This window comes from Halichoerus grypus, chromosome 1 (genome assembly GCF_964656455.1).
Source record: "Halichoerus grypus chromosome 1, mHalGry1.hap1.1, whole genome shotgun sequence".
NCBI lineage: Eukaryota > Metazoa > Chordata > Mammalia > Carnivora > Phocidae > Halichoerus > Halichoerus grypus.
In genome coordinates this window covers 101,720,198-101,792,286 of record NC_135712.1, presented here as the reverse complement: position 1 = coordinate 101,792,286, position 72,089 = coordinate 101,720,198, and the positions used below count along the sequence as shown (strand labels likewise).

The window sequence follows — 72,089 nt, the reverse complement described above, 5'->3', positions numbered from 1 at the left end:
ACCTACAATGCAACAGCAGAGAAAACACACTAACTACCTGGCATAATCAACCTGATCCTCCATTCTTAAAGATGAACAGAAAACTAAGGATCACTGCAAATATGAAGACCAGTAGCAAGAAAGATAAGGATCAAGATAAGCAAAACACTTGATCGCAGAAAAAACAATATAATTCAGGGAACAGATGGGGAAACATCCTTCAAATTAATATTTAGAGAGATTTAAAAAGGCAGTAACCCATAAAACAAGAATAGAATGCAAAGAAGAAGGAACTTTAAGGAACACAAATGAAGCTACTGAAAATGAAAGAAACAAATGATTGCCAAGGTAAAAAAAGAAATTAATAGAAGGACTGGTAGATAAAGTAAAAAAACAAACAAACAAAAAAAACCTCTTAGAATGTTAAACAAAAAAAGACAAAGGGATGAAAAGCAGGTTTCAGCATTTAAGTTCCAAAAAAAGAGAAGAGAGAAATGGAGAAGAAATTATCAAAAAAAGTACAAAACATTTCCAAGATCTGAAGAAAGACATAACTCTGCCAAATATGATAAACTAAGCAAGATCCGTGCTAGATATATCATCATGAAGTTTCAGAACACAAAATATAAAGAGATCATTAAAAGACTCAGAGGGGAAAGGGGGATAAACAGACTACCAATAAAGGAATGAGAATCCAAATGTCATAAAATTATCAACGGTAATAATAGGTGCCAGAAGACAATGAAATAACTTCTTCAGCATTCTGAGAATTCTAGATTTGAATGCAGAATTGTATACCTTGTCAAATTTTGGTGAAGGTAAAATAAAGATATTTTCAAATATGCAATGACTTCAAAAATTTACCTCTATGAGCCATTTCTGAGGAAGTTACTTGAAGATGAATATCTATAAGACAAAAGGAATAAACAAGAAAGAGAAAGAAATGGTATCCACAAAGGAATTGATCAATTCCTGGCTTACCACTTGCAGTGAGTCCACATTGTAACACAGAGTGGAAGGCTCTGGAAGGGATGCCTCGGGGGGTAAGAAGGAGATTGTGATGTTAGTTTTGTAGAGAAGTAAATATAATCCTACCACACTATTTTGCTCTGCAGTGAGCAACATGTGCTTAATAATGTAACCTTATTCATTATTTTTCAATTTTTAGAATCAATCCATAGTCAAGACAGATAAGACAATTATGGTTACAGAATAAAATGAAAAATAAATCGAACAGTATACAGCAACATTATTCGTAATAACAAAAAAAGTGGAAACAACCAAAATGTCCATTAACTGAGAGAGACCAAGAAAGTGTGGTACATCCACACAATGGAATATTGTTCAGCAATAAAAAGGAATGAAATACTGATACATGCCAAAACATGGGTGACCCTCAAAAACATTATGCCAAAGTAAGAAAGTCACAAAAGACCATATATTGTATCTTTATCTGAAGTGCCTAGAACTGTTAAATCTATAAAGACAAAAAGCAGAGTAGTGGTTGTGTAGGTCTGGAGGAGTTGTGGGGAAGAGGGAAGTAGCTGCTAATGGGAATGGGATGTCTTTTTGGAGTAATGAACATGTTCTAAAATTAGATTATGGTGATGGCTGCACAACTCTGCTGTGCATTAAAACCATTGAATTGTACACTTTAAACGCATGGACTTTATGGCATATGAATTATATCTCAATCAAGATTTTTTTTTAAAGCAAAGCCAACAAAAGTTGGGAGGTGGGAGAGGGGCACAGGGGTGAAGAGAAGAGTTGAAGCGATAATACTATTATCTTACATACCAGGGGCTTAAGAGATAATGCTGAAAACTGATAGAATAAGAAATAGAGGTTCAATGAACAAAGTATAAAGATAAACATTAGAAGAATTCAAAAATAATTTATCAAAATTGGGAAAAGAAAGAGAAGAATGAACTTGGAAGGTGTTATGAGCTAAAATAATAGATAAATAAAATAAAATAAAAACTAGAGATAGACGCATATTATTTCAAGTGTTGGATGTAACCCCAGTATCAGTAAAAGGTAGTTCCCTCTGGGGAATGGAATTGGGACGGAGAAGAAGACTGATGTTTCATTAAAAGTACTTTTGTACTATCTGTTTTGTTTTTAACCACAAGCCAATAGTGCTTTAATTAAAGCAAAAAGAAAACAAAATAGACTATAATTATAAAATTAGGGAAACAAAGGGAAAATATACGCATAGCTCTCCAAATATGCTATCTTGTATGAAAATACATTATATATATTTTCAATCCCCAATTGTATCCTTGAAAATTTCAAGCAAATGAAAAAATTTCTGTCCTGAGATGAATTTCAGTATTGTGTTCCACAAAGCCTTTAACACTGCCCCCTGGTGGCAGCAAAAGTGAAACTTAATGTAAAAATTATATTTTTGTTTATATTATTCACGTGAGAGCACAGCAGGAACTGGTCTCTGAAGGTCACTAGGCTCAAGTGGTCATAATAAAAATGGACACATGGCATCCAGAAGTGTCTTCCTCCCACAATAGTTTTGTGATGTCACTCCAGTGCTATCGACAAAGCCTAATATTGTGCCAGTTGGTAATGGAAAAATGTTTACATGGTCTAGCTCCAGTGTCACAGAGTAGGGCAAAGAACAGAGGATCTGGAGATAAGGGAGAACGGATAATAGATATGCCTCTAAATAGTTTTTAGGCCATCCTTCTTTTCTATTTCTACTATGTACTGCCCTATTCAGCACCCACTTATCTCATGCTCAATTGCTCTAAAAGTTTCCTAATTAGTCTTCCTGGCTCTATTCTTATCTTCCTGAAATCCATGTTCAACAAAGGTGACAGAGTGATTTATTTAAAAATTTGAAAAGGACCCTCTCCCACCCACTTAAAATCCCGAACTCCCTCTCCCTAAATAAAGCATATTATGTATTGCTTGTTCTGGTCCCTTCCCCACCACTCCCTGATGTGAACTTTTAGAATAAAAATGATTACATGCACACCTTGAAGATATCGCAGGTTTAGTTCCAGACCAACTCAATTAAGTGAATTATCACAATGAAGTGAGTCGAATGAATTTTTTGGTTTCCCAGTGCATATGAAAGTTATGTTTATACTATTCTGTATTCTAGTAAGTGTGCAATAGCATTATGTCTAGAATGTACATAACTTAATTTAAAAATACTATGTAGCTAAAAAATACTAACCATTATCTGAGTTTCAGTTAATCCTAATGTTTTTGCTGGTGGAGGCTCTTGCCTTAATGTTGATGGCTGCTGACTGCTCAGGGTGGTGGTCGCTGAAGGCTGGAGTGGCTGTGGCAATTTTTTAAAATAAGACAATACTAAAGTTTGCTGCATCAACTGACTCTTCCTTTAACAAATGATTTCTCTGTGACATGCAATGCTGTTTGACTGCATTTTACCCAAAGAACTTTCAAAATTGGAGTCAATCCTCTCAAACCCTGCTGCTGCTTTATCAACTAAGTTTATGTAAGATTCTAAATCCCTTGTCATCATTTCAACAATCTTTACAATATCTTCACCAGAAGTAGATTCCAGCTCAAGAAAGCACTTTTTAAAAAAGATTTATTTTTTAAAAGATTTTATTTGAGAGAGCGAGTACAAGTGAGAGCAGGAGTGGAGGGGCAGAGGGAGACAGAGAAGCAGGCTCCCCGCTAAGCAGGGAGCCCTAAAGATTTTATTTTAGAGAGAGAGAGAGAGCAGGGGGAGGGGCAGAGGGAGGAGGAGACAATCTCAAGCAGACTGCGCACTGAGCACGGAGCGTGGCACAGGGCTCAGTCTCACGACCCTGAGATCATGACCTAAGCCCAAACCAAAAGTCGGATGCTTAACTGACTGAGCCACCCAGGCACCCCAGCACTTTCTTTGTTCATCCATAAGAAGCAACTCCTCATCCATTCAAGTTTTATCACGAGATTGAAGCCATTCAGCCACATCTTCAGGCTCCACTTCTAATTCTTGTTCTTTTGCTATTTCCACCACATCTGCAGTTATTTTCTCCACAGAAGTCTTGAATTCCTCAGTCACTCGTAAGCGTTAGATTCAACTTCTTCCAAACTCTTCATGTTGCTATTTTGACTTCTTCCCATATATCACTAATGGTCTTAATGGCATCTAGAATGGTGAATCCTCTCCAGAAGGTTTTCAATTTACTTTGCCCAGATCCGTCAGAAGAATCACTCTCTATGGCCTTACAAAATGTAATTTTTAAATAATAAAAGTTGAAATTACTCCTTGATCTGTGGACTACAGAACTGATGTTGTGTTCACAGGCATGAAAACAACATTAATATCATTGTACATCTCCATCAGAGCCTTTGGGTGCTCTGTCAATGGGCAGTCATATTTTGAAAGGAATCTTTTCTTCCCCCCCCCCCCCGCCCCTTGAGCAGTAGGTCTCAATAGTGGGCTTAAAATATTCAGTAAACCATGTTGTAAACAGATGTGCTATCATCCAAGTTTTGTTGTTCCATTTATAGAACACAGGCAGGGTAGATTTAGCATATTTCTTAAGGGCCCTAGGGTTTTCAGAATGGCCAATATGCATTGGCTTCAACTTAAAGTCACCAGTTTCACTTGGCCCTAACAAGAGAGTCAGCCTGTCCTTTGAAGCTTTGAAGCCAGGCACTGACTTCTCCTCTCTAGCAATGAAAGTCCTCGATGGCATCTTTTTCCAATAGAAGGCTATTTCATCTATATTGAAAATCTGTTGTTCAGTGTAGTCACTTTTATTACTTATCTTAGCTAGCTCTTCTGGATGATATGCCGCAGCTTCTATATCAGAACTTGCTGCTTCATCTTGTACTTTTATGTTATGGAGATGCTTCTTTAACACTCATGAGCCAACCTCTGTTAGCATAAACTTTTCTTCTACAGCTTCCTTACCTCTCTCAGCCTTCATAGAACTGAAGGGAGTTATGATCTTTCTCCAGATTAGGCTCTGACTTAAGGGAATGTTGTAGCTGGTTTGATCTTCTATCCAGACCACTAACTTCCTCCATCTCAGCAATAAGGCTGTTTTGCTTTCTTATCATTTTGTGTGTTCACTGGAGTAGCACTTTTAATTTCCTTCAAGAACTTTTCCTTTACATTTATACCTTGACTGGTGCAAGGACTTTGTACAAGAATATTTATGAAAAATTATATGCCAACAAATTGGACAACCTAGAAGAAATGGATAAATTCCTAGAAACATATAACCTACCAAAACTGAAGCAGGAAGAAATAGGGAATTTGAACAGACCAAATACCAGCAGTGAAATTGAATCAATAATTAAAGAACTCCTGGGACGCCTGGGTGGCTCAGTCGGTTAAGCGGCTGCCTTTGGCTCAGGTCATGATCCCAGGGTCCTGGGATCGAGTCCCACATCAGGCTCCTTGCTCAGTGGGGAGCTTGCTTCTCCTTCTGCCTGCCTCTCCCCCTGCTTGTGCTGTCTCTCTCTCTGACAAATAAATAAATAAAGTCTTTAAAAAAAAAAAAAGAACTCCCAATAAACAAAAGTCTAGGACCAGACAGCTTCACAGGCAAATTCTACCAAACATTTAAAGAAGAGTTAGTATCTATTCTCAGACTGTTCCAAAACATAGAAGAGGAAGGAAAACTTCTAAATTCATTCTATGAGGCCAGTATCATCCTGATACCAAAACCAGACAAAGACACCACCAAAAAAGAGAACTACAGGCAATATCTCTGATGAATACAGATGCAAAATTCCTCAACAAAATACTAGCAAACCCATCCAACAATACATGAAAAGAAACATTCATCATGATCAGGTGAGATTTATTCCCAGGATGCAAGAGTATTTGTTTTTTTGCAAGGGTTGTTCTATATTCATGAATCAATCAGCGTGATGCATCACATCAATACGACAAAGGATAAAAACCATATGATCATTTCAATAGATGCAGAAAAAGTATTTGACAAAGTAAACATCCATTCATAATAAAAACCTACAACAAAGGAGGTCTAGAGGGAACATAACTCAATATAATAAAGGCCATATATGAAAAACCCACAGCAAACATCATACTCAATGGGGAAAAGCAGCTTTTCCCCTAAGTTCAGGAACAAGAAAAGGATGTGTACTCTCAAATTTATTCAACATAGTACTAGAAGTCCTAGCCACAGCAATCAGACAAGAAAAAGATATAAAAGGCATCCAAATTGGTAAGGAAGAAGTAAAACTTTCACTGTTTGCAGAAGACATGATACTATATATAGAAAACCCTATAGACTCCACCCCAAAATTACTAGAACTGAAAAATGAATTCAGTAAAGTTGCAGGATACAAAATCAATGTACAGAAATCTGTTGCATTCCTACACACTAATAATGAAGGAGCAGAAACTGAAATTAAGAAAACAATCCCATTTACAATTGCACCAAAACCATCTAGGAATAAACTTAACCAAAGAGGTGAAAGACCTGTACTCTGAAAACTATAAAATATTGATAACAAAGGAATTCAAGAGGATGCAAAGAAATGAAGACATTCCATGCTCATGGATTGGAAGAACAAATATTGTTAAAATGGCTATACTACCCAAAGCAATCTGCAGATTTAGTGCAATCCCTATCAAAATGCCAACAGTTTGTCAACCATAAGAGACTCTTCATCTCAGGAAACAAACTGAGGGTTGCTGGAGGGGAGGAGGGTGGGGGGATGGGGTGGCTGGGTGATAGACATTGGGGAGGGTATGTGCTATGGTGAGCCCTGTGAATTGTGTAAGACTGATGAATCACAGACCTGTACCCCTGAAACAAATAATACATTATATGTTGATTACAAATTACAAAAAGAAAAAAAAAGCGAAAATGTCAGGTGGTGACAGCACTGTTTTGGGCCAAGCACAGGGCCCTGCTGAGCATGGACTCTGGCGGCATAGGTCATACGCTCACTAAGCAGGCCCTGGTCAGGACGCACCACGTTTATCCCATATGCAAGTTTGTATGCGTGTTTGGAATTCCCTTGGCCAAGAAGGCCCTGTATCAATCATCTGTCCTCACATGATTCTCCCTTGAAAATTTAAAGGTCCAGTTCTACCCTTGGTAGCCTTCTGTGAATATTTATTCTTGAATCACCTGTGCCCTAAAATACAAACAGTATTTTTCACAGAACTAGAACAAACAATCCTGAAATTTGTATGGAACCAAAAAAGGCCCCAAAAGGCCAAAGCAATTTTGAAAACGAAAAACAAAACTGGAGGTATCACAATTCCAGATTTCAAGCTGTATTACAAAGCTGCAGCAATCAAAACAGTATGGTACTGGCACAAAAATAGATACATAGATCAATAGAACAGAATAGAAAACCCAAAATGAACCTACAATTAATTATATGGTCAATTAATCTTCAGCAAAGGAGGCAAGAATATACAATGGAACTAGGAGGCAGTATGGTGATTTCAGAGAAAGTGGACACTAAATTGAGGATCAGTGGGCATGTCATAGATGATCATTTAAGTGTGACTACTGTTGCCTGCATAGGTTAAAGGGGATTTACTGTGAGAGAAGAATCTGGGTTGAGAATTAAACTCTTTAAGCATTTAATGACCAGAAAGATGTGCTAGAAAGGAGATAAAATGCTGGCTAGGAGTCTGGGATGGCACGAGAGGAGGTAGCAATGATCAAAGAGGAAAAACAATGAGGTATTGTGAAAATCTAGTGGTCAAGTATCTAATATTTCTGAGTCAAGATAAGAGAGAAAAATTGCCCATTTAATTTAATGAAATGTAGGCATTGGTGATTTTTCAAGGGCTTTATAGAATGATGGGGCTCCACAGGAAGCCTGCTTCTCCCTCTCCCACTCCCCCTGCTTGTGTTCCCTTTCTCACTGTGTCTCTCTGTCAAATAAATAAATAAAATCTTAAAAAAAAAAAAAAAAGAATAGTTGGATAGAAAGAAAAGCTATAATTCATAGTGTGAGATTCCTGAGAAATAGCAAGAAATAGAATTTAAGACAATGGGACTGCCCTAGTTATGAGGAATGGATGAGTTATATATGTAGATTTTTTTTTTTTAAAGATTTTATTTATTTGAGAGAGAGCACATGTGAGCAGGGGGAGGGGCAGAGGGAGAGGAGAGACTCCCGAGCCGGACTCCACGTGCAGCATGGAGCCTTACATGGCGCTTGATCCCATGACCCTGACTGAGCCACCCAGGCGCACCTATATGTGGATTTCTAATGTGGAAGTGAGCTGAGGAGTTCCTCCCATATAGTTCTCTTTGACGCCTCTGGCCCCCCAGATAGGAAAGGCTATCTACTAAGAATGAGGGGGAAGAGGGGTCAAGGGTTTGAAAAAAATTAAATGTGAATAGATGAAGAGTCTGAAGTTGGAGATAAGTGAATCCTGAGATACTAAATCTAAATTTTTTGTGTGCTCCATCAAATGCTGTGATACAGTCCCCAAACAGGGGCGTCTAACAAAGGTATCACATACATCTATCATTGTATTTACTGCTTTTTATTTATCCACTTATGACGTGTCTATCCCTGTAAAAAATTGAGAGCAAGTGCTACATTTTAATTGGCTTTGAATCCCAAGCTACTGATTTAATGCCTAATCCAAACAGTTCTCAGCTATTTGTCAAATGTAAAGATGAATAAAAGCTTCTGTGTTTATTTGCAGTAAAAGTTAAAGGAAATTTCCCCTAGCTCCTGTAAGTGCTTATTATTTACCTAGGACATTTGAAGTGTTTTACATGAATCTTTTAAAAATGATGTTTTAGGGGCGCCTGGGTGGCTCAGTCGGTTAAGCGGCTGCTGTCAGCTCAGGTCATGATCCCAGGGTCCTGGGATCGAGCCCCGCATTGGGCTCCCTGCTTAGCGGGGAGCCTGCTTCTCCCTCTCCCTCTGCCTGCCTCTCTGCCTACTTGTTCTCTCTGTCAAATAAATAAAATCTTTAAAAAATAAAATAAAAAATAAAAAAGATGTTTTATTTATTCATTTGAGAGCGAGCGAGCATGAGCAGGGGGGAGGGGCAGAGGGAGAGGAAGAAGCAGGCTCCCCGCTGAGCAGGGAGCCTGATGTGGTGCCTGGTCCCAGGACCCCCGGATCACGACCTGAGCTGGAAGGCACATGCTTAATGGAGCCACCCAGGTGCCCCTGGTTTACATGAACTAAGTCTTTTAAGCTGTAAAATAACCCACTGAGGTAGGCATTATGATTATTTTCCATTTTTCAGATGAAGGAACAGAAGCACATAGAGATAAAATAACTTTACAAGGTCCCACAAGAATTAAAAGGCAGAGCTGGGATTTGAAGCCAGATTACCAAATGGGCCAAGGTCTGAATTTGTACTGAAGGCCTCTGCAATAGCAGGAAAAGAATGGATAAACACCACGGTGATTATCAGAATTGTTTAGACTGGGACTAGACAAAATTGAGGGAGTTCCTTGTGCTTGTTCCTAATTATTTCTAGCAACTAAAATTTGTATAATTGCTATTCAGGCAGAAGAAATCTTATGCAATTATTTCAATCAATGAATACTGCAACATCAATAACCAAAATAGCATTCTAACAATTCTGTACTACATATAGACTAAAACAGCAACCACTTACCTTTATGATTTGGATAGTTTCTTTGTAAAAACACCTACTGAATATGATGCAAAGTTACTTCAATAAAGTACATGTTTAAAAAAATGACATCAATATTAAGATAGGAGGTTGCCTCTGCTTCATAGTATGGAAAACTGGTATTTTGAAAACCCCAAGATCCATTTCAAGATCTTATGTGTGTCAGATATCCAGATCTGATATTGGGTAAAACATCAAAAATGAAGAAAAGAAATTACCATTCATTGACAAGGGATGAAATATCTTTCCGATAGGAAGCATTCTATACCTCAAGTGCAATGAGGCAAATTTTTAAATTCCAAAAAGAAGGATGATTTTTAGAAGTAGTCCCTACCATCAGTTTGTCAGAGAGGATGCATGATTATTATTGCAAACCTTTACAGAACTCCAGGCACCTTCATGGGGTTTATGGAGCTTTGTTTATATGCAGATCTCGCCCTAAGAAGCTTACAATCCACTGGAAAGATGGAGAAACGTGGATGTGATAAGAGCAATGACTGACAGACTCCACAGACTGAAAAATAACCAAAAATGTTAAGACACATATTACAAAATAAGTTAATGGGGATGGCAAGGGTAGTATAAAGTACTGGATAAATCCAGCTTCCTGAAGGAGACAAAGATCTGGAAAATTCAAGGTACGAACAGTGGAGTTGAGAAAACCAGGAATGCAAAAAAGACACTCCCTAACTACTGCCTCTTCGCAGCTGGGCAGAACTGCAAAACATGGGGATACATGAAGAACCTGAGGATAGAGAGAACAGGAAACAACTTTTCAGTTCTCTTTAGCACCTCTGAGCACTAGTTGACTCGGACTGCGACAAGGTTACTAAACTTAAGTACCTTAACAGCTGTCCTATAACCATCCTAAATGGGTTCAAAGGAGGCGAAAAGGAAGTAACAACCAGTTTCTATGAACCAGTTATGTAGTTACAAAAGTGGGACACCCTGAAGACTGCACTGGGAGCTAACAGATTTGAGGCAGAATGTTAACTTTTATGGAGAGAGCACAGTGGCAGTACAAAGGGAACTGGTTGGAAGTAGAAAATACCCATAATAGGTAAGTTTTACCTTAATGAGCTGAACAAGGGGACAACTTGTAAAAAACAAAAACAAAGTATGGTATGGCAGAAGAAAATAAGCCTATGTTGATTCCTTCCCAATCCCACAATTATGAGCCAAAATGGGGAGGGTTTTTTTGAGATAAGAAAAATACCCTCCTAAGCTGAGTCCAAGAGCTGGAAATAGCATTGATTAGTATGTGTAAGAGAGTGAAAAGGTTTATGTGTACAAAGGATGGGGGAAAGGTGGCTCACAAGGCTCCAAAGACAGAGGAATGAAGACAGGATGCTGAATGAATTATCCGGAAGGGAGGTAACTGGAGATTGAGAGCATCATAAAAAGGATATAGATGTAAGCAGATTATTAAATATACTTTTTTTGATTAGACATTTGTAACTGTTGTTTGGAGTAAAAATAGGTGAGGAAATCTCAGGTAAAGTTAGAGTAACAAGGAATCCTTCAGCTATACAAAACAGAAGTACGATCTGGGCAGGGAAAATAGGATTCACGCCTTCTAGAGTTAACAGAAAAACGAAAGTGGAAAAGATTGTAAAAAATTTCTTCATTAATAAAACTGGAAGAACTGATGGTCTGGAAAAGCTAAGTAATCTGAAGTAGGCAGCATATTTAGAGCTGTAACATACAAAATTTTGGAGAAGGCAGAAACTGATGCAAAAATATAAGCAATGATGGAGAGTAGTGCAGTGTTCTGGTAAGAGGTAGATCAGAAAGAATCTTTCAGCTGTCCTTATTCACAAGTTACTGTCATTTTTATAAACAGTACAACATGGATATTCTGAACCAAATTTGTCACCTAAGGGGCCTGAATTTAAAGGGAATATTAAAAATTAATGGAACTGCTAGGTTAAATCTTAGGGAAAAATACTAAATCTTCCTTGTACGTTGTTGCTGTGCTAGTTAATATGTAATTTGATACTACAGTCAGTCCAGTTGCTTCTGGTCACACTGGAATACAGACTTGACAAATCTTCATTTTTAAAGTCTTCCTTCAATTTAGGAATTTGGATTATAATAAGGCTGTGAATGTGCACCTTGATTTTGCTTAAAGGGATCGAAGTATAACTTTTATTACCCTACTTCTATTTTTAAAAACATATTTAGTGTGCTTATTTTTTTTAGAGGTTTGTAGATAACCTTTTAATTTTTTAAAGTATGGGTTGTTTATTTTAAAAGGATTTTATCTATTTGTCAGAGAGAGAGCACACAAGCAGGGGGAGAGGCAAGGAGCCCAATGCAGGACTCGATCCCAGGACTCCGGGATCATGACCTGAACCAAAGGCAGAGGCCCAACCGACTGAGCCACCCAGGCATCCCTCATTTTTTAAGTAATCTCCACTCCCGATGTGGGGCTTGAACTCATGACCCCAAGTTTAAGAGTCATATGCTCCACCAACTAAGCCAGACAGGCAACCCAGTTACTAAAGATAAAGTTATTATCCTTCTATTAAGAAGAAAATAATTTTCTCCTTCAAATGTTCAAAATGTCAAGTTTGTTAGGCATGGATTTGATATTTCAGGAATATGGGAACAAATGTCTGGGCACATTTTTCTTTCCTAGTCATATTAAATTACTAGCTGACATTTAATGAATTTTGCCAAGGAGTAAAATAATCAAGAAGTAAAAAGGTACAAAAATTTACCAGATACCCTGACCTTCAAAACAGTCAACTACTGAACCTTTATACTTGGGATCCTAACTGAACTTTTATACTTAAGAAGTAAATAATTCACCAAACCTCAGAAGTTAACAACTGGTAACTGCCTTTGACTGAAGCTAAACTGGCCTGTTTATAGCTCACCACCTTAATATCTACAACGAAAGATTCCATTTTGAAAACCCAAAAGAAATCAAGTAATTTCAAAACTCTCAGGCAAGCTTTTACAAAGTGTTGGCCATTCCTCAAAATAGTTAGGAAAAGTTGTATCAACACTTTATGAACTGATTCACGAATTTAAATGAACGACTCTAGAACAATAGCTGAAGCACAGCTTCCAATGGTATGGGAGTTGAGATCTAGGTCTTACCTGGCCTATTTATACTGGTTCATTTATACTTGGAAATTCACGGACTCCTAATTCCCTCAAGCTGTTATGCTTATGCATTTGGGGAGGAAGCTGGTCCAGAGCTTTCATTAAATTCTTATAAGTGGTCCAAAAACAAACTTGCAGTATATTAGGGGATCACTTCTAAATTGCTCTAGGGTCTAAAGACCGATACTCCTTTTTTTGTGGTAGGCAGAACTCTAAGATGGCTCCCAAGACTCCCTGATGCACATGCCCTTTATAATCCCCTTCCCTCAAGTGTCGGCAGGATCTGTGAATATGATAGATATTATAGGTTACAGTATAGGACAAAGGGGAAGGGATTTTGCAGGTGTAATTACGGTACTAATCAGTTTGGCTTTGAGGTCATCAAAACGGAGATTATCCTAGGTGAGTATGATCAGGTGAGCCCTCAAAAAGAGGTGGTTTAGGGCCTTTTCTAAAATCAGATTCTCCTGCAGGCCTTGAAGTGGCAAGCTGCCTTGAATTCTACAGCTGCCAAGAAACAGATTCTGCCATATGAGCATGGAAGGGGACCTCGAGCTTCTGAGGCTGTGGCTCTGGCTGAAACCTTGACTGCAGCCTTGTGAGGTCCTGAGCACTGGATCTAGCTAAGCTGTACCTGGGCTCCTGGCCTCTGGAAACTGTGAAATAATAAATATATGTTGGTTTAAGCCATAAGTTTGTGGTAATTTGTTATACAGCAACAGAAGACATATCACTTCTTAAATTACAAAGCTTAGCTTAATTTCTCCTTTTTCTCGAGGGAACTGAGGTGATGGAGAATCCAAATAGGGTGCTCCACAAAGTATATTAATGTTACAATAAAGCCCATCACTTTGCAATGCAATGATACCTTCAAAGAAACAAAAAACCTATGAAATGCAGTCACCAGGTAAGCCTAAACTAAAAGTTAAAAAGTCTTCCAGATCTATTTTTAATGATTAGTCAATAGTTTTAATTATAGGAATGTTCTGGTTTTGGTCCAAAGTAATGTGGAAAGTACTAATTCCATCATGACACAAAATAGAAAAAAATATCTTTAAAGATATATTTTAGACTAGGGCTACTCACACATTTGTAATAGAACATTCTTATTTTTATACAACTTGAGAAGAGCTCAATGCTCCAAAAAAGCAGTTTAAGACATGAAAAGCCAAGAACATTAAGCTTATTAAAGGCTTACTATTCCATTTTTCCCCTCCTCACAAATAATGCTCTGTGTTAAAAATGAAGTTTCTTAATCAGTGGAGAATAAAACAAAGAGTTGTGTTTAAATCTGCTAAGTATGGTGAACTGTTAACTGTGCTGAAACAAATTTCAGACAATGAAAGATCCCTCCAAGCATTCTATTACAAAATCAATGTCCTGTATGAGACCATAGGTAGAAATGAAATATTTAGACCATCAGGCAGCCCTTGTATTCACAGATGTTGCTATCATCCACAACTAGGATGTATTATAGGGTTAACTATTTTATAAAATCACTTGGCCTATTATAACCTTACTTTGAGCTAGATCTGCTTACTAAGAAACATGGATTATACAAAATACTCTTATGGTCAACTTCTGTTAATTTAAGCCTTCTGTAAAAAAACAAGCTTTGTATGTAATCTGCCACTTGTAGCCATGTGCTGAAGTTATAGTAATATGTAAAATATAGTTCAAGTAGTCTCTTAGTCTCTCTCAGTCCATTTTGCTAGAAGAATAAAGGAAGGTCAAAATCTTGGGCTGGACAGGGAGAAAGCAGAAGCAAAGACAGTGTCACCTGAACAGACCCAGTGGGTTAGAATATTAATATGTCTATATTAAAAGTACAGAATTTAAGAAATTTCTTCTGTTACATTGGTTCTAGGTCAAAAGCTTAAGGACAATCTAAAATAAGCCATTGATTCATACTCTAACTTTATGTTTATATTTATATATTAAAATCCAAACAGCACACACACACACCCCATGTAAAACATTGCTTTAAGTTTTAATGTTTATTTCCCCAAGACAGCCTAGCCTGCATTCTACTTGGATAAATTTTACAAGCTAGTTTTCTGCTGCTTCTAGTTTTAACTTTAACCATGTTTCTGATGACAAGGAATGCTGCAAAAATACTCTAGTTCAACAAAGAGTTATGATCACAAAATAATTTTTATCCATTCTACAGTGTTTCAGAATTACCAGTTGATTTTAAACACAAAGTAGATATAGATGCTAATGGTGGCTAATCTGGTATGTTTCTTATAGCAAACTGTTGTTCATGCAACACTTGTGCTCAAAGGGGAAGGCACAGGATTTCCTACAATGAGCCACCTTATAAAGAGTTCTTTTTGTACAAATTAATTTATGTCACATTTAATTTAGTGTGCATAACCTCAAAACTGAGGTATTATTCCAATTTATAAAAACCACTTGCATAACTTTTATGCAAGTTTTAAAAATACAAAGTTTTCTCCCTAAAGTGGCTCAAAATAGATTGTTCATGGCTGCCTACATCTAAGATAAAAAGATTCTAAAACAATTGAACAGATTAGGCATATTATTAAAGGTGTTCAAACCATTACTTGATTTGTACATCTACTCAAACCTCTTCATCGGTCTTTATTCAGCAGTACATATGCACCAAATTCCATTTTAGAAGTTTCCATATCATTTTCATAGAAAACAAAGTTTGAAAACAAGTAACATTTAAACACAGCACGGTATTCTACCACAACTGAAACTTTTTTCTTCTTCTTCTTTACAGGACTCAACAAAATCTAAAAATGAACTATGCTGTAGATTTACCTCATGCAAAGATCTTTATGTTATCTCTGAAAATGAAAAGGATGGCTTTTTAAAGCACATTTTACTGTTTTATACTATTATGGCAACTTGTGTACTGCAACACAGTCTATTTTGAGGGAAATTTATGATTTTTTTCATGCAAAAATCTACACAAATTAGTTCTGATGATATGGAAAGCTTTTCATAGCATCAAACATTCATCTGGTGCAAATGCACAGGGAAACCTTCCTGAAAAGTTTTCTGACTTGAGAAGCAACTAAAAAGCCATACTAGGTAAAGTAAATAAAAACTAAAAAGAAAAAAAAAGGAGGGGGGGTGGGTAAAGGGAAGACGGGGAATAGAAAACACAGGCTGCAGAGTAAACCAATGTCTGCTGCTAAACCGGTCTTTGTTTTCATGTCCAGTGTACATTAACACTTATGATCTCACTTTGATGATTTACTAGGTTTGTTATCAGCCCCCTGAAGGCGAATCAAGCTTGCATGCGTTCACATACAGCACCACAACCATACTCTCGTACACAGTCACTCCAGGACTAGGAGTCTGCTTCATGAGTGAAGAGCCCTAGATTTGAAAGATGAACCTGACTCCCTATCACTGAGCCAGACATTCATTCATCATTGTCCACTCACACATTGCTTCATAGCAAGGCCTGGGCTCGTTTTCCTTTGACTTATATGGGCATCGTATCCTCTTTTATGCTTACAAGGCTGGAAGATGACAGTACTGCACTTTCCCCTCAATTGATACAGAGTAAGTCAATGTTCCTTCTCAGGCACTGAAGATCTGTGACCTGTAGCCCTTTTTACTTTGAACAACCTAAATAAGCATTCATGTAAAGTTTTCGTTACATTTTGCCACTCATTCTCACTCGCACCCACTCGCCATCTTGACCTCATTTGGGCATTTTCTGTGATTCCAAATGAAATCTTCACATTTTCTTTCCCGATTTAATGCAGCAGCAGATCCCATGAGCCAAGCTTGATGGATCAAACCTTTTTATATATATGTATATATATATATATATCTCAGTGCTGCATTGTACCTAACTTCCACAACATCTTTCTAAAACTGGAACCCTTCTGTTGGTACGTTGGCAGATGAATTGAAACCAAATGTTCCACCTTGTATTGCCTCTGGAACAAGGCTAGGATCTTCATCAATCTAAAGGAAAAAAGAAAAAGTAAGTGATAATTAGTTTTAAAGGTTACATAAATAACATTATAGAAATATTCTCATTTCCATAAAAAAAGTACAAGAGAGATGATGAAAGCCAACATTGTCCTACCATCTCTTTAGAAAGCTGAAACATTTCGTAAAGGCTTTTTCTTTTCTTTTTTTTTTCTTTTTTAAGATTTTATTTATTTGACAGAGAGAGACACAGCGAGAGAGGGAACACAAGCAGAGGGAGTGGGAGAGGGAGAAGCAGGCTTCCCGCAGAGCAGGGAGCCCGATGCGGGGCTCTATCCCAGGACTCTGGGATCATGACCTGGGCCGAAGGCAGACGCTTAACGGCTGAGCCACCCAGGCGCCCCAAGGCTTTTTCTTAAAGGCACCAAAATGAGAGGAAACTTAAGAGAATATGCAAGATAGGTATCTTCCAAGAGTGACATAAGTAACAAATTGGAGATTGTCCCACATCTCAAACTGAGAGGATACTCACTATAATATCCCTTTTACTTGGGCAAATAGATAAAAGTTGATGACATTAAAAAACAATGCTGTCACTTTTGGAGAGTAAATGTAATCTTTAATTTTTTTACTAGCAACTGGAGATAAATGACATTTGGGCTTAAAATGGTAAAATAATAGCTGTGATATAATGAACAATGTTCTTTATATTTTATATCTAGGGGTTCTTTTTTGAAATACCACAAAAATCACTGACCTATATAGTACAGTTCCTATAAATATGCATATCATCTGAATTATTCTTTTCACAATGTAAGAGATTAACAGAGAACTTCATGTTAAGGTATTAGAAATCATAAGGTCTTGTGTATATCTACAGTTGCAAATTAGGACTTCCAAAAATCCAACTTTAGAACATGTGATAAAAGCTATCCTTAAGAGAGGATGTCTTTCTGGATTTTATTTCTGATTGCTTTAACTAGCATTATATTCTAAATAGGACTTAGCTTGATCATCTGTAAGTAAATAGTCCACAAATTTTCTTTGCCAGTATTGTCCTTCCCAGGTTAATGTTCAAATCATATACACTTAAGAAAATATTTAATAACATTCCATTCTTTTTTGATAATGTGGAAAAGTTTGGGGTATATGAATTATTTTTTGAAAAGTTGAGAATTATCAAAAAATCCACCGGTGGCTGTATCTAATCATAATTTTCTAAGGAATAACTGCTTTTAGATTTACTTTTCCAAAGAAGCAACATTAAAAATAAGTTAATACTTTAATTTCAACTACCATATACTATGAAGATACTTTTGTATACTACACCTTACATTATATGATAACTTATCTTTCTTCATGATTTACTGTTTCCATTTTATGTACCTTCAAATTTATTTTTGGTCACCTACTAAAAGTAACAGTGACAATATCTTCAAATATGGATGAACTATTGTCATAAAGGATTATCACTGTTTTGTTTATAAATATGCTATTAACGATATACAATTTGAGAACTATAAAGACATCAAGTGAAAATAAACCCTGACTTGTCCAGTGTCAAAAAAATTCTTATCATAACTCAAAAGCAAAAAAAACAACCCAATTAAAAAATGGGCAGGGGCACCTGGGTGGCTCAACCATTAAGCATCTGCCTCCGGCTCAGGTCATGATCCCAGGGTCCTGGGATTGAGCCCCGCATCAGGCTCCCTGCTAAGCAGGAAGCCTGCTTCTCCCTCTCCCACTCCCATTGCTTGTGTTCCCTTTCTTGCTGTCTCGCTCTCTGTCAAATAAATAAATAAAATCTTAAAAAAAAAAAAAAAAAAAGGGCAAAAGACCTGAACAGATATTTCTCCAAAAGATATACAAAGGTGAATAGGTACATGAAAAGATACTCAATATCACTAGGAATTAGGGCAATGCAAATTAAAACCACAATGAGGTATTACCTCACACCTGTAGGCCATCATTAAAAAGACAAGAGTTAACAAATGCTGGTGTGGATATGGAGAAAGGGGAAATCTTGTGCATTGTTAGTGGGACTTTAAATTAGTATACCCACTATGGAAAACAGTATGGAGGATCCTCAAAAAAATTAAAAATATAACTATCATATGATTATTTAACAATTCCACTTGTAGGAATACATTCAAAGGAAATGAAAACACTAACTCGAAAAGACATCTCCATCCCTATGCTCACAGCAGCATTATTTACAATAGCCAAGGCATGGAAATAACCTAAATGTCCACCAAAAGATGAATGGATAAAGAAAATGTGGTATATATACACAGTAGAATATTATAAAGACTAAAAGGAAATCCTGCCATTTGCAACAACATGTATAAACACTGAGGGCATTTAATGCTAAGTTAAATAAGTCAGACAGAGAAAGACAAATACTGTATGATCTAACTTATATGTGGAATCTTAAAAAAGACCAAAAAAACTCATAGGAAAGATCAAACTTGTGGTTACCATGGGTAGAGGGTGGGGGAAGAGAAAAGTGGAGGAAGCTGGTCAAAAAGTACAAACTTCCAGTTACAAGATTAAAAAAAAAAAGCTATTTTACAAGTAAACCTTTCAGCATTCCTGTAAAATAAAAAGTCCTCATTCTATTTTTAACTATTAATGGCAATAAATCTGTAAAAAAGAAAAAAAAAATCCTTGTTTTTGCCTTTAGAAACAGTAACTACTTTTTAAAATGCCCTGACAGACTTTAAAATATTAAAATATTTGTTTCTGAAAGTGACATTATTTTAATTCCATTCCAAAAAATGTATGTCCTAGCTTATATTATTTCTAGACTTATGTTTATACATAAAACTAAAAAAACTGTAAAATTATTAAATACATCATCTGAAGAGAAGAACTGATCAATGATCTCATAGGCCAATTTGTAGATGTCTTCATTTTCATGATTTTGAAGTTGTTCAATTTTCTCCAGTCCTGCAAGAAATTTTATGAAGTGAAACAATGGTAATATTTAAAATGTAAGAACAAAATATTTACAATAATCTTGGGACCACATAATCCCAATTTTTGGACTGCAAATCTATGATTTTTGGGACTCTATTCTAAAGGTGAATCTTAAAGATAAAAAGGTTTTATGCACAAATACAGCATATTTATCTTAAAAAGTTAACAACCTGAGTGTTTAAATGCATATAAATGTTTTAAGCAAGCAACAGACCCCTCTCTATTCAGCAGAGCACTATATAACCAATGTTTATAAGGAATAATAACATGGATTACTTTTGTTTGTTACAAGTTAAAAGCAGATTCTTTCTACTTTCTAGCCTCTGCCAAGTTTTTCTAATAAGCATGTATAAAAACAATGAAAATACTGGTGATTAATAAATATGAATGTTAAGACATCTGTTAAGTATTATGGAAAATGATCAAGATCAATCACAGTGTTTCAGGAGAAAGGGGAATTTTCCCTATAAACATTGAGCTTATTAAATCATAGGCAGAAACATTAAAAAGAATATATAAACTTAACTGATATGCAAATTGCATCTTGTTTTGCTTTATAGGAGTAATAATTTTAAGGCTTCTGAAGTAAAGTGAAATTGCCCTTTCATGAGTGTTCTTCTTTATCTCTATTCCTTACATGGGAGAAGTTGTTTTGGGCTCATTTTTCACTCTACACTCTACTTAGTGGGCCTGCCTTAAGTAAAAAAGAATTTAGCTAGGTACGCCTGGCTAGCTTGGTCAGTGGAGCACGCAACTCTTGATCTCGGGGTTGTTTGAGCCCCACGTTGGGTGTGGGGATTGCTTAAAAAGAAAATCTTAAAAGAAAAAAGAATTTAGCCACTATGATAGGGTGAGGACTTGTTCTTTTCTGGGCTTCAGAAACATAAAATTAAAATGCCTGTGTGATAATTTCACCAGATGTTTCATGGGTACTTAAAACTCAAAATGTCCAAACACAATTTGTTATTTGCCTTTCCTCAATTAAACTATTCGTTCTAATGTATTCTTACTTTGTGATAATAAACAACTTGAAATTGGAGAGAAAGCCTAGTAAGTTCCCCTTTCCCTCAATACTCTATCATCAAATCTCAAAAACCTCATAGTCTATCTATTTCTTGAATCCTGTCATCATTTATTTTGGCCCAACCGCTATATACTGTCTTAACTGGTTTCCTGCCTCTTGTCTCCAACGGTCCCATTTCCCTGATATCCATGCTCCATTTAAACATACCAATCCCTTAGGTAAAATCTTTCAATGGCTTTGTAACACCCTGGGGCAGAATTCACTGGGGAAGCTTGTAAGATACAGATTCCTAGCCTTACCTCCAGTGATGAGGGCAAGGCTCAGATATGGATTTTAATATATAAAAATAAAATTTTTAATAATTAAAATGTTTATGTGGGGAAAAAAAGTAGTAAAAATTTTAAACTATACTTGTTTTTAATTTTTCTGGTACTCAACTTCCCAATTAGGTTCCCTATTCTCTATCTCCTGTTCCTAACTTGATAGCTTTGCGTTTTCTGTTGCTCTGTCACTTTAGTAACTTTAAAAATACTTCTTTCTTTCAAGCCTCCGAACTCTTCCCTAAGCAAATTGAAGATATGGTTCTCTCACTCTTATAGTTACTTCTCCTTTCATTTACTTCTCCACATCTGTCAGAAATACCCTTCCTTTTGTGCTTATCTGGGTTGGTAACATTTACATTTTGTTCCAGAGCTACAACTGAGTCTTCCATGTTCTATCTACATGGTAATTCTAAGAGCTGAAAGCGAAGCCATGCTGTTTATACTCTGTGTGACTCTGGCACAGAATCAGATTTGGAAACTGCGTGACAGAATAAAGAATCTGCTGTGCTATCAAGCTTATAAGACCGCAGGGGCCTGGTTGGTGGCGCTATCTCCAGCCTCATGTTTAGGCAGTTTCTACCCCATACTTCGTGATTCAGCAACACTGAACTACTTATAATTTGCTGAATGCTAGGTCTCACCTCAGACTTTGCTCATGGTGTTATCTCTGCCTGGAACACCTCTCATCCCTTTTTACTTTATTAATCCTTATTCATCTCTCAAAATCCAGCTCAGGTGTCACTTCCTGCTTCTTCCAGGTATTTCATTTTGTTGTACATTTCTATTAGGGTAATTAGCACATTAAATCAGTTCATATTTATCTCCATGACTAAACTACATGCCTTGAGGGCAAGGACTGTGTCTTGTTTACCACTGTTTTCCCAGTACCTTAGCACAGTGCCTGTTCAATACATGGCAGCAATTCAGTTACCTAAGCATATGCAAGAAGCTGAGCAGAACTGTACATATAGAATATAGTATTTACTTTATTTTGTTACTTGATAATCTAAGACAGAAAAATACAGAAGTGCTACATTAGTCAGAAAATAAAGGCAGTTATAAAAAGAACATTAAAATGTGAAATAATAGCTTATAATAAACTTACCTCCACATTCTTCTATAAGATTGGCTATGGTTTCTGCCTCATCTTCAGCCATTTTTAATATATTACTTAGTCCATCAAGTACTACTTGCACAACTTGTGCATCTTTTACAGTCAGCAAGTTGCAAAAAGGCGGAATAACATTTTGTTGGATTAGATAGGCCACCTGAAGAAGAAAAACACCATGACAAAATAAACATAAGAGAATTTTGTTTGTGTACCATATGATTTCACTGAAATAATTTTGACTTCAAAAGTTTGAGTATGGAAACATGACCTCACCTTTCACGTTATGTTAGACCACATTAGATTATTTTATTATTTTATTGTTAAGATTATTTTACTATGAGATTCCTTCTCCTTTTAATGTAGGGTTTACTTTTCTTTAACTTAGGAAAAAACAAGTGAAAATGAAGGAATCACTCAACTTCATATGAAACATTTGCTGTAAGGAGTACTTTCTTCAAAGGCCCCTTCCTCCCCTTTAAGATTAAAAAATTATGAAATCTGTAAAGAGGATGGATGATTTTTTTTAAAGCTACAACTGTTCAATGTTATAGTATTCAATGTGAGAGTGCTATAACATTTAGAATCCTCAAATACCTGGCCACCTTCAATTCACTGTTCAATTGGTTATATAATATTTTCATAGTATTTTTCTATCATTTTTATATTTTGTTATATTGTCATTTCCATGTACTATGTGTATATTCTGCTCTGTATTCATATGTAAGTGGATTCATTGCTCACCACCAGTCTATAGCTTATCTGTGACAATGCCTCTTTAAACTTTACACCCTAGGCTCCTTACATCCCTTTCCCTAATTCCTAGACCCAGTCTTTTGGTTTACATTAGTTCCTTGCTTTGCTGCTGGTAAATTTTTGTTGCTGTTTGTGTTCTTCTTTTTGTTGGTGTTCATTTGTTACGAGAATCTGTGATGTTGTTTCATTCTGCCCTATTATGCTAAAAAGTCCTGTTTTTTCTTAATACTGTTAAAAAAATAAATAAATAAACCCCTGACTACGTATGTTTTGATCTTACCATGGATTAGAAAATTTTTGTAGGCCAAGATGGTGTAACACTTCTCATCTATGAAATATAACTAAAGGAAGTCAAGGTGACACTTTTATATGGGGGGAAAAAAAAAAATCACAGAATGCCTGTTATCTTGCTATTATTTTAAGTTATGATTTAACTGAAATCTAAATCTTAGAATTATCTGTACTGTTATTTTACCAGTTTTGAGAAATAAATAAGAGCTGAACTTACTTGATCTTTCCTCCCACTAATTGTTAAGTTACTTATGGCCCAAGCAGCTTCTTTCTGAGTGCCAAAATCCCCCTGTAAAAGCAAAGGATACAAATTGCAACATAGTTCAAATTGGGGAAAAGTGTTATCTGAAATGATTTTCAACTGCTTATTTCCCCAGGTTTTTTCTAGCCTTTCTATGTGCATACATAATTTTTACTTAAGAAAAGATTTTGAATTCAATTTACCCTAAACAAAACAAAACAACAATTTACCCTAAACAAATGCAGACTGCCTTTTGCAAACTCTCCTGGAAACAAACTGACTTGGTATTACTGTTCAATGAAATCAGATTAAATGAAGTCAGTGATAAAATAAAAGCAGTCAAAAAAAAAAAAAAAAAAAGGAAAACGTACATTTCACTTTAATCAAAGAAATGTCCAGTATCCTTTTAAACATAAAACAAGGTTTTAAAAATGATAATGTCCACCACTAATGAGACTATGATATAAAAATAGCACCCTCCTACATTACCTTTCAAATCTAGATTGAAAAAAATATACTTAAAAATCATTTAAAAAGTCATATATATGACTTAGTAATATACTTAGTAATACATTTAATAATTATATGAGGTTCTCAAAGGTGAGAATCTCTGAGAACTTACCAAGAAAATAATTTAAAACAAATATTATGTATCTTTCTAGATATCATCTTAGTAGCACATACTAGTCAGAAAGTAAAAGGAACCAGAATTCTCAACAACAGTGGAATAAATGACTAATTACAATAAATCTGCTGAATGGAATAATAACCTGTTGTTAAATATAAAGAAGACTAGCAACCTGGAAAAATGCTTACAATTAAGGAAAAAACCTACATAAATATGAGGAATAAAAATTAATATTGTAGTGGGCTATCTTTTTATATATCAGACTGATAAAATGTAAATATCAGTGAGGCTGGTAGGATTGTAAAATGGTACAATGCTTACAGAGCGGGGATGACATTATACAGCAAAATTTACACATATGCCAAAAAACCCTAATAAACAGGGGCGCCTGGGTGGCTCAGTCGTTAAGTGTCTGCCTTCGGCTCGGGTCATGATCCCGGGGTCCTGGGATCAAGCCCTGCACTGGGCTCCCTGCTCAGCGGGAAGCCTGCTTCTCCCTCTCCCACTCCCCCTGCTTGTGTTCCCTCTCTCGCTGTGTCTCTCTCTGGCAAATAAATAAAAATCTTAAAAAAAAAACAACCAAAAACCTAAACAAACAAAAATACTAATTTCCCCAAATAAAAAACAGAAATAAGTAACGTAACTATATATATCAAGTTGGTGACCTAATCACACATACAAAAATTATTTCAAGTGACAGATCATTTTTAAGTACATCGCTGATGGAATACATCCTAAAAACAATACCGCTCAAGGAAATCTTAAAAGTGGAGTAGTCAGGTTGTTAGTGGCAATATGATCTTGTTATTTTGATAAATTTTATATATCTCAATATATACTGTCATCTTTTTAGTTCTCATGTTCACAAAATTACTATATATTTTCTACTTTTTTTTTTTAAGTAGGCTCCATGCCCGAAGTGGGGCTTGAACTCATGATCCTCAGGATCAAGAGTCGCATGCCCTACTGACTGAGCCAGTCAGGCATCCCTATTTTCTATTTTCTAAAAACAAAACCAAACAAAATCAAACACATTATCACCCATTTTGTTCACTAGAAACAATGACAACCTTGTAGCAATTATCATCCTTAGGACCTGAACTATGATACTTATATACTATCTGCTACCTAAAAGGACACCCTGGAAAGTCTAGGTCAGAGAATACATAAAATAAGCTTGAGAACTGTGTCATATTCAAAAGATAGGAAGCTCTCATCTCAAAAACTACTGGGGTGATGTAAAAAAGACACAGGTGCTAAATTTAAGAGATTCCCATTGGTTCGGGACAATGTGCTAGAAAAAATAACTACAATGGAATAAAACTTACAAAATATATATAAAAATTCATAATTTCCTAATGACACTAAAAACTCCACCCTAGTATCCTTTTGAGGTTGTTAGGGAACCATGTTATTCTAAAAACTAAGTGAATAATGGGATGCCTGGGTGGCTCAGTCGGTTAGGCATATGATTTTTCATCTCAGCTCCGGTCTTGATCTCAGGGTCATGAGTTCAAGCCCTGAACGGAGCCTACTTAAACACACACACACACCTCCCCCAAAACAAAACAAAAACTAAGTGATAATGAGAATTCATCTTGCCTTTCTTATATGAAACATATTTCAGAGTAAACCAATAGCTGATAAAGGAAAAAGTTTTTTTCTTTTTTAAAGATTTTATTTATTTAGAGAGAGACAGATAGTGACAGAGATAGGGAGAGAGAGCATAAGCAGGGAGGAGAGAGAGAAGCAGGCTCCCGCCGAGCAGGGATCCTGACACGGGGCTCGATTCCAGGACCCCGCGATCATGACCTGAGCCGAAGGCAGATGCTTAACCGACTGAGCCATCCAGGCGCCATGAAAAAAGCTTTTTATTGAAAAATCGAAGTTAATACATAAACAACGACAGAATTAGAAAGTCAGCATTTTGCAGTTCCTAGTAAAATAAGGGATCCACACAATGATCATTAATGACTACCTGAAAACCACTAGTGAAAGACTGATGGCTAGGTTTATAACAATCAATTGGAGTAGGCTCATAACACCTGAGCTCACTCATCAATCTGAAGAGGACAGATGTAGGACATCTGGAGATATGGGACAAACAGTATATGTCTTCTGATGCAAATCATTAGGAAATACAGAGTAGTGCATTAAGCCTTGCCTAAAAAACTGAACTGGCTCTACCAGTTTATAGGAAACTAAGCCTTTACTACCAATTTGTAGAAAACATGGAGGGAAAGAAGATAGAGTTATCGTCTCTCTAATTACAGATCAATGTTTAGAAAAAACCCATGCCGTGCTGTGACATTTTAAATTGTCTCTTTCCCAAACGTTAATGTAAGCATGAGTGATGATACAGCATACGATTAAATAGCACACTTACTTGCTGTTTGATTTTGGACAATTTATTTGTCTATACCATAGTTTCTTCATCTGTCAAAAGGGGATAATTCTTAAGCTCATGGAGTTGCAGAGTTATATGAAATAATACATGTGGAGTGATGAGAACAACACATAAGCATTTATAATCAGCAGTAATAATTATGATTTTGAGTATTATCATCAGTAATGTGTTTTTTAAAATAGTAATAATGTATTTTTAATAAATCCCAGGATAATGGTAATATTGGTAAAGGAATGATACAGAAGAAGGGTCAGGGGTTCTAAAAAAAAATGTGTTTTTTATATGTAAAAACTGCTAGGTTCAAAGTTTTCACATTACTACTACTTTACTGTAGTATTCGTGCCGCTGTATAGGTTCTAATTAAACAGAAGTATATAATCACATAATTTGTTAAATTTAAATCCTTTTCCTCTTACTCAGATTATATACAAGATGATTTTCTTACCTTATCCAAAAGGTGTATTATCATTGGTACAAGATTGGCATCAATTACTGCTTGAACCTGCTGCTGATTTCCTGCAGTGATGTTAGAGAGGAACCACACTGCTTCCTGCAGAACAAGACCCCTTCAATATTTCTCATTAAAAATTAAAATCTGCATCTGAACTAAATTCACTACATTTGTTACAATGTTCAAATGATTTTATTATGGAATGAGTTCCATAATAAAAATTTCAGGAATCTCAACTCCTCTATCCCCCCACATTCTGTATTTTCTTTGAACAAATTGTTAATGGCCCTAATCCAAGTCATGATGAACTAACCCTTCTGAAAAATTCTTGAAAGCAATGTTCCCAAACGTAAGATTCAAAAGAAGCTTGTGTGAACAAATACTAAGGAATCCATGAGCTGTAATATAGATACAAATCCCAAAACTACTGTAAATGAGATTCAGCATCCCCCTCACATAATGTGCTTTATTCTCTATTCTATTGTGATCAAGAATGCTAGCCATAGTTGGTAAATCTAAATAGTGGATTGTTTTAGTATACTTATTTGTAAGTCATTCACTGCATCATTTCTCTCAAGAGCTAAAGTGGAACCAGATGTTTGATTGCTTCATTGGTCTACCTTAAGGATCTTTTTATGCTACCCTTTACACTTTAGTGGTGCTTACTGCTTTTGCCAAGATGATGGTAGTCAAGTGTTTCACGAGTTTCATAGACAATAAATGCACACTGAGACCAGTTAGCATGAAATAAGACAAAATATCAACCTCATATCCTATGTAGTATATTACTGTCATTTACCAGACATAATAAACTTATTACATTAATCAATGTAAAGGGAAACATTCTCTATTTAAAAAAAAATTAGTAAACAAATTTTATTCCTGAAACTATTAGTATTACCTAATGTGAAGTAGGCTCTTTTGGATCAGATCACAGGACCATGTTTAATGAACCTGTTAGAGATCGTAGGGTGCTAGGCTACTTAGGTGAGCTGTTCTTGGGTTATAATCATCGGCAATGTTGTAATCAACAGCCCGTGTATTTCTACAACAGCCTCAGATGCACTCCAATATCAGCATCACCAATCAGTGCTCCCTTTCAATAGCCTCCATGAGCAAGGACACACACATACACACACACACACACTCTATTATCTATAAATATTAAGTTTACTTAACTCACACATTAAAATTTTCCAATCACACAACATTCAACACCCAATTATCTCTATTTCATCATTTCCAAGAGAGCCAAATTTGCATTGTTTACAACTGGTTTTATATACAGAAAATCACAGAAATCCATGTTATAAAGAATAAAATATTCTATCTTCTCTTGATGTCTAAATGACGGTTTATATTAATAATCATTATAAATACTTCTGAATCCCTAATTTTACAAATGAAAACTGCTGAATATTTTGTGTGTTACTTATTAAATAGTATTTAAAAATACTTACTTTATTAATTTTCTCTTTGGGATGTGTCAGAAGTGCTGGGAAGTGTGAAAGAGCATCACAGTTCAAAACTACTTGTGTTTGCTCATCGGTTCCAGTAACAATGTTGCCCACAGCTCGAAGTGCTGCAGTCTGAAACAAAAGATTTAATAAGATGTTCTATTATGAAAGATACACTTTCATTCATGCCAACCTGTTTTTGAGCAAGTTGTGTCTGATACCGATTTAGGAACAGAGGAGTGAATAGGACAGGGTTATGGAGCTTACATTATTGTAGAAGAGAGTCAAGAAACAAACAAGGATAATTTTTGATAGTAATTAGGGCCATAAAGACAGTAAGTACTTTAGATTTCTGATTCACTGTTTCAATAAATTACAAACAAAAACACAGTGCTCTTCTGAAGGAGAGCAAGAACCTGTTTAGTATGAGATTTCACTATCGTATGAATTTGAATTATCAATTATTTTATAGTTGTATTAGGTCTTTTTCTGTCAAGTTAAAGCTTTTTGGGGGGCTAATTTTAACATTTACAAGACAAATGACTCAGTTTCCCCCCTCAATTGAGATATAATTTATATAACAAAAAATTTACCCTTTCAAAGTGTAAAATTCAGTGGTTCTTATATATTCAAAATTGTGCAACCATAATAGGTAATTCCAGAACATTTTTATCACATCAAAAAGGGGTATCTGTAACCATTAGCAGTCACTCCCATTCCCCCTCACCCTGGGGAGGGGGGTTGACAGCTACTATGCCTGAGACGTCTCTGAATTTGCCTATTCCAGACATTTCATATAATTGGAATCAGACAGTAGGTGGCCTTTTTTGTCTGGCTTCCTTCACTCAACATAATGCTTTCAAGGTCCATTCATGTTGTAGCATGTATAGATACTTCATTCCTTTTCATGGCCAAATAATATTCCAGTTATATGTAAGTGGAATATATTTTTTTTAACTATTCATTAGTGGATAAACATTTGGTTTTCACTGGCTATTATGAATAATAGTGCCATAAACATTTGTGTGCCAGTTTTTGGGTGAACATGTGCTTTTAGTTCTCTTGGGTTTATATATACCTGGCAGTGGAAAATGCTGGGTTATACGGTAACTCTGTATCTAACTTTTTGAGGTACCGTCACACTGTATTCCAAAGACGATGTACCATTTTACATTTCTACAGGTGTATAAGGATTCCACCCTCGCTTGTCAAAACTTGTTAATGTCTCTTTGATTACACCATCCCGGTGTGTATGAAGCGGTATTTCATTGCAGCTTTGGTCTGCATTTCCTTCATGACTAATAATGTTGAATATCTTCCCATGTGCTTACTGACGATTTGTATGTTTTCTCTGGATAACTGTATTCAAATGTTTTGCCAATTTTTAATGGGATTTGTCTTTTTATTGTTGAGTTGTAAGAATTCTTTATGTATTTTGGATCCAAGTCCCTTTTCAGATACATGATTTGCAAATACTCCCTTCCATTCTGTGGGTTGTCTTTTCACTTCCTTGATGGTCTCCTGAGAAGCACAAGTTTCTAATTTTGGTGTAGTCCAATTTATTTTTCTCCTTAGTTGCTTGTGCTTATTGTATCTTATCTAAAAAATTGCTACCTAATCCAAGGTCATGAAAATTTATGCTTATGTTTTCTTCTAAGAGATTTGCACTTTTAGCTCTTATATTTAGGTGTTTGATCTATTCTGAGCTAATTTTTATATATAGGGGTCGTCTAATTTCATTTGTTTACATGTAGATACTCAGTAGTCTCAGATCCATTTGTTCAAAAGACTATTCTTTGCTAATTGAATTTTCTTGGCATCTTTGTTGAAAATCAATTGATCATAAATATATGGGTTTATATCTGGAGTCTTTTTATTTTATTTTATTTTATTTTATTTATTTGAGAGAGAGAACGAGCGGGGAGAGGGGCAAAAGGAGGAGAAGCAGATTCCCCGCTGAGCAGGGAGCCTGACACAGTACAGGGCTCCATCCCAGGACCCTGGGATCATGACCTGAGCTGAAGGCAGATGCTTAACTGACTGAGCCACCCAGGTGCCCCAACAGGAATCGCATTTAACCTGTAGGTAAATTTGAGGAGCACTGCCAACCTAACAACACTGTCTTCTAATCTATGAACATGGATGTCTTTGCATTTATTTAGGTCTTCTTTAATTTTTTAAAAATGTTTTGTAGTGACCCAGCTTCTTTAACAAATAAATTTAAAAGGGGAAAGAAAAATAAAATTGTAACATAAAGAAACAAAGACAAAGCTACCAAATGCAATGTGTCAATTGGAGACCGATTTGGTCAAACTGTGAAAAAATATGAAGCAATCAGTAAAATTTGGATACTGATTGGGTTTTAATATTAAAATTAAAAAAATACTCTAACAGTACTGTGATTATGTAAAAACACATAGCCTTATTTATTTTTTTAATTTATTTATTTGACACAGAGAGACACAGCGAGAGAGGGAACACAAGCAGGGGGAGTGGGAGAGGGAGAAGCAGGCTTCCCACAGAGCAGGGAGCCTGATGTGGGGCTCGATCCCAGGACCCTGGGATCATGACCTGAGCTGAAGGCAGACGCTTAACGACTGAGCCACCCAGGTGCCCCCATAGCCTTATTTTTTAAGAGAAGCTGGATGAAATTATATACTATCTGGGATGTGTCAAAATAATTTGGGGGGGAGGGAGTGAGCAAGGTTATAGAGAAAATCTACATGGAGGTTCATTACAATTATTCTCTTTTCCTAAATTATGGAGTTAAAGTTGAAAAAAATTTTAAAAACCTCTACTAGATATCATGTAAAGTACAGAACACTGACAGCTGCTAAAGAAAAATTCCAACCTTATTTCTGAATGAAATCCAATTTAAAACTAACGATGCATTCTGAAAAAAAACGAAAAACAAATACCCATACCAAGACATAAGTACCACGCTTAAGAAATGCAAACTTAATATCTAGTATGAGTATTTTATTAACTCTTTTTTAAAGTTTATTTATTTATTTTTAAGTAATCTCTATACCTAACATGGGGCTTAAACTTACTACCCTGAGATCAAGAGTCGCATGCTCCTCTGACTAAGCCAGTTAGGTGCCTCTATTAAAATATTTTATTTTATTTATTTATTTATTTAATTTTAAAAAAGATTTTATTTATTTATTTGACAGAGACACAGAGAGAGAGGGAACACAAGCAGGGGGAGTGGGAGAGGGAGAAGCAGGCTCCCCACGGAGCAGGGAGCCTGATGTGGGGCTCGATCCCAGGACCCTGGGATCATGACCTGAGCCGAAGGCAGATGCTTAACGACTGAGCCACCCAGGCGCCCCTCTATTAAAATATTTTAAATGAGCTACAAATACCCCTAAATGGCAAACTATTTATTCTATTCCTGAATTCAGCTAAGTCTTCCCTCGTTCCTTAAACAGCTTTAAATTTTTAAGGTTTGTGTTCTCCATTCCAATTGTCCATGAGTATCATCTGAAGAGCTTTTTAAAGCCCAGGTCTCTAGGAAATATCCCAGATTTATTAAAACAGAATCTCTAGGGGTCAAGCAAGGGAAATAAAAATTTTTTTTTCTTCAAGCTTCACAGTTGATTTTAATGTCCACCCAGGGTTGAGAAATAGTTAATTAGGTTAACGGTTTTCCTTATGCTATTGCTAACAGACTGTAAGTCATCATATGATTAAAGCATACTATTTACCTCGGAAGGATACGAAAGCTTGCTCTATCTCCCTTTACCACTGCAGTTTGACAGTAAACTACTTATAATATTTGTGTGAACTTCTCACCCTCTCTTTTTTGGCTCTTTCTAGATGCAGGTTTGGAATATTTATATGGAAGGATTTAAAAATAATAAAAGGATAAAACAAAGTTAAAAAGGATTTTATTTATTTATTGGGGGGGAGGGTTAGAAGGGGCAGGAAAGGGACAAGCAGACTCCCCACTGAGCAAAGAACTGCCTGGCGGTTTGGTCCAGGACCCAGCACCCAGAGATCATGACCTGAGATGAAGTCAGATGCTTAACCAACTGAGCCACCCAGGTGCCCTGTTAAAAAAAGATTTTAAGTAACTAAAAGGAAACAATTTAGGAAGCCCCTAAGCAGCATATTTCAGTATAAAGCCTTTATCACAGTGCCAATGAAACTAGGCATTAACCAAGCTTGCCCAGTACAGTATGGAGAGTTAAAAAAAAGAGGGGAGAAAAGGAAAAGAGTAGGAAAAATGAAGAAAAATTAAAAATAGAAAAAAAATAAAGTATCAGTACTTGTTTCAAATGCCACCCAAGTTAACATACGAATTTCCTAGGTCTACGTTAGAAATCAGTAATCTATAAAGGAGATGCCCTGGGGTGGGGTTTTTGGTGGGGTGTAGGGAAAGGGAAGGGGAGGGGGGAAGGTTCTTGTTAATCTTACCTCATTTTCTCCATCTTTAAAATGTGGATTTAATACCTCACTCTTTTCAAAAATATGTTCTTATTTTATTTCAAAAAGATATATGCACCCCTATGTTTACTGTGGCATTACTTACAATAGCCAAGATATGAAAGCAACCCAGTATCCATCGATAAATGAATGGATAAAAACGTGGTATGTGTGCGTGTGTGTGTGTGTATATATATACATACACACACACCAATGGAATATTAACCATAAAGAGAATGAGACCTTACCATGTACAACCACATGGATGGACCTAGAGTATTATGCTAAGTAAATCAGAGAAAGAAAAATACCATATGATTTCACTTATATGTGGAATCTAAAAAACAAAATGAACAAACAAAAAGCAGAAACAGACCCATAAATACAGAGAACAAATTGATGTTTGCCAGACAGGAGGGAGGTGGGGGGATAGGCAAAATGGGTGAAGGTGACTGGGAGATAGAGGCTTCCAGTAATTTGATGATTAAGTCAAGGGATCACAGTATAGCATAGGGAATACAGTCAGTGGTATTGTAACAGCATTATATTGTGACAGATGGTAGCTACACTTGTGATGAGCACAGCATAACTTATAGAGAAGCTGGATCACTATGTTCTATACCTGAAACTAATGTAACATTGTGTGTCAACTATACTTCAATAAAGAAGAAAAGATTTAAAAAAAGATGTGTTATTAGGCTAGAAATATACTTTGAACTAATGAAATTGTCTATTTTTGAATGCCATGCTTAAAGCAAATTAGTGGTAAACAAAACACCTTATATCATTATCAACAACAAACTCACCTGAACTTTAACTTCCTGGTGGCTGAGCAGAGGAACCAAGTGAGGGACTATTCCAGAGTCTATTACCATCTGTATCTGTTCATTGCCAGCATCAGTAAGGTAAGAGAGGGCCCAGACTGTATCTACCAATATCTAATGGATAAAATGAAAATTCAAACAGCCTTTGAATATTTTGTCACTTTAATAATTCTTAACTATAGTTAACTTAGTTATAGTTAACTAATCTAAGATTGTTTCACGACCTTCTTTCTTCCTTTCTTGTCTCACCTCAATTCACTGAAATCTTAATCTGCTCTATAGTACTAAACATCATCATCTCTCTCTGAATGTCTGTATCAAGTATGTGCATCTTTTAGCCATATTTAGGATGCTTCAGTTAATTATGATCCCAACCACAGGTTAGTATCCAGTCTTTTTTTTTTTTTAGTATCCAGTCTTAATTCACTAAGATATACACTACACTGTACATGAAATAGGAGAAAAAGACATTGCCTTTCTCAAATGCTCACACTGAGGCGTAATAGGTCCAAAGACATGTAGTAAGTACATATAGTTGTAAATACTGAATGTATTCAACATACACAGTGATTCAAAACATTGGGGCTAGATGTATACATTCAAGTTGTTTTCTAGTATCACTGGTATCATGTAGGTATGTCTAAAGCCAATATTTCAGTATTAGAAGTATAGTAGTTTCATCTTTTCCAACCAGTTTGCTTTGCCTTATAAAACTGGAGGCAACTTCTCATAGTGGAAGCATCCCACAGCTGCAGATCAAGACATTAAAAGCAACCATGGGTCAATCTGTATGATCCATAATAAAAAACGTTCTAGTAAAAAAAACAAAATGCATAATTTACAGCATCTGTCAAAACTATTTATAAAAAAACCCCTCTGCAATTAAATTATACTAAAAATTAAACTATCACTTTAAATGTTATAATTTTTATTAACATCAAATGAAATATTATAATTTTTAAAAAGATTTTATTTATTTATTTGACAGAGAGAGAGAGAGACAGTGAGAGATGGAACACAAGCAGGGGGAGTGGGAGAGGGAGAAGGTTTCCCGCCAAGCAGGGAGCCCAATGCGGGGCTCGATCCCAGGACCTTGGGATCATGACCTGAGCCGAAGGCAGATGCTTGACGACTGAGCCACCCAGGTGCCCCGAAATGTTATAATTTTTAATGAACCTTATTGTGAAGTTCAGCAGGCCACTGTGTTTCATCTTTCTTTTGCATTAAATCATAATTAGAAGTTATATCCAAGAGGAAGTATGACAACTGTTAAACTGTTGCATAAATAGCACAGTTATTGACAAAGACACAGGAATAATAATTGTGCCTGACTTTACTTCTGGAGCCTTTCTGGAATATGAATTACGTATCAAAAGACAAGTCAGAAAGGTTTGAAACCTTTTAAATTCTAAACCAATGTTATGTTTAAAACATCTGAGAATCTCCTAGAAGGAGAAAACAACACTGTGCCATTTTTCCTTTCAAAAACTCAAGAAAGTTCTTCGGCTATTTTTAATCTAAAAAGAAGACACCAAATGAAAGAATTCACACACATAAAGTGGTATCAAAATATGTGAAAGAACTAAATTTCTATTTACAAATGTAAATCTTTTTTCCAGAGTCCCAACATAGCCAAAATTTGTTGATATAGGCAATATATTTCAAGATACTTCTCCATGACTGTACATAAAATCCAGATACAATTTTTTAAAGGCCTAACACTAAACATCATGAATATGCTCACATCAAAATCACAATTTAAACAGACTTGACCTCACATACACTTCTTGTATCAAAGTTAATATTCTATGGTAAATTTACTAATTATAACTACCACAGTGTAATTTCAGTGTTTCACTATGATTTGTGGAAGCAGTTTTATTTATTTTTTACTTCTTTTATGGTCTGGTTTAAGAATTTGCTGCTAAGCGTTTACCTAAGAAGACTGTATTTTTAGTAAACATTATTATATAGTAAACTACTTAGTAAACGTGCTACTAAAAAACAATGAGACTGGCTTGAAAAATTCAAGATACATTAAAAGCAAGAAAATCGAGGTACAATCTCAACTGGATTGGGGTAAACAGGTGGAAAGAACACAATACAATCTCTGAATAAGGTCAACCAAGATGTCTGGTTTTTTGGTAGAGGTATAAAGGTTGAGATTAATCTTCCTTGGAACTTAATTAAAAGTAAAATATTGAAATTTGTAATTTAATAAAAACACTTGGCACTAAGGAGCCAAACCCCAAAATGGCTTATATATATACATATATATATTTTAAGGATTCTAGATTATCAGGATCTAAAACAAAGTATCTTTAGAGCAAGGATCATGTTCATCTAATGAATTTTATACATCATGTCACTGCTTGATGTAGTATAATTCTAACTTTAATTTGTTCCATATGCTTTAGAGAGATCCTGGAAAAATGGTATTACCCTAGAAACTGAAAAGTAATGAAGCAGCTTATCAAACACTGGTCATCACACCAAGCTGTTTTTAAGGAACCAAAGTTCCTGAATGTTGTTATGCACTGTATTCCTGTGATTTCCTTTACCCGTCATACTCCTAGCTTTTCTAACCCGATGGCGAAGCTGGTTTTATAAGCAGTCAGTTTCCCACCTCATTTATACTTCCTGAGGCACTTTTTCCTTTGCCATCTGTGTTGGTGAGAATGAATAAGGTATATTTATTATGCTTAAAATCTAGTCTGCACTATTTTTTTTCTCGTTTGGGTATTTTACGAGTTCTCTCTTTAACATGTGAAACTACTATCAAAGTCATTGTAGATGGAAAAATATAGTAAAAATAAAGAGCAACTGATGTTCTTGGATTGGTGTCTGCATATGAATACAAACCCATGCATAAAGGCACAAATATTTCTCTTTTTTATCTTTCAAAAAATGAAATACTATTAGGCCTATGTATTCTCTCAAACACTGGCTAGGCCGTCAAAATGAGCTTCCATAAAAAGCTCTTGACCAATCAAAAGATATAATTTTAGTGAGAGAGATCACTAACTGGCAACTTTTAAGAACTTCCAAAACGAGTTTTTACTCCCCCCAACTCTCCACATATGCTATTGCCCATACCAAAATATAGTTAGGCTTGATTTCTTCACTGTAAATTATATTTTGTGATATAGGTAAACACAAAGTAAATATAATAATAGCAAGCTATGCTATTACAACTCTTGAAATGGAAAAATCTAATCGAGTACACGAACATTATGTCCAGTATAACATTTTCTTCTCTATGTCAGAAGGGCAACCCTAGACATACATATTATACACATGAAAAATACTCACATTTACGTCTGTGTGATGAATTAAGACACAAAGAGCTGGAAGAATCTGAAGAGAGAAATATATAGACTTAAAAACATATACATAATGGTATCTAGTTTAGTTGAACAACAAAAAACAAAACATTTGTTTACCTCCTGAATGGTTTCCATTGGGGGTGGTGGATCTTTGTGGCGACATAAGTTGACCATTACCCAAGTAACATTTCTTAAGAATGTTATAGGAATAGATGGACTTATGAAGGAAAGTAAAGGTTTCACAACTCCAAGACTTATGACATAATCTCTACACTGTGGCCCATCACCTGTAGGAGGAGTGATTAATTCAATAAAATACACTGACAATAAGCAATTCAGAAAACATAAAACACTGGTTCAATATGCTGCTTTCTGTATTTTAAGTAGATACACTATTTAGTTTTATATAGAAGTTTTAGACAATAACCAAGTTCTCATTTTAGGTCTCTGAGCCAAGAGAAGCAACATAAAGTAGTTAAGATATTTTTTGCATGTTATTCACATATTCTGGTTTATAAATTGTTCACCTATGTTTTTATGCCATTCAAAATTAGAAGCCTAAGGATCCTTTAGAGTACTTTGTGAGCAGAGAACTGCTGCTTTTATTTTCTCTCTCAATGGTACTAACAAACTTTCATGTAATTAAAAAAATATATATATGTATATATATCAAAATAATACTAGAAAAAAATATTTGTAGAATTTACACTTATGATCCAATATCAGAGTACCAAAAGTATTAACTATAAATTACTCTACACATTTAAAAAACTATGTCCAAAATAAAATTAAAAAATAAAAAACCATGTCAAAAAAGGGAGGGGATGAACCAATATCCCTAGAGCAGTGGTTCCCACAGTAATTTTTGGCCCTATCCAGATCTGTTAAACAACTTCTGTGGGAAGTTAGGGAATAAAATGAATCCATCAACATAATAAAGGAGGGAGAGGAGATCTATTATCACATACATATTTCCTAATTATTCAAATAATTAAGAGTTGACTATATACTAAAAAAAAGAGTGGACTATATACAAAAAGATAAGCAACAAAAACGTTCATCCTCTTTATTATAGGTTTATACTTAAAACAGCTATAATTTCTATAAATTATTTCACAAGATCCAGTCCTGAAAAAGACAAACTGTTTTTCTTTTTCGACTACTAGTAGTCATTTTTATTACACAGTATATGACAACAACAATTGTAGAACTAGTATTACAAGTTTTATACAAACCTATAATATTTCCCAGAGCCCACACTGCTTGCTCACAGACGTTTTGATGAGGTGAATGTAGAAGCCTCAGGAAAAGTGGCACGGCATCTGAAGGATGAAAACATAAATTAACATTTAAGTTTAAAGACAGTCTTAGAGGCCAATTACATCTCAATAATATTGAAAAAAAAAAAAAAGGATTGAAGATATTATACTCTAAACCAAAAATCAATCTTTTTTTTGGCTGAAATCTAAGAAGAAAGGACCCTATCAAAAATACATTTAAAATATATATTTATTAAATGATTTTCAATACAGTAACAGTAGTGGAAAATTTGTGATCAGCAAGCCACTTATTCAGCATCAAAATCTCAGTTTTAACATATAAATACCAAATTGAGCTAGTAAATTTTCATTCATAATTAAACCTGAATAAAATTCCAAATTAAAAATCAATTCTTAAAAATAAATAAGTAATTCATTCCTTATAGATTCAAGCATTATTCTCAAACTTAGAAAAAAAAAAGGGACTCCCAACTATTGAAGTAAGTTTTGAATACAGAAATTTAAAATAACAGGAGGGTGCAGTTCAAGATGGTGCCTGACCTCACCTTCTACCATGGACACACCAAATCTATAGCTACATATACAATAATGCTTCCTATAGAACTAGCTGAACAGCTCCTCCACAACAAAGAATAAAAAGGTCACACTGAGATGGACAGGAGAGGCAGAGACTATGGTCCTAACAAAGCCATGCCCTATAACCTAGCAGTGACCCACAAGCAGGAGGGATTTCATAAATATGGAGCATATCCCTGAAGAGCAAGGGGTTAGAGCCCCAAATCAGGCACCTGAACCCTTGGGACCTACACCAGAGACAAACTCCCCAAATGTCTGGCTTTGAAAACCAACAGGGCTAATATCCAAGAGACCCAAAGGGCTGTAGGAAACCAGGACTACGCTCTTATGAGATTACTTGCCCACATGCCCCAGGATTCAGCACAAAAGCAGTGGGCTGAAAAGTGCCTAGAGCATATGCAAAGGAGGTTCACTGGCTAAGTTTAAAGCAACTGCCTAAGGGATGAGGGTCTGCTGGAACTTTCTCCAGGGATGGAGGTGCTGGCAGGTGCCATTTTTTACACACTCTACCTTGCTAACGATACTTGTACCACCCCTGCACTCTCCAGTGCAGAGCACTGCTACAGCTCCACCCCACCAAACCCAGTGGGATGGCTCATCCTGGCCTGGCAGGCCCCTGTGGTCCTGCCAAAACTGGCAGGAGCACAAAGTCCACATAAAGGACACCCCTTGAATGCTTGGCACTGGTAGCTGGGGGCAGGGGGGTCTTTTGCATTTCTGGGCTCCATAGGAGTGAAACAATCTGTGGCAGGCTACCACCCCCAAAGTATAGCACAGACAGCTGACTGAAACACATGCTGTCTTCCTGTGATCATTCCTTCAAGACTGGGAGAGGTAGCTGTTTCACCTAATACATAAAAACAAACACAGAAAGTCAAGTTAAATAAGTAAACTGAAGAACAGAACAAAATAAAACCCCAGAAAAAAACTTTACTGAAATGGAGCTAATTTACCTGATAAGGAGTTCAAAAAAATGGTCATAAAGATGCTCCCCAATCTCGGGAGAAAATGGATGAACACAGAAAAAATTTCAACAGATAGAAAATATAAGAAAGTACCAAACAAAAGTCACAGAGCTGAAGAACACAATAACTGAACTGAAAGATACAGTAGAGGCATTCAACAACAGATAAGGATAAAGCAGAAGAAAGGATCAGTGACCTGGAAGACAGGGCAGTGGAACTCACCTAAACAGAGCAGCAAAACAAAGAAGAATTTTAAAAAGTGAAGATAGCTTAAGGGATCTCCAGGACAACATCAAGTGGAACAACGTTCCCATAATGGGGTCCCAGAAGGAGAAGAGAGTCTAGAGAAAGATACAGAAAACTTGTCTGAAGAAATAATGGCTAAAAACTATCTCAACTTGGGGAAGGAAAGAGATACCCAGATCTGGGAAGCCAGGAAAGTTCCAAATACAATGAACCCAAAAAGAGCCACACCAAGACATATTGTAATTAAAATTTCAAGAGTTAAAGATAAAGAGAGTATCTTAAAAGTGGCAATAGAACAACAACTTGTTGCGTACAAGAAAAGCCCCATAAGACTATCAGAGATTTTTCAGAATAAAGTTTGCAGGCCAGAAAGGAATGGTATGATATATTCAAAGTGCTGAAAGCACTGGCATACAGATGACCAACAGACATATGAAAAGATGCTCAACATCACTAATCATCAGGGAAATGCAAATCAAAACCATAATGAGATACCACCTCACACCAGTCAGGATGGCTAGAATCAAAAAGACAAGAAATAACAAGTGTTGGACAGGATGTGGAAAAAAGGGTACCCTCGTGCACCGCCAGTGGACATATAAATTGGTGCAGGCACTATGGAAAATAGTATAGAGGCTAATAAAAAAAACTAAAAATAGAAGAAACTAATACAGAAACTAAAAATATAGGATCCAGCAATTCCACTTCTGGGTATTTATCTGAAGCAAATGAAAACAAATTTAAGAATAGTTCCCAGTATTTTCACCATAAGCATCTTTGCCACAAACATTTTCACCCTATACCTAATTTGCCGTATGGCAATTATGCCATAAAAGATAAAATCACAAAAATAAAAGAGAGACATCCATTAAAAAGGACATAATGAAACATGAAAAATGCATTAACAAAATTAACAAGACTACTGCAAAATATAAAACATCTGAATACATTTAAAATGTATGTAGATTCATGCAATTCTATGCAAATAATTGATTTTTATTTTGCAGACTGTACCTAAGCACTTGTCCTCAAAGTTTTCCTTTTATAACATTATATATATATAATTTTTTGCTTGTTGATTCATCTCTTCATCTGGCATCACATGTTTTCATTTTTTGCTAAAATTTCTTTCTTCTTTAAGAGAGATATCAGTTTCTAAATACAAGGATGCATATTTGTAACAGCTTTGTATTGCACTGTGAAAGTCTTCTACACTGTTCTCTGTTCTCAGCATATTACCACATGTCTATTGACAGATGTTCCAAAGTTCTATGAGAAATGTGGGTTCAAAACTCTATGCCACTGTACAGACTATTACAAGGGCTAAGATTTATTTAATATAAAAATGGGAGTACTGTGTCAATGCAGACATGAAAGCAAACTGTCAGCTAGCTGATGAAACCAAGAAACCATCAAATCAAACTGTCAACCAGTTATTCTTATAACTTTTATGGCAAAATTGCCTTATGGCCAATTAGTTATGTGAGGAAAAATGCTTTCAGCAAATATGCTTATGGTGAAACCACTTAGAACCTTTGAAGATATATGCACCCCTATGTTCATTACCAGATTATTAACAATAGCCAATATATAGAAACAACCAAAGTGTCCAATGATGGATGGATGGATGGGTGTACATACGTACACAGACACAATGGAATACTTCTCATTCATTACCAAAAAATGAAATACTTGTAATTAGGACATCAATGGACCTTGAGGTACTAAGTGAAATAAGTCAGAAAAGAGAAAGACAAATAATGTATGATTTCACTAATAAGTGGAATCTAAAAAACAAAACAAATGAACAAACAAAACAAAAATTCATAGATGCAGAGAACAGATTCATGGTTGACAGATGGGAGGGCTTTTGCGAGGTGGGTGAAATAGAAGGGGGTCATGATGTACAAACATCCAATCATAAAACAAGTCATGGGAATGAAATGTATAGCATGGTGACTGTAGTCAGTAATACTGTACTGCATATTATGTAATTTGATATGATGATAGGAGAAACTAGACTTACTGTGATCATGTCTTGGTGTATACACTTCAAGTCATTATGTCATATGTCTAAAACTAATTTAATGCTATATATGTCAGTTACACCTCAATTAAAAAAATTTAACATCACATGGGTCGTTAGTCAGGCCAGTGAAATCAGAAAGTGGTTCTGTTGCTTTAAAACATCCTTGCTTTATAACAAGGATGGGAAACACAGAGAAAGGTCCGTATCTGAACAGAATACTACTACACTGAACAAATGATTCTTCTATTTTTTCTTTCTTCTGATATTACTTTGAAAAATGCTATTTAAGTACATGTAGATCAATCATGCTTTACTCAAAAACAAGACAGATTGGCAGTGTTAAAACAAATTCTAAGGCTCCTTCTACTCTTGAAAAAGCCACATAAAACAGAAAGGAAAAAGAGTGAGACCTTAAAACATTGTCTTGAGATTATAAAATTTACTAAATAATCAATTATACAAAATAAAATCAAAAAGCCAAAAACAAAACCCATTTAAACCCCAAATTAAGCCAGTTTTATCATGACTTAAGGTAGCATTAATATTCTATGTAATATTACAACAGAAATGTCTACATAATTAAATGTTTACTTGGATAACACCTTTGTTCCCCTTTAAAATCATATAGAAATTAATGCTTAAGATTTTAACAAGCTTACACAAGTATACTGCTTATACGTGTGTGAAGAGCACTTTAAAAGTACCTTCTTTAAAATTATTAATTTCTTTGATAGAAGAATTAAACAGTATTCATGAAAACAATACACAGGTTATTACTTCCAATAATAATTTCTCACTTACATCTCTTCAAACATAAAAGAAAAACAATCCTATTATAACAACAATGAAAAAATTTCAAGCCATTTTTCAACAGGACTACTTTATAAAAGATTTCTCTAAAGCGTATGATGAAAATCTCATTAAGAGAAGCCAGGAAGTAGTATGGCAATGGCAAAAACACCTTTATTTCTATGATATCCTATAAATAAAGTGTAACTACAATAAAGTAATCTGCTACTATAATTAGGAAATGTTCTCAGATTTAGCATCAAATGAATTTTTGAAAATAGAAAATGTCAGTCATTGGAACAACATGATCAAAATAACATACTTAAGTTGGCCTATTTCAACTACCCTGTAATTGGGTAGCTATTATTTTATAATATAAATAGCTTTATTCTTTTAAGAGAATCACTATTTTTTTTTTTTTTTACTAACTTTTTTATCTGTTAAATCACCAACTTACTGGACTGAACTACTGCTTGAGTCTGTTCCGAGGTTCCAGATGCAATGTTTGTCAGAGCCCATGCAGCTTCAAACTGTAAAGAAGGACTACAGAGAACAAATAATGTTAAACAGTAAGGATTTTTACATTGGCCCAAATCTAGTATCTACCAACCATTTCTCCCCTCAAGCATTTTTTAAAGTATTAAATATTTTGTTTCAAAGGTATCTATCTATGCATCCAGCACTTTTTTTAAACCTCCAGTGACTATTTACAGATCCTCAGTATAAAAAGCATACAATTTCCTCAGGTGTCCCACCTATTTTTAGTAAAAACTTTTTTTTTTTTAATTAAGATTTTATTTCTTCATCTGAGAGAGAGAGCGCGCGCGCACAAGAACATGAACAGGACGGGGGTGAGGAGGAGGGGCAGAAGGAGAGGGAGAAGTAGGCTCCCTGCTAAGCAGGGAGCTTGATCCCAGGACCCAGGGATCATGACCTGAGCTGAAGGCAGACGCTTAACCAACTGAGCCATCCAGGCGCCCCAAAAACTCTTTATTTAGATACCTGCATATGACTACCCAAATAGTTTTCTCAAGTACTTATCAGCCAAACTAGTTTTTGCCAATTTTCAAAGCTTCAAAGTTCAATGTATCATTCTTGGGGTGCGTGGGTGGCTCAGTCATTAAGCGTCTGCCTTCGGCTCAGGTCATGATCCCAGGGTCCTGGGATCGAGCCCCACATTGGGCTCCCTGCTCAGCGGGAAGCCTGCTTATCCCTCGCCCACTCCCCCTGCTTGTGTTCCCTCTCTGGCTGTGTCTCTCTCTGTCAAATAAATAAATAAAATCTTTTAAAAAAAAGTTCAATGTATCATTCTCAAGTTCCTGTTTGGCCTTTATGTTCACCTCTTGGTGTAAACACACCCTGCAATGTTTATCACTGGCTTTTCAACTCTATCTTATAGCCCTTTCCTTTTTTCTTTAAAGACCAAACTACTACAAAATCTTGTCTTCTGCAAAGGATACATTCTAAATTACCTCTTAAAATAATGTACTTACTTGTCATCTCTTTCAAGACAGTGAACTAAAATAGGCAATATTCCAGATTTTATTAAGTCATCAATTGGTGGATTTCGATCACTGGACAAAAGCTTCCTATAAGAGATATACATATTCTTGTGAAATTTAATGATATATATTATAATTAAATTCAAATTCGTATTTGACATACAGCTTACACAAGTCCTCACCCATTTGAATACCCTGCACAGCAATGTTTATGAAAGCTTAATCAGATCATTCCCCTATATAAACCAAGGAATGGCTGCATATTTACTACCCAATGAACGTAACCTCCTTGTTCTCCACAGGTTGGCTCCATCTTACCTAACTAACTAATCTTACTCTCTGTAATTCAACAATAGATCAATTGTCTGTCTTACCATTTCAATCTCATTTCCAGGCTCTTCACATCCTATTCCCCACACTTGGAATACCCTGTTTTCTGTCTATTCAAGCTCTATCTATTCAAAGTCCATTTCAGTTTGTAAATTTTCACAATATCCTCTCTGAATTCCAAGAACATTTCCACAGCATATGCTTACATTTGCTGTTATCACCCTATTTTTAATATACCTTTGCCTTCTCAATTAGGTTCTAAAGTTCTTACATAGCAAGAATTATACCACATACTTTTTCACAGTATTTTCCATAGCACATGCCACAATTCTTAGCACAAAGTAGGAAACAGCCCAGTCTTTCTTAATCTAGGTTCCAGACTTAATAAAAGAACTTTTTTCTACTACATTGAGGACATTCTTAAAGATTTAGAAATGGCCTCCTTTCTTCTGAGTGCACAATGGTGCATATATCTACAAAATATAATATAGAACCAGTTTGGTGCCACTGTCTAACTGATTTGCGCTAAGGTACCATCAAGTTTTAGTCACAGTTGCTTTTCCAACATCAGTGTAAATTGTTAACACATTAGAAAAAGGCAAACAAAGTCTTGGTATTATTGTGAAAATGGGTTTGATCTTGTACACCCATAAAGTTGTCTCAGGATCTCCTAGAGATCCAAAGACCGTAATTCGAGAATATCGGCCTTAGGGGCCTTAAGGCTTTATTTAGAACTGTTGAGAAAAGCTGCTCCAAAACTCAAATAATCAACTCTGAAAATGGTGAGCATAATGTATCAATTTCTTAATCATTCTATCTATAAACATTAATTTGCCATTTTAAGATATGAATACTTCTGTGATTTTCTTCCTACATAACCAAGTCCTCTCTAAGAAGTTCTTTTACCTATAGTAGGCAACACTGCTAATTCTGTAATTTTCCTATCTGTTCTAGGTTACTTAAAATGAATACAGAAAGTAGGAAAACTCTTAATACATTTTTTTTATAAAAGATTCATATACTAGCTAAGATATTGGATGGACCAGTGTAATCTTCTCCCACTATGAAATTCTATGAATAGGATCAATTACTTAAGTGTCTCTGTCCTACTAATAACACAGAGCATTATTCTTATATTTATAAATATAGAAAGCAAAGACTGTATTATACTATGAGACAACCATGCCTTAATACAAAGGTCTCAGAAGTTTCTCTGGTTCCCCCCTTAAAATATAGGAGCATACACCTTGAGAACATAGATTTCACAGCAGAAATATGCAAAATAACTTAATATTCCTACCTGAAAGTACACTGGGAAACTTTATAGCCCTAAATCTTAATGTCTACTTGCCTGTACACCGTGACAGTAAGCTTATAAATCAATTTATGATTTAATTAAAATAGAGATTGTGAAAAGAATTAGCTACCTGGGAAGGAGATAAAAAAATCTTTTTATAAAATTAAACCTGTTAATAAAAAGTGAAGTTTTATAAATAATGTTTTTCTATTAGTTGATAGCAATAACCTGTCAAAACAACTCTTCCCTAGCATCTGTACGTGCTATGCAAGCTGAAACTTGAGTTTATTTATTTGTGAGTTTAGAAAACTGCTACCAATTTTAATACTCTAGATCAGAGAAAAAATTTTGAAGTAAACGTAGATGGTCTATGGACTGTTCTTTATTGTTTGTCATCAAAGTTAATATGAGTGACAGTACTACTATACAGTGAAAACTCAAACAGAACTCCTGGGTAAGTTATAAAATTTAAATATGTCCTCAAAATTTAACTTACCTAGCAGCTTGAACTGCACTTAATTGAATTCCTTGGTTATCACTTGAAGCATTCTATAAAAAATTAAAACAATTTTTGATATAGATACATAATAATTAGAAATACAAATGAAGAGGGGGCAAAAGAACTCAACTTACTTGAACAATAGCTTCTAGAGAGGTATTTTGCTGTGAAAAAAATTAAAGAGAAAACTAAGTTAAAAAGTCACTTTAAAATTCTATATTTATGTAAAATTTTTTTAAGTTAAAAGAATAACAATAACTTACCACTCTATAATCGCCATCTATATCAGAATCTTCACAGATATCTTCATGTGGTACATTCCTTCTCTTTAAGAGATGCTCATCTCTTTTATTCTTAAAAAAATATATATATCAAAAAAAGAACTTTAGTTAAAAAAAGCTAAATACTTTCATACAAAGGATAGGCAATCCTGTGCCTACAAACTGAAATGGGAAGTGCCTTTTAAAAGTAAAATGCAAATGCAGAAAATTAAACCAAATTGTGATTCAAACACTTAAGCAACACTAATTTGAGCCCCAAGCCCCAAATATTACATTTTTAATGAACCGTGAACTATGTAAAAGCAAACTAAAAAAAAAAAAATTTTTTTGATTAAAAAAGACAGTGTACAGTTTAAGCCAGAACCAAACATATATATTTGTTTAAAAGTACTAAACCATTTTATACATCATCTGGGAGCTTCTCTTTATCACCTAAAAACAAAGTCAAAGCAGAAGTTGGGCAATTCAAAATCAGACAAAAATCAACAATGCCTTACAAAAATCAATGGTCACTTAAATTTCACTTAAAATGTATGGAACAAATTTAAAGATATAATCCCAACTATAACTTTATTTTTTTTTACACACATGAAAGATAACCAATTTTAATACTTGAAAAGTTGATGAAATTTATAAGTAGAACAAGTTCTTTTCAGGGTATAACTACACCTGTAAATAGCAGAACTATTTAGTATAACTGTATAGAGAAGACTTTCACTTTATATAAATTATTAAAGAAGAAAAACACCATATAACTCATTTATCTCCATTTCTGGAGAGTGGTCAAGTTGTATCTTGCCAACTTCAATAGCCCGCTTAAGTTTAGTCAAAAACCTTCAGTTTTCAAAAGAAAAAGAAATGGTAGGCACTTGGGATTAATATACATTTAGTATCTTCTATATATGCTGTAATGCTGTTAGAATTATGCTTGCAAGTACTCAATATTACGCAGACTCACCTTCCTTAATTCAACTACAACTTCATTTCGTTGTCTTCTCATAGTCTACAAGAAATTAAAGAAAAATATTTTTAAAAAATCACCTCAATTTCCAACACCCAAGAAAACGACTATTAACATTTTAATGTATATCCCATAATCTTTTCTTCTAGTCATATGTAAATAGTCATATTTTACTCATAATAAAGATCATATTATAGACATGATTTTCTACATTAGATAAAATTTTTAAAACTGTAACATTTATAAGAATACAAAATACAAAGAATAAAAGAACCAACTCATAAGCTCACCTCCCATATGAATCTTGACACTTAAAGAAGTAATACATGTACAAGGCTAGTAAATTCAACTGCTTAAAAGGAGGGGAAGGTGTCTTCCCATCCATTCATCCTATCCATCCAGTCTCTTTCTCTAAATACACACTGTTAGATTTTACTGTGTTTCTGACACACTTATCTACTTATTCTGTCTTTACCTTATTTTTGTTTACTTACTTTATAGATTTTTAAAGCCCTTCCATGGTGGTATAATACAGTAGATCTTTTTCATTATTTCTAATGACCACAAAATTTTCCTATCACATCCTGTAACCATTCTCTTATTTTTTAACATGTGTTTTTCTCATTTTAAACTTACCTAACACATGGATACATGCTTACTGTAAAACATTCAAAATTTCAGAAACAATACAAGTTTAAGCTCTATGTGTAAGTTCACCTCATTCTTTCTAGTGACTGCATATGCCTGGGCATATGTAGAAATAGCAAGTCACAAAGTAATACTCATATGTCTAACTAAAGATCTCAAACTTATATCCAAAACCAAACTTTTAATTTTTAACAAACATACATAACTCTATCTCATCTCGCATGATTCCTATGGGAGGTGAGACCAGGAGTTCTTTTATTCTTTGTATCTTTATTTTTATAAGCCTTATGTTACTGTTTAAAAAATTTATGATGGGCACTTGGGTGGCTTAGTCAGTTAAGTGTCTGGACTCTTGATCTCAAGGTCATGAGATCAAGCCCTGTGATAGGCTCTGCACTCAGTGGGGAGTCTACTTGAGATTCTCTCCCTCTCCCCCAGCTCGTGTGCTCTCTTAAATAAATAAATCTTTATTTTTTTTAAAGATTTTTTTTTTTATTTATTTGACAGAGAGAGAGAGACAGCGAGGGAGGGAACACAAGCAGGGGGAGAGGGAGAGGGAGAAGCAGGCTTCCCGCCGAGCAGGGAGCCCGATGCGGGGCTCGATCCCAGGACCCTGGGATCATGACCTGAGCCGAAGGCAGGATGCTTAACGACTGAGCCACCCAGGCACCCCAGTAAATAAATCTTTAAAAAAAACACAAAAAAAATTTATGACATATCCAGCATTATAGATCTACTGATAATTTCAAAGGGATTTTCAGCAAATGGCAGCTCTATCCTAGGCACAGACCAAAAACTTTAGAGCCATCCTTGATTCTTCTTTTTCTCTCACCTTACACATTCGATCGTACCAAATCCTCCTTCTGGTTCAACCTTCAAAACTTATCTGAAATCCAACTACATATCACTACCTTCTCTGTCACTACTCTGGTCTAACTCACCGTTAACTCTCACCTAGATTACTGCAAAAGGCTCTTAAACTTGCCCCTCTTTCTGCTCTTGCCCTCCTTCTCTGTAGTTCGTTCTTATCACAATAACCAAAGCAATCCTCACAGGGAATCTTATTTTTTGAGTGCTATAGTCTCTTTTGGCAATCTGGTGAAATCAATGAACACCTTCCACATAGTGTTTTTATTTTTTTAAAAATTTATTTATTTATTGAGAGAGAGCATGAATAGAAGGAGGGGCGGAGGGAGAGAAAGAATCTCCAGAAGACTCCACGCTGAGCGCAGAGCCCAACAGAGGGCTCAATCCCACAACATATCTGAAATCAAGAGTCAGTCGCTTAAACCAACTGAGCCACCCAGGCGCCCCCATATAGTTTTTAAATAGAGATAAGAAATACATTAAGATTACAAAGAAAAACAATTACACTGATCTATAGTTGTCAAAAATATATATATATGAAAAAACAAACTATAATATATGTGCTTCATTATCACATTAAGTGGGATCTAACAGTGAGTGAGTCTAATAACTACCATAATTTCAAAGTAATGTTGACCTTAAATGATATTTCAAGATATCCTGCAACAATAATGTTCTACTGGTGGTGACAAAAAGTCACAGGTAACTTTAATAACTACTGAAGTTTATTGGCTACATTATTAAATGAAGGAAACACTGTTAGAAGTTAGTGAAAATAAAGATGTAATTTTTTTCTAATTCTCCAGGTCCTCTTGAATTCTACCCAGACTCTGAGGAAGGACTCAGTAAAGAACCCCTTTTTAAGAAGTCCGTCAGATCATGTTACTCGCCTGTTCAAAACCATCAAAGGCTCTCCACTTTGGAGTAAAGCCCAGTCATTAAAGTGGTTTAAGTCCACTCAAATCTTCCTACGTTATCCCTTCTCCAATTACCACGGCTCAGACCTCAGCTCCTATCATTCTCGATTCACTCTGCTGTATCTGCACTAACTTTGCTATTCCTCTAACACACTGGAAATTCTCTCTCTTCAAGGCCTTCACTAATACCCTATACAGCAACTCCTAAGGACGGACTCCAGAGCCAAACTGCTTGGGTTCAATTTTCAGGCATACTACTTACTAGCTCTCAATGCCTCAGTTTTGTCATCTATAAAATGAGGACAGTAAAAATACCTATTTCGTAGGATACTATAAAGATTAAGTAAGTTAATATATGTAAAGGAGTTAAATAGCTCCTGGCACATAACAGTATATGTGTTAGCTATTATTATTACTGCTACTGCTAATTCCTCAGGTTGTAATGCTCTTCCCTCACTATCTGCAGTGCTCACTCTCATCTTTCAAATGTCATCTCCATGGTAAGGTCTTTTCCTTCCTAACCATCTAGAAACTCTCCCACAGGGTACGCTCTACTCCTCTTCTCCGCCTTATTTTTCTCCATACCACTTATCACATGCTAATATGCTATATAAAACTTTATTGTTACCCTCTCCCCACTAGAACATATATTCAATATATAAGGAATAACATAATAAATATTATTCCTTCTTAAAACTAAAACGTACTGGGTAATCTCATATGTCCAGAATGTCCATATGTCTTTACCTCAATTTTTGACCAAACCAATTTATTCAATCTCTGTTTAAGTGAACTTTTGATGATCATTTGAGTTTTGGTAGATATATATTTTAAAAATACCCAAAGAATGAAACTGGCTCACTTTCTTACACCATAAACAAAAATAAACTCAAAATGGGTTAAAGACCTAAATGTGAGATCTGAAACCATAAAACTCCAGAAAGAAAACATAGGCAGTAATTTCTTTGACATCAACCATAGAAACATTTTACTAGATGTGTCCCCTCAGGCATGGGAAGCAAAAGCAAAATTAAACTATTGGGACTACACCAAAATAAAAAGTTTTTGCAGCAAAGGCAATCATCAACAAAACAAAAAGGCAACCTACTGAACAGGAGAAGATAAAATGACATATCCAATAAGGGGTTAATATCCAAAATATATAAAAAACATAATCTACAACTCCACACCAAAAAAGAACAAATAATCCAATTAAAAAATGGGCAGGGGAACTGAAGAACATTTTTCCAAAGACATCCAGATGGCCAACAGACACACGAAAAGATGCTCAACATCACTAATCATCAAGGAAATGAAAATTAAAACCACAATGAGATATCACTTTACACCTGTCAGAATGGCTAAAATTGAAACCACAAGAAATAAGAAGTGTTGGTGAGGATGTGGAAGAAGGGGACCCATGTGTACTGTTGGTAGACATGCAAACTGGTGCAGCCACTGCGGAAAACAGTATGGAGGTTCCTCGAAAACCTAAAGATGGCAATATCATACAACCCAGGAATTCCACTACTGGATAATTACCCCCCAAAATACAAAACACTAATTCAAAGGGATCCAGGCACCCCTATGTTTACTGGAGCATTACTTTCCAACAGCCAAATTATGAAAACTTCCCAAGCGCCCATCAGTAAATGAATAAAGAAGATGTGGTGTGTGTATATACATATATGTATATATACATACGTACACACACAACACACAATGAAATATTATTAGGCCATAAAAAAAGAATGAAATCTTGCTATTTGCAATGACATGGATGAAGCTAGAGAGTATAATGCTAAATGAAGTAAGTCAGAGAAAGACAAATACCATGATTTCACGCATATGTGGAATTTAAGAAACAAAAGAACAAAGAGACAAACAAAAAAATACAGAAAACGAACTGCTGGCGGCCAGAGGGAGTTGGGTGAGGGATGGGCAAAACAGGTGAAGGGGTTAAGAGTACACTTACCATGATGAGCACTGAAAAGTGTATAGAATTGTTGAATCATTATATTGTACACTTGAAGCTAATAAAACATTGTATGTTAATTGTATCTGAATAAAAAAAATAAACAAAACCCAAAACCCCTGCAAACTGTTTTCCAAATTGGTTGTATAATTGTCCATCCCAATAACAGTACACGAGAGTTCTAGTCCTTCACATTCTTATCAACATTTGAAATGGTCAATCTTTTTCATGTAGCCATTTTAATAGATATGTAGTGATTTTTCATTTCTCTAATGATTAATGATATTGAACAACTTTTCATGTGTTTTTTTCATTATTTATTTATTTTAAGTAGGCTTGGGCATGGAGCCAAACGCAGGGCTTGAACCCACAACCCTGAGATCAAAACCCGAGCCAAGATCAAGAGTTGGGCACTCAACCTACTGAGCCACCCAGATGCCCCTCATGTATTTTTCTCTTACATTTTCTTTCATAAAGTCTTTTTGAATCTTTTGCCCTTAAAAAAAAAAGAAGACTCAATAAAAAAATACAAATAAGACAGGCTGCAAAATGAATAAAAATACTTAGCCAAGTACTATAATAAAAGTTTCAACATTCACTATCCTTTAACTATTATAGCCTTAAAAGGTTAAAAAAAAAAAGTTTCTTTTTTTTATAAATAAGGAAACTGAGGACTAGAGAAGTTAAATTATCTGGCCAAGACCACAGTGCTAGAAGTGGGAGAGCGAGGATCAGAATTCAGATGGTCTACAAAGCCAATTAACCAGTAAGCCATATTATCTCCCCCAAGTCTTAAAAGTTCAAGCCAATCTTATAGCCTATGGTTCATACTAAAGAAAAAGTACTATTATCAAGACAGTGGGTTTTGCACTGTATCACAATACAAAAACACTAAACAACTTTAGTAGCCAACAACAAAAAACTGGGTCCTATGTCTCACACACAGAAAATACAACTTGTAAAATGTACTACTTAAAAGATTGTTCAATAAAAGGTAGACTTCTCAGGGACAGGTATCTGTAGTCAAAAAAAAGTTTTTATTAGTAACTATTCCACCTAAAGAAGCGGAATTAAGTTATAATGGGTTTTAACTTCTTTTAAATAAAGTAAAATGTTACATAAATAAAATATTAAATATTAAATATGTACATTTACATAAATATTTTATTTACACCCAAAGAATTTTTTCCCATTACAGTATTGGAGTTTCTGATAATCTGGAACTATTAATAAAGGATTTACCAAACCAATTTAACATTGTAGTAGTAACATAAGCCTTGGGCTATTCCTACCCACAGAAATTTATTTGCAAAGTAAGAGATTTGACAATCTCTTAATTACAGAGCAAGAAAGCAAGTAAAGAATTTTCTTCTCTTGAGGAAAAGCTATTACCTTCAAGGTAAAGAGAAGACTGAATGAACTAGCAGAAAGACATCCTCTGCACCAGCCTGGCAGCATTTACCCATGTTTTTTATTGCAAAAAAGCAAGTCTTAAAAGTGGTATTAGATATTTAGACATTTACCAAGTCACAAGTCCAACTCAAATAGAGGACTTTTATTTCTCTGGGGACCCATGAAAGGGGTATATAAGGCTTATTTTTCTAAGTTTTGACTCATCTTAAAGAGCAGAGTTTTTATATACTACATGCAAATATAATAGTTGTGAATTCACATGACTTACACTGATGCAGTGAGCTGTCAATTAGAATTCCAAAAGGCTGCCAAACTGGCCAAAGACTTATTTATAGGCCAAAGAGCTATCTAAAGGACAAAGGCTGTAAATGGGGGGATGGGGAGAGAGGCAGAGAAAGAGACTGAGTAAGGGGTAGAGTTTAGGCAGATCATCCAGTATTTTTCTATTTCTTTGCTTATAATAAATACAGATACAAAATCCTAAATTCAGCCAAAAGGGGACAAGAAATTATCAAAAAACTCAAACAAGTGAATCTTAGAGAACACAATACAGTTTTTTAATTTAACAAATAATTACTGTGTCTATCACTATCCTAAATTCTAGGGATTAAACTCTTTACTGAGGACAGGGTTCAGTCCTTCCTTTTCCAATTTATGGCCACTTATTTTCTAACTAGTGGCTACTTAATTTCTAAATCACTTTTTACCAATGTATAGCTTTTCTCTATAACTCTAAAAACTACTAGTTTAAGTTATGATGATGTAATAACATACTGTATGAAATTTAAATATTTTAAAATTTTTTGAGTAAAATATGAGGGTTTGGCTGACTCAATCTCACTAGAGAAAATTTCAAAAGTTAGTCATACAGAAGATAAGGAATGTAATACTTTGATTTTATTTCATACAGCCTATCTCCATCCCCTAGGAATGTTAATATTTAGGTAACAGCACCAAAAAAAAAAAAAAAAAAAAAAAAACTTTAAAAGACTAATCAGGCATGAGATATTCTGTGGGATGATGGGATATATTCTAAAACTGGATTGTGGCAATGGTTGCAAACTCTGAAAATTTACTAAAAATCATTGAATTGTACACTTTAAGAGGGTTTTATGCAAGATAAATTGTATCTCAAGAAAATAATTTTTAAACAGTTATATATATACAGAAACATACATAACCTTCCCCTCCCCACAACATGGTTTACTACTGTATTGTTATTTAGAGCTGGCTGCGAAGCATTTACTCAATCAAATATTAATCACCTATTTGTCAAACACTAGAAATACAAAGGTGGACCAGACATAGCATATCCGTGGCTTTGAGGAGGTAGTATTTATGACAGAGAAATATAATAAGATAGTAATAAAGCCTAACATTTAGCAAACATTTGGTGCCAAACACCATTTATAACACATTACTTGATTTTACTCATCTAATGTGTTATAACATGTATATACTCCTCTTGACGGTAGAAAGATTAAAGTAAAAATGAAATATAAGCTGGATCTTTAAGAATAAATGAAAACTCATCTAGAAACAGGCACTCCAAGTAGAAAATGTAGCATATACAAAAAGAGGGGATTATAAAAGATGGTGCATGCAGGATCCGTTGAAGGTCAGAAGGAATAGAAAGGTAGGCAAGGAGCCATATCAATCAATCAGATCATAATCAATCATATAAAGCTAATCTACAGAACAGTTCAGAGAAAAGTTGAGTTACTGGTGTTTTTCAACCCAAATGATCATCACATTTTAAACATACCTGGTAGGTACAATAATTGTTCAAGCCAATAAACATGGTAAACCAATAAAAATGCTAAAAGTGTGTAACTACAAAAGTCTGTTTTAGGGCGTCTGGGTGGCTCAGATCACGATCTCAGGGTCGTGGAATTGAGCCCCGAGTCCAGGCTCCGTGCCCGTGGGGAGTCTGCTTGAGATTCTCTCTCTCCCTCTCCTTCTGTCCCTCCCCCCACTTGCACGCTTGCTCACTCTCTCTCTCAAGTAAATAATCTTTAAAAAAAAAAAAAAGCCTGTTTTCCCATTCCTTTCCACTTTTCCCTCCTTTCATTTCCACTTGAAGCAGCCATCACAGTGCTTATTCATGTGTTTGCCAAATACATGTATGCTGGCAAACTGTATGCGATTAGCAAATAAATTCCAACTTTGTTTATGACATTTCCCATTTATGACAATAAAAGGGAAATTTTAAATGCTTAATGTTAAATGCTTACTCAAACTGATGATTTCTCAAGATGGTATTTATTAATAGTAGTAGTAAAGTTCCATATGCACTACTAGTGATGGGCAAGTCTTCATAAGCAGAATCAAATTCTTACCTCTAACAAGTAAAAAGATTACTCAAGATAGAGTATAAGGTAAGTCTGAAAGTAAATTAAACAGGAGGAGGCCAAATTCAACCGTGGCAAGTTACTGAACAGTTCAAAATAATTCTACTAAACACCACTTTAAAATGATCCTCATCTAAATTATAAGCACTGAAACAATTAGTACATAAATATAATTTAAAAATCACAAAAAATATAAGAAATCGCTAACAACTGTCAACTCCAGGGGCACCTGGGTGGTTCAGTTGGTTGTGTCCGCCTTTGGCTAAGGTCATGATCTCAGGGTCCTGGGATCGAGCCCTGCATCAGGCTCCCCTGCTCAGTAGGGAGTTTGCTTCTCCCTCTCCCTCTGCCCCTCCACCTGCTGTGTGCACGCTCTCTCTCTCAAATAAATAAATAAAACCTTAAGGCAAAAAAAAACAGTTGTTAACTCCAAGGAATGGGATTACAGTGGAGTTTCACTACCAAATATTTGAACAACAGAGAAATGTATTAAATTCAGAAGTTATACATATCTCTTTGGAAAAGTTAGAAAATAAATGTAAGAACAGAAAAAGTTCAATTTCCAGTTTTTTGTATTTGTCTGTCTTGTACAAGATGTGTATGTGTATATATATATACATACACACACATCTTCAGTGTCATATCCAAGAAATCACTGCCCAATCTAATGTCATGAAGTTTCTGTCCTATTCCTTCTCCTAAGAGTTTTGTTTTAGGTCTTACATTTAGGTCCTTGATCCATTTTGAGTTAATTTTTAGTATATGGTGTTAAGTAAGGGTCCAATTTCATTCTTTTGCTTGTGGCCATCAAATTTTCCCAGCCCCATTTTTTGAAAAGACTGTCCTTTACCACTGAATGGTCTTGGCACTCTTGTCAAAAATCTTTGACCATATATGCAAGAGTTTATTTCTAGACTCCCTATTCTATTCTGTAGGTCAATGTTTGGCTTATGTCAATACCACACTGCTTTGATTACTGTAACTTTCAAGTTTTAAATTAGGAAGTGTGAGACCTCCAACTTTCTCTTCTTTTTCAGGATTGTTTTGGTTATTCAGGGTCCCCTGAGATTCCATATGGACTTTCCCATTAAATCTGTAGATCACTTTAGGTAGTACTAACATTTAATAATAGGTCTTCCAACTCATGAACATGGGATACCTTTCCATTTATTTTTGCTCTCTTTCTTTTAGCAACATTTTGCAGTTTTCAGTGTGAAAGTCTTTTACCTCATTAGTTAGGTTTATTCCTAAGTATTTTATACCTTCTGATGATATTGTAACTCAATGTTTCTTAATTTCCTTTTCAAATTGTTCCTTATGAGCAAATGCTGATTTTACATCCTATAACTCTGCCAAATCATTTATTACTTCTAATTTTTTTTTTTTAGGAGGATCATTAGGGTTTTCTACATATAAGATCAAACCGTCTACAGAGAATTTTACTTCCTCCTTTCCAATGTGGATGCCTTTTACTTCTTTTTCTTGCCTAACTGCTCTGGCTAGGACTTTTAGTACCATGTTGAATAGTACTGGTCAAAGTGGACATCCTTCTCTTTCTTCTTACTCTTATACGAAAAGCTTTCAATCTTTCACCATTGAGTGTCATCTGCTGGGGCTTCATATTTGGTCTTTATTATATTGAGGTTGTTTCCTTCTATTCTTAGTTTGTTGAGTGTTTTTATCATGAAAGGGCATTGAATTTTGTCAAATGCTTTTTCTGCATCCATGGACATCAGTGTGTAGTTTTGCGCTTCATTCCATTAATTTAGTACAGTACACTGATTTTCATATATTGAACCATTCCTTACATTCCAGGATTAAATCCCACTTGGTCAGGGTATATATTCCTTTTAAGATGCTGTTGAATTCAGTTTGCTAGTATTTTGAAAATCTCTACAACATTGTTCATCAAGGATATTGGTCTGCAGTTTTCTTGTAGTGTCTTTGGCTTTGGTACCAGAGTAATGCTAGCCTTACAGAATGGATGTGACCTTGTCTTCAGTTTTCTGGAAGAGTTTAAAGGGAATTCTTTAAATGTTTGGTAGAATTCACCAGTGAAGCCATCTGGTCCTGAGCTTTTCTTTGTTGGGAGATTTTTGATTACTGATTCAGTCTCTTTACTAGTTATAGATCTGTTTAGATTTTGTTTCTTCAGGATTCAGTCTTGGTAGGTTGTGTGTTTCTAGGAATTTATCCATTTCATCTAGGTTATCCAATTTGTTTGTGTATACATATCCTTTTGCAATACTCTTTTCTACAAAACACATGACAAGTAAAAACATTTATCTTACATGAGGAAACACTAAAATATGGGTACATAAATAACAACTCTAAGAGTTCAATAAAGGAATGATTGATACAAACTGTTGATGAGGGAAAATTCGAATGCCAGGCTCTGTGATGAGAATTAAGAATAGTGTACAAAATAGATAAGGTCCATATTGAACTGAAGCCTCCAATTCAACTGAGGCTTCAGTTCAACCTGGAAATAGAAATGGCAAGATAAAGGGAAGACGAGAAGGTGCTTCCAATAGGGACCCATAAAAACAAAGAAAGAAAAGCAAAACTGAGTGTTAAAAAAGTTAAGGTGGATTTACCACTCCCTGAAGTGGGAGGAGTCTAAGATGAAGTTATAGAGAAAGGGGAATAAACTAAAAAGGTAAGAATTAATGTGGTCAATATTTAGTGTTCCCCTGTTCCCTAGCATTTATACAGCAAACATTCAAATATCTGCTAAACTCAACTGACAGCCTGAAATACCAAAATTTTGACTGACTTTATACACAACAGGAATCCACTGACATAATGGTGTTCTGGGAAGTTTACTGAACTAAATTCCAATGGTTCTCAGTCTGGGGTGATTTTTGCCACTCGGAACATTTGGCAATTTCTGGAGACAATTTTGGCTTTTACAACTGGGAGGGAGCCTGCTACTGGCATCTTATGGCAGAGACAAGGGATGCTGCTAAAACATTCTACAATGTACAGGATGGTTCCCCGCAACAAAAAATTATTTGGCTCACAGTATCAAAAGTGTCAAGGTGGAGAAAGTTGGCTGTATTCTACTATGAGTTATTCTCCTAAGAACCCAAATTAAGTTCAAATATATTTGGAAAAAAGTACACAAGAAAAAGTAAACATTCTAAAAAATTTAATAGCAGTATGATTATAGAGGATTACTTTATTTTCCCATTTTTCTAAAAAATTTCTACAACTACCATGCCCTTACCATTTCAAGGACAAAAATTACCTTGATTTAAAAAATTTGATTTAGTCACTAATTCTATTTTTTTAAAAGATTTTATTTAGGGCGTCTGGGTGGCTCAGTTAGTTAAGCGACTGCCTTCGGCTCAGGTCATGATCCTGGAGTCCCGGGATCGAGTCCCACATCGGGCTCCCTGCTCAGCAGGGAGTCTGCTTCTCCCTCTGACCCTCCCCCCTCTCATGCTCTCTCTATCTCATTCTCTCTCTCAAATAAATAAATAAAATCTTTAAAAAAAAAAAAGGATTTTATTTATTTGAGAAAGAGCAAAAGCGAGAAAGATCACAGAGGGAGAGGGAGAAGCAGACTTGCTGCCGAGCAGAGCTGGATGTGGGGCCTGATCCCAGGACCCCGAGATCATGACCCAAGCCAAAGGCAGATGCCCAACTGACTGAGCCACCAGGTGCCCCTTAGTCACTAATTCTAATCAGAGTGCACACACACATTTTTTAAAGTTTCATTTAATCCCCTGCCACTGATATGCCAGGCTCAGTAAGGAGAATTAAGACTGGTATACAAAATAGATCCAGGTCTGTATTCTCAGGGAGCTTCTAGTCTGATGGGAGAAATTAACACTGAGTAAATACGCTAACAAATTATGCGGTGTTCTTAATGAAAACAACAAGGGGGGTGGGGTGGGAGGATGGCATCTCTAAATAAGTAACATTGAGGACTCAAAGGATGAGAAATAACCAAGCAGTGAAGGAAAAGGGATGAAGGTAAAAAAAAGAGGGTGGAGAAAGCATTCAGACAGAACAGCATATATGAAGGGCCTAAAAAGAGAGCTACTGAAGTGTTAAGAGTTAGAACAATTAAAAGAAGATGAGAATATAAGTAAGGGAGATAATAAAGTGACAGAGGCAGGAGAAATAGATAGGGACCAGAGCTGGCAAGGCCTTGAAGGTCTCAGTAAAGAGTTTGGAAGCTAAGTGTGGTGGGAAGCTACTAAAGCAGAGAAGGGGCATGACTTCATTTTTTAAAAGAACCATGCTAGTTGTTTTATGAATTGGAGAAGAGCAATAGCAGAAATAAGGTAATCACTATGGAGATTAATAATGGGGTAATAATGATGTGCCTCATATTTTAATAGTGAGTAGAAAGTTAACAGAAAAGAAAGAATGGAGTGACATTAACTAAATAATGTCATACTTACAACCTTGTCTAAAAGAAACTTCTCTTTCCTTGCATTCTTAAAAGCTTAATCAAAGCAAGTACCCATTAGGTAGGATTTTAATTTTACAGAAATTGAGGTTACAAAAAATTATTAAGCTTTTCTAATGGCATATATCTAATGAAATGTAATCCTAGGGGTGCCTGGGTGGCTCAGTTGTTAAGCGTCTGCCTTTGGCTAAGGTCCTGATCCCGGGGTCCTGGGATCGAGCCCCACATCAGGTTCCCTGCTCAGCAGGAAGCCTGCTTCTCCCTCTCCCACTCCCCCTGCTTGTGTTCCTTCTCTTGCTTGGTCTCTGTCAAATAAATAAATAAAAATCTTAAAAAAAAAAAAAATGAAATGTAATCCTAGGTGCTCCCACTCTAAAAAATCAGGCTTTTCCACGAATCTCAAAGGAAGAGTTACTGGACAGTAAACATTTAGGATGTCCTTTCCCTTCATGTTTGAGGTATATTATTCATTGTAGATTTGAGTTTAGAAAAGAAAGGTAAGAAATCTACCACAACACTAGCTCACAGTGGTTGAATATCCCCACAGGGTCAGTTTAGAGCAGGGATCTGAGAGATCTGGACTTGCTAGAATGTAAACTCCATGAGAATTCAGCCTGTGTTATTTATTGTTCTATCCTCACTGCTTACAACCGAACCTCAGACATACAAAATGAGTATTTGCTGAACAAATGAATCCAATAAAGGGAAGGGTAGACGGAGAAGTCAGTAAAAAAGAGATAACAAGAGGTGACCGATTACCTTAGGTAATGAAAAGTTGTCACGGTCCCTATTTCTCTTAAACTTCTTTAAAAAAAATAAAGCTTTATTGAGATATAATTCACACACCATACAATTCACCCACTTGAAGTATACAATTCAGTGGGTTTTAGTATAAAGTTGCACATAAATCACCACCATCTAATTCCAGATCATTGTCTTCACCATAAAAAGTCCATACCCATTAGCAGTCATTCCCCAAGACCTGGGCAACTACTAATCTACTTTCTGTCTCTATGAATTTGCCTATACCGGATATTTCACATAATTGAAATTACAGAATATGTGATCTCTTCTGACTGGCTTCTTTCAGGCAGCAAAATACTTTCAATGTTCATCATGTTGTAGCATGCAGCAGTACTTCATTCCTTTTTATGGCAGAATAGTATTCCATTGTATGCATAGCCAACATTTTGTTTATCCATCATCAGTTGATGGACATTTGGGTTGTCTGGCTTGGCTATTATGGATAATACTATAAACGTTCATGTACAAGCTTCTGTGCAGACCCTTATTTTTAATTCTCTTGGGTTTATACCTAGGGGTGGGATTGCTGGGTCACATGTTCTGTCTAACTTCGAGAACTGCCAAACTACAATCCAAGATGGAATGCACCACTTTATATTCCCATCAGCCATGTAGGAGGGTTGCACTTTCTCTACATCCTCACCAACATTTGTTACTATCTTTTTGTTTACTTACGTTTGTTTTCATATTACTAAAAAACCTATCCTACTAGGTTCAAGTGGTATCTCATTATGGTTTTGATATGCATTTCCCTAATGAGTAATAATGTTGGTGATATTTTTTATTTATTGGTCCTAATTAAGCTTTTTCATCATTTGGGGATAATACTGTTACTGTTTTAAAGCTGGAGAACAAAAGGAAATTGGGAAAAATTATTTAAAACATTAACAGAAAAAATGTGAACACTCTAAGAAGTTGGAGTAAACAGCTGATCAACAGTGAACTCAATTCTAGCTATACTTGTAATATAATGAACTTCCCCACATAATATTCAAAGGCAAAGTAAGGAACCATTGTACATCTATAGCGAAGGGTGCTGCTTTATAATTTTGTCTTTAGTAAATTTTTTCTTCCTTTTTTCTTACTCTGTCATACCCCTCATTCTTGTGGCAAATCTGGGGGTTAAGTGAAAATACCAACATCCCTCTCTATCTAACACACACACAGCTTGTGCTGGCCAATCACAGAACCATATTCCTCTGCCCAAAGTGATTAATTCAGGCGTAAGTATGCAATCAAATCTTGATCAATCTTCCCTAGACTTTCACGAGAACTCTCACCACAATTAATACCAGTTGTAGCCCTGGACTTACTGGGTTATGAAAGCTAATGCTTAAACTAATGTGAGGTGGGTTTCTGTTCCCTGAAACATAACTACATAGTATAAAATTCAGCTTTTTCAGCCTAAAGTTATCAGACTTAACTTTTTTTTTTTTATTTGACAGAGAGAGAGATAGCGAGAGCAGGAACACAAGCAGGGGGAGTGGGAGAGGGAGAAGCAGGCTTCCCACGGAGCAGGGAGCCCGATGTGGGGCTTGATCCCAGGACCCTGGGATCATGACCTGAGCCGAAGGCAGACGCTTAACGACTGAGCCACCCAGGTGCCCCAGACTTAACTTTTAATACTAATAATCAACATGATGAAGGAAGAGTTTAGGGTATACTTAAAGCCACTGTTCTAAAGAGAGCCAAAACATACTGGGTTTCATAGTTACTAAAGAACCAAGAATAATGTAACAATTATTTGAAAATATTAAGACTGTATTTGCTTGCTTTTCTGGACCAGCAACAGCTGAAAGTGACCACAGAGGACCACCATACAGAGGCAGGATGGGTGGCAAAGAGGACAGGGTCATTTAATACAACCAAGTAGACGCTACTTGTAGAAGCTATCAGGATACAACTACCATTAACTAAACAAATTTATGTAATACCTACATTAAGGAATCACAAAGACATGCTATAAAAACTAAAACAAATATTAAGAGTGGATACTGAGCAACTGAAGTTTTCATAAAATAGGAAACTGAGATAGAATATGACTTGCTTTTTAATATTAAAAAATATGTCTACCACCAAATTATGAAATCCCACAAAATCTTAGGATTCTGACTTTTGTTAATAAAAATGTAGTAAAATTCCAGGTTTTTCAGAACACATTATTGAAAATGTCATATATGTTAGGTTTAATGTAAATTAAATTTAGGGCAAAAGTGACAGCTAATCAAATTTTGGTCTAACAGTAAATAAACAGTAATAGAAAAAGCTTAGGTTTTAAGTAGTTAAGCCACTCTTGTATTACCAGCATGTCTATGACCTTAACTCATTTTTCAACACAGGTACTAAACAGTGTGAATCAAAACTACTTTCTGGTTAAATTTACAATCTTGTGGAAAAACAGTTACAAAATACTTACAACCAGAATTACAGAAATGAAGTCAGAAACTAGTAATTTTGCCACAATTTGGTTGAAGCACATAGGAGAAAGGCTTTTACTTGAGTGCTAATGAACGGAAAAGGAAGCCTTCCCCAATTCATGTGATGTGATCTGAATTATGGTACACAGTGGTACAAAAGGAACAGCAAACAAAATGTTATTCTGACAGGGAACACAAGGGGTTATTTGGATATAGTGAACGATGAAGCAAGCTGGAAGAAATAAAAAGAGCCTCCATTCACTCTGTATATACTATATGCCAGGCACTATTAAACATTTAAATGGTTTAGAGAGATTTAAAAAATAAAAATAGAAAATAAATGGTTTAGAGAGATTAAGTTAACTTCCATAACTATTAAATGGAGGAACCAGGGTTCAAATCCAGGTGTAAGTGACTCAACAGTCCATGTTTTTTAACTGTGATACTATAAAGCCTTTAAAGAGCTTTTATCAAAGCGACGGTCACCTCTTACAGAAGAAACACTAATAAACAAAGACAGTGGTTCTCAAAGCGTGATCAATAGATCCCTGTGGGGATACTGAAACCTTTTCAGAGGGTTCGCAGATCAAAACTATTGTCATATTACTACTAATATTTATTATGGTGCTAATATTTGTACAGCAATGAAATGCAGTGGGTAAACTACTGGTGCTTTAGCATGAATTAAAGCAATGTCATCAGGCTGTATGAGTACTCACTGTATTTCAGGTAAAAAAAAAACAACAACAAAAGGCCAGTTCATTCCACTTAATGTACTTGATGAAATAGTAAAAAATTACCTTTATTAAAAACCTGCCTTTTCTTTCTAAAATTTTGTGATAAAATGGGGATTACATATAAACTACTTCTGCAGCATATCCACTTCTGCAGTACGATGACTGTCTCAAGGAAAAAGTTTCTTATGATTGAGTTGCAAATTGAGATACCATTTTTTCATGGAACACCATTTTTACTTGAAAGAATGACTGACAGACAAATTATGGCTATTCAGACAGTGTCTGGCATATGTTTTCAAAAAATGAGCAAAGTGAGCTTATGGCTTCAAGGGAAACAACTTACGGTGTTTCTTGCTAATGATAAAATTTAAGCTTTCAAGTGAAAATAAGAATTTTGGAAAACCTGTTTTTACCACTGTGAGCTTCACAAATTTCCAATATTTAAGATTTTTCTGATGAACTATTTGGTGACACTAATTGCCAATAATTGTGAATTTTCACTGTATAAAAAAATGTGTCAGCATTTGCAAGATCTGCATTACTCTGTGAACTAATATTTTCCAAATGACCAATACATGCTGTTACAAAATCAGGCAATGGCAAAAGATATATTCCAAGTGCAAGACAGACCTATAAATTTTAACATAACAGAGTATGAAAGGCTCACTGATGTGGCTTAAGAGTTCATATTACAACCAAACTTTAAGAAACTATTATTTTGTGGAGTTATGATATAGTATCAAACAAAAATTTCCATATTTATCTGAAGAGGCTATTTAACACCCTCCCTCTCCAACTGCCTGTGTGAAGTTGGATATTCTTCATATACTTCAACCAAAACAGCATTACCATAAAAGATTGAATTCAGAAATAGATAGGACAATCCAACTATCTTTTCTGGCCAAACATAAAAGAGACCTCAAAAAAATGTTAAACACGGCCATTCTTTTCACCAAGTTTTTTGGGTTTTAGAAAATAATTTATTTTTCATTAGAAATTTATGTTTATATAAAATGGCTTCATTATTATTTTTTGAGTTAATATTTTTTAAATTCTTAGTTTTAATTTCTGAAATAAATTTTTTTTGAAATGATAAATTCTTTTTTTAGAAGATTTTATTTATTTGACAGAGAGAGACAGCCAGAGAGGGAACACAAGCAGGGGGCGTGGGAGAGTTCTGGAGAAGCAGGCTTCCCACCAAGCAGGGAGCCCGATGTGGGGCTCCATCCCAGGACCCTGGGATCATGACCTGAGCCGAAGGCAGAAGCTTAATGACTGAGCCACCCAAGCACCCCTGAAATGATAAATATTAATAGAAACCCACAAACAATGCTCTTTGAGGGCCCCTAATTTTTAATAGCATAAACAGGTCTTCAGCCCCCAAAGCTTTGAAAACTTCTGAACTAAGGCCATTAGAAGCACATATATATTGTTCTTATTCAGTAGGTGCCATATAAAAATTGTTCTCACATTAACTGTAAAAAAAAAAGGGAGTCTCCCCTAACCCTGTCTTTTACTAAATCTAAATGGAAAGCCTATAAATGTTTCTCTAGAGTTTAAAGTCCACAAAAGATACACAGTTTCCAAAAATTTCTCTGGGAGAAAAAGGAAACACTTACTGAATACCTATTATACCCCATGGACTATGCTTTCACTATAAACTTTTAAGCAACTTGAGACCTGTGTATCAAGGCTGAAAGAAGTTAAAAACAAGCAATATGGTATGGTATAAATATACAGACTTTACTTTGGACACGTACCTGAATTAAAATCATTCCCTTAAGTGTGATGCTATTAAGTTACTTAACTCTAGGGATTTTTCTTCTATAAAATGAATAATTCCTATTATTAGACTGAGAGAAATGAGAATTCAATTAAAAGCACATACAGTATGTGTTTCAGTGATAGTTCTCTTGTCCAAAACTAAACCAGCAAGTACCAAAATCATCATTCAAGACTAGACTGGACAACAAACTCTCATTTCAGCATTACAGTCCTTAAGTAGATGAATGCTGCTCCAGAAAACATCTGAAAATATTTTGAGGACCCACAGTAACTATCAGATATTAGAGATCAATGCTTAAAAACTACCTACACATTTTTCTAAAGTACTTTCATTCTTTTAAAGTTAAATCACTCCTACAACTCTTCCCAATCTTGTATATATATTCATTTGACATACTAGAGACTATGAAAAACGGAGACATTTTGATAGCTCAAAGAAAATTATCAATGAAGCAATTCTGAAATTGACTGCCTTGTAAAACCAAGAAAGCTGGCAGGAAAGCACAAAAACAATTATTTAATTCCTAACTATACTTCTATCAGGTATTTCATATTGTCACATGCTTGGACTATTATATGAAAAATTAGACTGTAGTTATTTTAAGTATAGTAAATATGTTCCAAGATTTGTGATGAGAGAGGTCAGTGTCTAAAAGTTAACAAGACTTAATAGCTTAACAATGCTTTTCACTCTGTATAGTTACAAACTACCAAAGCCATTTAAGAACAACAAATTAGCTGATCAATTTATCAAACTCTTGCCAACCAAGCAACTGTTTTTTTCCTAAAGTTCAAGCTCACTGCATACTTTTATGTTGTGTGGACAATCACAAGTTTCCAGTCATTTAATATTTTATTATTCTTTTATTTTTAGAGTAAGTCTTTTTCTTAAAGTTGTGTTTTTATATCATCTAATTATTTTCCAACAATTTATGCTCTATTAGAACTTGGATACTCTCAGAACTTCTATAAAAATCACACAGATTATTGGAAAGTCTACAAAAGAATCCCCCCTTTACTTTTAAAACATAAACTAGATGAGCTTTATTTGCTCTATTCTGACAAATATTTTATTTGAAGTTTGGTCACTACCCATTTCCCGTGTTGCGTTCAGTGTACCCTTTCTATGGTTACTTTTCTCAAAGTAATAATGATGATCCTCTACCACACTGCAAGAAAGCAGCCAAGCCTTGAATATCATCTGAGAATTCCCATAAATTATTTTAAATGGATACTGACATATGCCTTCTTTAATGCTTTTGTGTTTCAAGAACTTAGCATGACCACATTTTGGAAGAGCCAGAATGGCAGACTGATAGGTAAGAATGATTATCATTTTGAAAGCTCTGAATCAGTTTCAACTTCTAACACTTAGAAATTATGACTTTAGAAGGGTCAACAGTTCCCTGTGGTCAAACTGCTCTTCAATGAGCAATTACAGAGCTCTACGTTAAAAACTTTCCCCTTCAATTATAAGTTAAATGTAACTTAAGCTCTGTATGGACACAGAGAAAAAACAAAGAGCCAATTGCAAACAAGGGAGTAAAAGAATCAATTACAATGAATCCTATTAAATGACCCTAACCCCCAAGCAGAAAAGCTAAAAGTGATAAAATGCTCAGAGAACTGCTAGGCATCTTCCTAACATTAACCCATTAATTTTCACAACACTCATGAAGCAGATGTCAAGTACCTCTACTTTAACAGATTAAAGAATTGTTAAGACTGAGGGACTCTCTCAAGGTCACAAAGTTAGAGATCACCAGATTACACTAAACTCTAGGACTTTGTACTCTATTTCAAATCAAACAATGTTAGATCAAACTGAAAAATGGTACAATTACCTCATTCTATATGTTGTTCTCTATCTGTGCTGTCCAATAAGAGAGCCAATAGCTTCATGTGGCTATTAAGCAGCTGAAACGTAGCTAGTCCAAACTGAGATATGCTTTAAACATAAAATACAAACTGGATTTTGAAGACTTAATATGAAAAGAATATAAAATAACCCAATTTTTTTTACATTACATTGGTATTTTGGATGTACTGGATTAAATAAAATTCACTGGACAGCAATGGTCCATCCTTTTTTTTAAAGATTTTATTTATTTATTTGAGAGAGAGAGACAGCAACAGAGAGAACTTGTGGGGAGGAGAGGGAGAAGGCGGCTCCCCACTGAGCAGAGAGCCTGACACGGGGCTCCATCCCAGGACCCTGGGATCATGACCTGAGCTGAAGGCAGACGCTAAACCGACTGAGCCACCCAGGCGCCCCAGGTCCATACTTCTTTACAAAAACCTCCCAATGAAACAGATGTCATCATTAAGACCTAAACCAAAAGCAGTATTTTCTTAGATTCTGTTGTAGCAAAACATAGTAACCATATTTGGAGGGGACGGTTATGGGCATATTAAGTATTCTGAGGGGCACAGCCATATATGAAATTAATAAATACACAAAATAGGCCATTCTAGTGTTCTCCAAGGATGATGAAAGAAGTTGCTATCTCATTACAGGTATATGTGACTTTGAATAAGTGAGGAGAAAGTACAATTTCCATTAGAGTCATGTTATTTCCTTAAATGAAAATATCCCTATTCCTTTTGTACACCAGGGTTACCAAAGTCATAAAGGATGCCCATAGGCACTATAAATGTCTCAAAAAAAATCTGGTTAATGTGTATTTATAGTTATTTTTTAAAATCATTTATTATATTGTTCTAATGGGGTCATCACAATCTTGAGTAAACTAATAAGAAATTCACACTAAGAGGAAACACCAATTTACCAAAAAAAAAAAAAAGGGGGGGGGACCCCTTTAGAACAGTTTGGCAGTCCCAGAAAATGTTACACATAAAGTTACCATATGACCCACGAATTCCACTCCACAGTATATAACCAAAGAGAAATGAAAACAGGTCCACACAAAAATGTGTACATAAATGTTCATAGAAGCATTACGCATAATAGCTAAAGAGCGGAAACAATGCAAATGTCCATCAACTGATAAATGGATAAACAAAATGTGGTATATCCATAGGCTGGAATATTATTCAGCATATTTTTCAGCCACAAAAAGGAATGAGGCACTGTTATATTTTTGTTACGTGTGTGAACCTTGAAAGCATTATGCTACCTAAAAGCAGTCAGTCAAAAAAGATCACACATTGTATAACTCCATTTATAGGAAATATCCAGAGTAGGCAAATCTAGACAGAGAGTAATGGGGAACAGAGATTGCTCATGAGTTAGGATTTCTTTTTGGAGTGATAAAAAATTTTCCGAGATTGATTGTGCTAATGGTTGCACAATTATGTGAAAACACCAAAAGCCACTTTAAATAAGTGAATTGTATGGTATATGAATTACAGTTCAATGAAGCTGTCTTAAAAAAAAAAATACAGCCAGAAATGTAGGTGGGGGGAAAGGATTTGAACTTTCCAAGCATCTAACTGCTATTTTGGGGGATTTTGTAATTTGTGGTATTTATGTTTTTAAATTTTGTAATTCTTTTCATTCTAAATATTGATATTAGTAAAAAATTTTCTTCATCACATCATTACACAACTAGGTAAATTTAATGAAAAAATCATAAATTGTACATTTAAAGTGATCTAACATTGTTTGATTTGAAATATGGCATGTGAATCACCTCAGTAAAAATGTTAAAATTTTTTCATTAAAAAAAGGATCACAGGGTAATGTTTCACATTAACCTTAAAACAATCACAGAATTAAGAACCACAGCCCCAGATATTTAATAGATCCTCAAACTATGAAGCCCACTAAAAACAACACAAATTACCTTAGAGATTGAATGGCTTTGTGAAAAGCCCAAAAAATAGTTACTATCTCAGTCAAGCAAATGCTCAAAGTTCAGAAACAGGTGATGGGAATTTCAAGATTTTAGGATAAAAAAGGATAGAGGGACAATATAAAAAATACTACTTGACCACTACTCTTTTAAAAGCTAAACTCCTGATTCAGATACAGGATCCAAGTACTTAAAAAACAAACAAACAAACCCGATTTACCTAGACTCTTAAAACTAAAAGGAAGAAGTCTTCTATCAAAATTCTGTGATTTGTGTGTATGTGTTTTACCCACACACCTCATGTAGCCTAACAACCTCGGGAAAAGCTGTATCGAAGATACTGAAGGTTTTTTTTTTCACCCTTTTAAAATAATAAAACGTGATGGTGCCATTCCATAGCCCACCCCATCCCCCACTACCACCACCAGCAGGTGGAGGGAAAGGATACTGTAGACTAGAGGATGACAGCTTTGTATAACCCTGTGGACTTTATATATAAGAATGCAGCTGGTGGTCTCTCAGGAGGGGATAAAGAGATTTGTGTGCAAGCTGAAATAAGGGGTATTCTTTGCCTGGAAGAGGGCACACCGTGAGCCACATCTTGAATCAGCTATATCCAGAGTAAAACACAGGCCGCTGGAAGGCACTGTTAGCATCACCAGGATGGCCTCTCACGCCGGGGGTGTTTTTTTCAACGGAGAAGTTGACTCCTGTAGTTTGGATATCGGGGGGAGGCAGGGGTAAAGCGGGAGTCGGGAAGACCAGAAAAAATGCCTTTAAGTGGAGACGACTCGGACCCCGCAGGGGAAGTTCCGAGCCCCACTCGGTCGCCACACACTCGTCCCCGCACCTCCCACCGCCCTCCTCGCGGCGCCAGACGTCGCGGCCCGGTGGAAAGCCGGAATCGCCGCCGAAGCCCGGCCGGGGCAGCGCGGCACACGCACGCCTCCTCCGCACTCGCCGCGCCCGGCCTCCCCGCCGCGCGGCCCAGCCCCTCGCCCCCGCGCCGGGCCGGCTCCCCGGGGCAGGCCTAGGCCGCGTCGGCCGTACCCCAGTACCTCGCTCCCGGGCGGAGGTGGACCAGGCCCGACACAAACTTCCCGGCGCGTTCGCAGAGGCGTCACGGACGGGCCGGCCCCCAGCGCCATTCCCCCGCGGCCCGGCGGCGGCACCCGCCCCTACTCCCCACACTCGGGAGTCCCGGCGGAGATCGGCCCGAGGCCCACAGCCCCCACCCCTCCGGCGCCCCCGAGTTTACCTCCAAGTCGCGGCCTTTGTTCTTGAAATTCTTGAGCCGTTGGTTGTCCAGTTTCTCGTTGTCCGCCATGGCCGGGCCGGTGACTCCTTCCCCCGCCCGGGCCCCGCGGGATCCGCCCCAACCACCACGCCGCACCGACACTCCCAGGAACCGGGCCGCCGCCTGAGCTGCAATGCCCGCCGCGCCGCCGCTTCCTTCCTCCTCTCACCTGCCTCCGCCGCGGCCTACTCCTCCTCTCCCCGCCCGCCCCCCCCGCCCTAACCCCAGCGCGACCGCAGCTCGGGCGAAGACAACTGCGGGGCCGGGCGGCGGCAACGGCGGCGGAATGTGCTGCCGGCTGAGAAGGGGGAGGCAGCCTCGATCTGAGGGCCCCGGAGCCGCGACCACGCCCATCACCGCCAGCCCAGTTCTCCGATTGGCCAACCAGGCTCCGGTGCGCTCGACCAATCAAAAAGGACGATGGAGAGCGGGGGCGGAAGAGAAAACGGAAAGGGGAAGAGAGCAGTGTTGGGAGGAAGGGCCGGAGGACTGGAAGGCTGGGAGGGGCGCGGCGGGGGCAGGGCGGGGAGCGACCACGTGCCTGCCGAGCGACCGGGAGGAAGCGAAAGAGAATTGGACAACTTGAGGGGAGGCGGGGAAGGGGAAGGAGAGGCCCGGGAACGAGTTGGTTTGTTCTTGTTGCCGCGCCGCCCCAGACCTCTGTGTTCCAGGATGGAAGCGGAGTTAAAGTATTTTTTTTTCTCCAGCGCGCCTTCTCTTCTAGGGCATTGCTTGCGCGCTCCGTTGGCTTTACAGGAAGTAGGAGCTGCACCTTGGCTCAGTCCGGGTCCGGGCACGCCCGCCCCCTCACCCTCCAAGGTCCATTCCCAGGCTGGGGGTTCCCGCCGTTTGAGGGCCGGGCCGTGGGGTTTGGACCCGCAGGGGTGACGTGCGTTCGGGAGTCGCAGCAGAAAGCGAGAGGGACAGTGGGTGGAAAAGGGAAAGGACGCATTAGGCAAATCTGATTCATCCCTTCAATCCACGTCCCCGCAACAGGTAGGAACTTGGGAAGCGCTGATGATCCGGTGAT

At 36.1% G+C, this 72,089-nt stretch overlaps 1 protein-coding gene and 1 non-coding gene across 4 annotated transcripts; both read right to left on the bottom strand.

Moving 5' to 3' along the window:
* Positions 1-14,659: 14,659 nt before the first annotated feature.
* Positions 14,660-71,268, bottom strand: KPNA4 (karyopherin subunit alpha 4). Of its 3 annotated transcripts, none has more exons than XM_036068548.2 (18): positions 71,021-71,268; positions 70,335-70,472; positions 47,608-47,652; positions 46,632-46,721; positions 46,503-46,532; positions 46,366-46,418; positions 44,234-44,329; positions 43,198-43,283; positions 38,091-38,177; positions 36,973-37,142; positions 36,842-36,886; positions 33,512-33,643; positions 28,278-28,406; positions 26,812-26,916; positions 23,308-23,379; positions 22,041-22,203; positions 19,464-19,558; positions 14,660-16,642 (listed from the first exon to the last, which is right to left on the bottom strand). In XM_036068548.2, the coding sequence occupies exons 2-18, from the start codon at positions 70,416-70,418 to the stop codon at positions 16,544-16,546; spliced, it is 1,581 nt and encodes a 526-aa protein (XP_035924441.1). In that variant the 5' UTR covers positions 70,419-70,472; positions 71,021-71,268; the 3' UTR covers positions 14,660-16,543. The 3 variants fall into 3 exon arrangements, with proteins under 3 accessions (XP_035924441.1, XP_035924444.1, XP_035924442.1); XM_036068551.2 differs by having other exon boundaries at positions 70,351-70,472; positions 71,021-71,267; XM_036068549.2 differs by lacking the exon at positions 70,335-70,472 and having other exon boundaries at positions 71,021-71,267.
* On the bottom strand, positions 27,739-28,062 carry LOC118520509 (small Cajal body-specific RNA 7). The gene has a single exon (XR_004909700.2).
* Positions 71,269-72,089: the final 821 nt, after the last annotated feature.

Bases quoted from the DNA above. Each gene is read 5' to 3' on its own strand.
- KPNA4 (XM_036068548.2), bottom strand. From the start codon at position 70,418: ATGCTAACAGTGCCTTCCAGCGGCCTGTGTTTTACTCTGGATATAGCT. The intron at 33,644-36,841 runs GTGAGTATTTTT...TTTATCCATTAG, and splicing joins TTCATCACACAGACGTAAAT to ATATTGGTAGATACAGTCTG. The intron at 16,643-19,463 runs GTATTTAATAAT...TTTTTCCTTTAG, and splicing joins AGTTCTTCTCTTCAGATGAT to ATTGATGAAGATCCTAGCCT.